We start from the raw sequence: 72,089 nt of genomic DNA on the forward strand, positions 1-72,089 counted from the left end.
GTTAAGGACAGCATGTGGCCTTCTGAACACATCCTCCCATATAAACAATTAACACAATATTTGTACTTTCAAATTAATTTTTACTATCACCTGGGTTGAGAGGATCCCCTGGAGAAGGAAATGGCAAACCACTCCAGTATTCTTGCCTAGAAAATCCCATGGATGGAGAAGCCTGGCAGGCTATAGTCCATGGTGTTGCAAAGAGTCAGACATGACTGAGCAGCTTTAAAAAAATCGTGTATAAACTGATTTTTTAAAAGAGGGCCTTGGTTTTCTTACAAACATGATAGAATATGATCTGTGACACAGAGAAATACACAAAACACACTGTGGAAAATCGTCAAACACTTTGACTTCTCAACTCAGTATGAATAAAAAGATGGTAACATAATATTTTTGCTGATACTGACTAGTAGCAGGTCTATTTTATTATATTATGCAGAGTTCTGAGATGGATAATGAAATTCTCATCCTAAGAAATGCCCTAGTCTGAGGCAGGACATTAAAAGCTATGTCAACCAGGGTAAATATAGATAGAGATCTGCTCAGATTAATTCAGAAAACATTTGTTGAACATATATCAACTATACACACACGAGGAATTGTACCAGTGGGACAAAATGTCAAAGTGGAACAAGTCAAATTCCCACATCCCCCAGAGCTCACAGTCAGGCAAAGGAAATGAAGTGGCAGGCATCTAATTCAAGTTGCCCATTTTCTCAAATCTCTGAAATCAGGTTGCATCTTACAATTGACAACATGTAATTTGGAGAAGGAAATGGCAGCCCACTCCAGTACTATTGCCTGGAAAATCCCATGGACGGAGGAGCCTGGTAGGCTACAGTCCATGGGGTCGCAAAGAGTCGGACACGACTGAGCGACTCCACTCCACTCCACAATGTAATTGGCAATGCTTTTTCATTCTTAATGGCACATAAAATAAGGAAATAACTCACTATCCGTTATAATGAAGTTAAGATTTGATGAAATGTGGTCATTACTGTATAAATCAGAACATAATGCTAAAATAAAGAGGTCTAAAATTCCTTTTCAAATGTAAATATACCACCCTTCCCTGCTGCTGCTAAGTCACTTCAGTCATGTCCGACTCAGTGCGACCCCATAGACAGCAGCCCACCAGGTTCCCCTGTCCCTGGTATTCTCCAGGCAACAACACTGGAGTGGGTTGCCATTTCCTTCTCCAATGCATGAAAGTGAAAAGTGAAGTCTCCCAGTTGTGTCCAACCCTATGGTGACCCCATGGACTGCAGCCTTCCAGGCTCCTCCATCCAGAAGAGTATTTATAGTTGAGGAATTTAAGTCCTAATGGGTACATAAAAATAAGTAAGGTAGGAATAATTACACAAAAGCACTTGTAAATCATTTTTGTTCATAATAATAAAGCAATGAAAATTCACTATTTACTAATTAATAATAATGTATATACACAATTCATTTCCATTTACTTTATCTCCCTGACATTTTTCAGGATCCCCTCTTTTGGTCTCAATAAGATGGTTGTAAATTGCTTTACACACCTGTAGATAATATTCACACTAAGAACAGTTTTATTTTCCAGAATTTGGTCTTCCATCCACATATTCAGTTTTGTCTTCAACTTTCAGCATTGTTTCCCAGAGATGAAGTGCAATGTAGGTGCTTATGATAAAAAATGAACAACAAATAAAACTTTTCTGGGGAGGACATGTTTTCAGTATTCTCAGCTGAGTATATCTGATACGTATATCTCAATCAACAAACCTTCCAATTGGTAATTTCCTCTCCCTCATGCCCTGCATACACCCAGGGCTTCAGCCACAGCAGGTTATTGCAAATCCCCAGATGTGCCTTGCTCTGTTTGTGCCTTCTTGTCTTTGCTCCTGCTTTTTCCTTTTGCCTGCAATACACTCTCCCTGTCTCTCTACTTGGAAAACTCATGCTCGACTTTCAAAACCCAGGTCTAACAGTGCTTAGCCTGGACTTCTCCAGGAAAAAAAGACATGAGACCAGAACTTGAAGAGGGTAATTTAACCGAGCGCCAAAGGTTATAAATGAAGACTGGAAAGAGTTTAATGATGAAGAAGTCAAAGATAGTAGAAAAGTTTGTTATTGCTTTGATCCTTTCTGTGGGCAAGTTGGGCTCCATCCTGCAGGGATCATTTGAGAATCTGTACAGGATATACTTCAGAATTATTACTTGTGGGATGGAACAGAGGGGCATCAAATCCTGTTCCCCATCCTTATAGGATGTTAACATCCTTGCTTTCTCAGACTGTGCATGCATCAGAGAAGTCCTGGTACAGAAAATGAGATACTTAATAATCTGTAGTGCTATCAGATTATACCTGAATGATGCTCGTTACCTTGGCAACAGCTGGAGAAAAAGGTGGGCAAAGAGAATGAGGCCATGAAGAAGAGGTCTTGCTTTCCCAACATGTACAGAATTTGTCTTTCCCCATCAGACTTCCAGAGTACCAGGCACAGGCCTCTGTCTCGTGGCATTTGTTCTGTTATTTTCTAATGAACAGTTTCTATATTGGGTATGAACTTCTTATCAGTGCTGACAAGATGAATACAGACAGTAACCAGCATAAACCATATAGACTTAGCCCTCTGCCCCTGATTGAGTCAAAGCACACATGTTATTTTGTTTTACTTAAATTTTTTTCTCTTGGGTATTTTATCTTCTAGTTTTATTGAGATATAATTGACATACAACACTGTTAAAGATGTATAACTTCATGATTTGACTCGTATACGTAGTCGCTGTCTTGTCTCTCTTTGCATCCCTATAGACTGTAGCTAGCCAGGCTCCTCTGTCCATGTGATCTTTCAGGCAAGAATATTGGACAAGGTTGTCATTTCCTACTCAAGATTTGACTCACATACATCATAAAATTACCAGAGTAAGTTTAGAGAACAACCATCATCTCATATAGATACAAAATTAGAAAAAGACATGAAAAATGTTTCCTTGTGATGAGAACTCACAGGATTTACTCTCTTAACTTTTATATATTGACAGAACATTAACACAGGAGTGTTGCTTATACGTGTCATGTTGTCCATTACATCCCTAGTACTATTCATCTTATAACTGAAAGTTTATACCTCTTCACTATCTTTATTCAAATCCCCCACTCCCTCACCACCTCCCTGCCTCTGGTAACCATGAATCTGATCTCTTCTATGAGTTTAAAGCACACATTTTCTTTTATTTTTTAATTAGTTAACTTATTTTAATTGGAGGATAATTACTTTACAATATTGTGGTGGTGTTTGCCGTACATCAACATGAATCGGCCACAGGTATACATGTGTCCCCCCCCATCCTGAACCCCCGTCCCGCCTCTCTCCCCATCCCATTCCTCTGGGTTGTCCCAGAGCACCAGCTCTGGGTGTCCTGCTTCATGCATCGAACTTCCGTTGTTCATCTATTTCACACATGATAATGTACATGTTTCAATGCTATTCTTTTAAATCATCCCACCCTTACCTTCTCCCACTGAGTCCGAAAGTCTGTTCTTTACGTCTATGTCTCCTTTGCTGCCTTGCATGTAGGATCATCAGTGCCATCTTTCTAAATTCCATATATATGCGTTAATATACAGTATTTGTCTTTCTCTTTCTGACTTCCTTCACTCTGTATAATAAATAAGCTTCAGTTTCATCCACCTCATCAGAACTGACCCACATGCATTCCTTTTTATAGGTGAGTAATAGTCCATTATGTATATGTACTGCAGCTTCCTTATCCATTCTTCTGCCAGTGAACATTTAGGTTGCTTCCATGACCTAGCTATTGCAAACAGTGCTGCAATGAAATTTGGGATATATGCGTCTCTTTCAGTTCTGGTCTCCTCAGGGAACATGCCCAGCAATGGCATTGCTGGGTTGTATGGCAATTCTATTCCCAGCTTTTAAAGGAATCTCCACACTGTTCTCCATAGTGCCTGTACCAATTTGCATTCCCTTTTCTCCACACCCTCTCCAGCATTTATTGTTTGCAGACTTTTTATGATGGCCATTCTGACCAGTGTGAGATGATAGCTCATTGTGGTTTTGATTTGCATTTCTCCAATAACGAGTGATGTAAAACACACATTTGAAATTAATGGGAAATGTTATGGTGGTTGGTCTCTCAAGCAGTTGACATGACTGCTCAGAAAAGACGTTATAATGTAGTGGGAAAAAAGTCAGGTGGACTGAAAACAAAGTCAGCAGAGGCAAAACTGATGACACATGATCCTGGGAAAAGGAATCATTTTGACAGAAGTATCCGTTACATTTCATGGGATTTTTTTTTTTCTGAAGAAATATGACATGTGTCATATGATTCTTAAGAAACAAAATGCATTTTCAACCACTCAATAAATAATCTTTAATAAATTTCTGTGAATTCATCCTGCTGAAATCTAGCTTTAATCTCATTAGCTCGCTGCCATGACTCCCAGATTCACTAAGCATAAGAACTAATGTTCTTATAATGACACCTAAAACTCTACAAAAGGTGGTCGTATTTCTAGTTTGGCTTCTCCAAATACGCTTCCGTTTGCTCAGTTTCCTGCATGCTGGCCTCTACGAGGCACACTCCCACCTGGAGTCTTTGCACTGGTTGGTTCTTTCACCTGAAGCCTTTCTCCTGACATCAAGGGGGCACCTCCCTCAGCTTTGCAAGACTCTGCTCAAACGCCACCTTTCTAATAAAGCCTACCCACAGCCCCCTCTAATCCTGCCGTACTCTGCCACTCCGAACTTTTGAGCCTCTTATCCTGCTCTCCATTTTTCCTTTTTTCATAGCATTCAATTACGTCTAACAAATATACAATTAATTGTTTATTGTTTATTTCCTTTCCCTCTCTGCTAGGATGTGAGTTCCCCCAAGATAGGGAACTTTGTCTTTGTTACTCATTGTCATATGCCAAGCAGTCTGAACAGTGCCAGACGTATAATAGGTGCTCAATAAACACTTTATTGGCTTGAACTGAATATCTTGAAGTTCTGGAGATAATATGCTTCCTCATGCAGAAAAAGTCTTGATGAAATTCTCCAAACTTTGACTGTACACTCACTAAGTGCTAGGCGTGGATAACCTAGACATGATCCCTATCCTAAAAAAGGTCCCAGGCTACTGTGGACACAGGTACAGTCACAGACAATCCCAGGCCAGAGAGATGGCACCCTGACACAAGTATGCACATTGGCTGTACGGTTGCAGAGAAGGGGATGTTTGTATATGAGTGGTCAGGAAGATGTTAAGTGAGGAGACAACACTAAAGCTGACTTTTCACATAGAAATGGAGCTACCATGATGATTAAGGGAAGGACATTGGACTGGACTTTGTGCACAGGAATTCTACCACACATGAGTTATAGAAATGACAGTCAGTGTGGATGTTGATCTTCAACAGTCCTTTAGGATCAACGCAGGGTAAACTATTTTCCTCAGTTTATCTTCTGCCTCCCCTCATTTCCCCCTAAAAGCATAGACTATAAATAAATAGTCAGACTGTAGAACTTCATGTATCTCTCCCTCAGTAATGAAAAGGGACTTTGGGAATCTGTTTAGGCTTATAATTTTCCCCTTCTCGATTGGGTTTTGTACTTTTGGTCAGGATCATAATTCAATTACTATATGTATTTCTCATTTAAAATATCCATTGATTATGTGTTTACAAAGTTTTTTGTTTCCAATTAAAACAAAACTCTGCCCTTATTCTTTCCACTTAATTCACCCAGCCATTCAACAATTTTTAAGTGCTTGCTATGTACAGGCATTGTGCTAGATGTCAGGGAGAAGAAGACCAGAAGCATTTTCCCTTCCCTTAAGAAGATTTTAATAGCAGGACCAGCAAATGTGAAGAAAAGAGAAAGAACACTGAAGCCTCATAATGTTATGTGAGAGAAGGATTTAGGGCAATGATCACAGACTGCAGGTCAGATGTAGCCCACCCAAGTGTTTGTTTGGTTCAACAGTGTTGGGTTTTTTTCTTTCTTTGAAAAACAAAACAAAACCAAACCTGAATTGCTTTTCACAAATTAATCTTGATTTCTGGCCGGTCTTAAAAGAAAAATCAGATCTGACAATTCCAAGCCAGAGCTTCAAAAGGGCAACAGAAGGCCAGAGTTCAGGCAGGGCCAGCCCCTTCAGAGGGAGTGGTGAAGCAAGGGAAGGAAGGAGAGAAGCAGAGTGCCCCTGAGAATGTGGATGGGCTGGGATTGGGGGAAGAGATGCTGATTTTAAAAAATGGAGGTCATGTTTTGTCAGTGGTCCAGTGAACTATGTATAAACCTATATGAACTCTAACACTGCCCATGACAATGTTTAATAAATGTCTGTGAGATGAGTAAGAACATGATCAAAGAATTTTATCCTATAAGAGATGATTTCATAGGTCATTTTACAAATGAAGAAGCAGGAGTCTGGAGAGGCTGAATCATTTGCCTGCAGTGGTTCCCAGATTGTATCAAAGGCTGGAGGAAACAGAGGGGAAGTGCAGCATGGAACGGACAGAGGGCATCTGCTGTTTTACCTACCCAGCATCCACTTCTCCTCTCTCTGGATATGGGACCCTTATTTTGGTTGGGGAGCCACCATTTCTCCTATTCCATGTGAGGCTGGTGAAACTGAGTCTATCTGGCTTCTGGAATGGCATGTGACCCAAGCCTGGCCAGCCACACTGGAGTTGCTGAGAAAAAGGCATAGTTTTTCCACAGGGGACTGTTGAGAAGAAAAGATGCAGTTCTGAATAATGCTATTAGTACCGAACCTGAGATAGCTTCCTTGGTGGCCCAGACGATAAAGAATCGGCCTGCAATGCAGGAGACCTGTGTTCGATCCCTGGGTCAGAAAGATCCCCTGGAGGAGGAAAAGGCCACCCACTCCAGTATCCTTGCTCAGGAAATCCCTTGGACAGAGGAGCCTGATGGGCTTCAGTCCATGGGGTCGCAAAGAGTTTGTCACGACTCAGCAACTAACATTTTGAGATAGCATGATACAATGAAAAGATGATAAGCTATATTTCCTGGATAAATTGCTTCATTATTTTAAACCTTAGTTACCACATCTGTAAATGGAAATAACCATTTCCTTACCTCAAAGGGCTGTGAAGAAAGAATGCATGTAAAATGCCTGGCACACAGTAGGAGCTCATTAGTGCTGGCATCTTTTCTTTTCCTTCCGAATAATGTCAGATGGATGTAACACTGCTGTAATTAAAGTGTAAGAAGTGCATTGGCAGACTTTCCTTACAACATATTGGGAACAGCTTTTTCAGTAGCTACCTTATGTGATTGCAGGGAATTGGGGAGGGGAAATAAAATAAAATGCAGCCTGCTTTCCTGGAATAATTCAAGCCATATCTAATGCTTGCCAAGTGTAGCCTATAATTCTATGTCTGCATTCATCTATTATCTCACCTCTATTTAGATAAAGTGGTTTTCCTCCCCACTAACTGCCCATTTTATTTTTAAAATGAGAGCTCTTTTGAATCCATGGCAATCATTTAGCTGACAGTTTGGATCATAATGTAATAATAACATTAGTGAACAGTTGTATGACACTTCCCGCTTTTAAAGCACTTTACAAATCTGAGCTAATTAGCATGGATATTAACATGCCCGCTTTTTTTGTGGATTAATATTGCCATTATACTCTGCTGTTTCAATAAAAAGTGCAGTGATCTTTTTTCACCAGGAATGAGGGAAAAGGAAATGAATAAGCTGCCTCTCCAATGGACTCAAACACAATGTAGCAGAGATATGAGACAGACACTTCATTAACTGAATGTTCAGGAGGATTTACAGGTATGGTACCTTCTGTAATTCTGTTTTAGGATCAACAAAGGGAATAGAGTGTATTAATGGCGGACAGAAAATTTGTAAACCCAAGACAGGTTTCCAGCCTTGAGAATACACTTTCTACTTATTTCTAGGCCAAAACACCTAAAAGAAGAACCTGATTGTGATTTATTCTTAAACCAAATGAGCAAAGTATCAATTCACATAATATTACAAAATACCCTATTCTTTCTGTTGCAAATGGGAATGTAACAAAGTAAGTGTAGAGTGAGAAAGACTTGGCTTGGAATCCCAGCTCTGGTACTCAGCTATGTAACTGTATCTGAATCTTGGTTTCCTCACCTCTAAAGTGAAAGTGATCATACTTATTTTGCTGGATTCCTATGAGGTCTAAAAATGATCTTGCCTTACACACTCTTAGGGGTTTAATAGGTTGTCATGTTAGCTTTGCTTCACTCTCTGTCTGCAGCTCATCTTCCTCCCTTTCCCCATCTAAAATTACTTTGACATTCATTCAGTTTATAGGAAAGCAGAGAGTCGTGATAAATTAAAATGTTCTTTCCTATATTCATTTAACATATTTTTAAACAAATAATTAAATTTTAAAGGGACCAGGAATAAGTATGAGTTCATTTTAATGGGAAAAACTAAACATGATTACTTGAAAGCTTGTCTTTTACATACTATGAAAATGTAGAGATATCTCAGTTATATTTGATCATTTCATCCCGTGCTGTTTTCTCCCTCTTTGTCTCTCTCTCTTTTTTTTGGGGGGGGGGCATGCTATGAGGCCTCTAGGACATTAATTCCCTGACCAAGGATCAAACCTAGACCCTCTGCAGTGAAAGAGCAGAGTCCTAACCACTGGGCCACCAGGGTATTCCCCCAGAGTGTGTTCTTTGTATGAAATTAGTAAAAAGTGATGCAAAGAGGTGTGACAGTAGGAAGGTTGCTTGGGACAGTTTTACCTGTCAAGGCTTCCTTGGGCCAACTTCAATGTCTGACTTATCTTCTCAATGTGCAGAGTGGTCAGACCTGAGAAGCTGACTCACACTACTAGGAAGGCTTGCAAGATTGATGTGGCCACCAGTCTGGGTTATTGTTCCTTCCATTGAGCAATTTATAGACTGCTGCACGTCTATAAATCTCACATCAGCATAATCAATCCAATCTCTTGTTTCTATGCGAAGATCATTCACAAAATCTGGAGGTTGCTATCTGAGAGGAGAGTTAACTATGTTTTCAATGTAATGGTTCTGTACTATTAGTCATGGCCTTGTGTGACCATTTACTCAACAGAAAACAAATGCCTGTACACCTTTGCCTTTTATTGCTTAAAAAAATGATACAAATAACAAATAAATTCTCATTGTTAAGGTTCAAACTTTGTTTTGTTATTGTAGTGATTATTTTAGGGTTTATGCTATACAACCTTAATATGTAACAATGATGAAATATTCAAGTGATATTATATCACTTTATATAATAACTTCACAAAAATATACAGACAGACCTCATTCTATTGTACTTCGCAGGCACTGTGTTTTTTACAAATTGAGGGTTTGGGTCAAGGCTGTGTCAAGCAAATCTATCTGTACCATTTTTCCAATAACATTTGCTCACTTCATTTCTCTCTGTCACATTTTGATAATTCTCACAATATTTCAAACTTTCAAGTACTATATATTTATTATAGTGATCTGTGATCAGTGATTTTTGATGTTACTATTGTAATAGGGGTTTTTTTGGTATTTTTAAAATTATGTATTTTTAGACATAAAGCTATTGCACACTTAATAGGCTACCATATGGTATAAACATAACTTTTGTACACTGGAAAACCAAAACATTTTTGTACTTGCTTCATGTAATATTCTCTTTATTGTGGTGGTCTGGTACAGAACATGCAGTATCTTTGAGGTATGCCTGCACTTGTATCCCTCCCTTTCGAGACTTTATATTATTGTTCTCATATATTTCACTCATATATATGCTGTTAATCTCACATTACATTGTAATTACTTTTGTTTAAACAGTCAATTCTCATTTAAAGAGATTTAAATACTGATAGGAACAGATTGAAGGGACAAAAGAGACAATTAAATAGTTAATCCCACTAGGGGATTATAACTAGAAAAATACAGGAGATCCCTGTAAGTTAATAATTACTCAAGAAAGCAGATTTGCTTAACCACAAAAGCAAGCAAGCTTGCGTAGCAACAAAACCTTGCAACAGAAGCACAGGACATGCCCCCAAACAATAAAACAATGGATGCATGAGACCCCCATCCTGTCCAGTGAGGTCAGTACATTAATGATTTCTAGAACATGCTCTCCACACACCTAAAAAACAGTAATTTTTGAACCTAGCTTAGTTTGACCACAAAGGGACAAGAAAACTCCCTTTTTCAACCTGGAAGAGGAGCTGATGATGAAAACATTCAGTTCAGTTCAGTCGCTCAGTCGTGTCCAACTCTTTGCGACCCCATGGACTGCAGCATGCCAGGCCTCCCTGTCCATCACCAACTCCTGAAGTTTACTCAAACTCATGTCCATTGAGTTGGTGATGTCATCCAACCATCTCATCCTCTGTTGTCCCCTTCTCCTCCCACCTTCAATCTTTCCTGCATCAGGATCTTTTCAAATGAGTCAGTTCTTTGCATCAGGTGGCCAAAGTGTTGGAGTTTCAGCCTCAACATCAGTCCTTCCAATGAATATTCTGGGTTGATATCCTTTAGCATGGACTGGTTGAATCTCCTTGCAGTCCAAGGGACTCTCAAGAGTCTTCTCTGATACCACAGTTCAAAAGCATCAATTCGACGCTCAACTTTCTTTATAGTCCAGCTCTCACCTCCATACATGACCATTGGAAAAACCATAGCCTTGACTAGATGGACCTTTGTTGGCAAAGTAATGTCTCTGCTTTTTAATATGCTGTCTAAGTTGGTCATAACTTTTCTTCCAAGGGGTAAGCGTCTTTTAATTTCATGGCTACAGTCACCATCTGCAATGATTTTGGAGCCCCCAAGGAAGATAAAAAAGTAAAGAAAGACAAAGAAGGTCCTCTGCCTATTTTTACTTTTTCTTTGATTGTAAAACTGTTGCCCAGTAAGTTCTCAGGGTGTGGCATTTCTAGCCACCCATGTGTAAGCCTCACTTTTTATCTACCACTTTGCTCTCACTGAATTCTTCTCTGTGCTGAGATATAAAGACTATAGTATCAGAGTTCTTCAGAAACCCCTGAAATGACACTTAATGGTTTCAATACTAAGAAAACAAATCTTATACATTTACCATGTCATTACCATCCCTGTACTCTGCCTTTTACAGGGATTCAGATTTCCATCTATCATTTCTTTCTGCCATATCATTTCATTTCTTTCTATAATTTCTTTCTTTAACATTTTTTGTAGTAGATAGGTTGGTGATGTGTTCTTTCAGATTTTGTATCTCGAAAAGGCTTAACATTGCCTTCATTTTTGAAAGATATTTATACTAGATATACAGTTCTCTAAGCTGCCTTTTTCCTTTCAGTAATTTTAAAATGTTGGCTTACTGTCTTCCTGCTTCCATTGTTTCTGACAAAAAATTTATTGTCATTCTTATGTTTTTTCCTTTGTAGGGAATGTGCCTATATTGTCTAAAAAGCTTGCTTTTCTATCACTGGTTTTGAGAAATTTGATTACAATGGGCCTTAGTATAGTTTCTTTATGTTTTCTAACGCCTAGAATTCTTTGATTTTCTTGGATATGTGAGTTTATAGTTTTCCTGAAATTTGGAAAAATTTTCCTTTTTTCCTTGAAATACTTTTCCTGATCCCTACCATCCATTTTTCAGAGCCCCCAACTGAGCATGACGTTATCTACAGCTCACTGAATTTTCTGCTTATTTAAAAGTGTTTTCATTTCTCTGTATGTTTCATTTTGGATAGTTCTTTGATTATATGCTCAAGTTCACTAATCTTTTATTTTGTAATGTTTAATTGTTACCTGTTTGATATCTAGTAGACTGAAGTTGAAGAAAGTGGAGAAAACAACTAGACCATTCAGGTATGACCTAAATCAAATCCCTTATGACTATACAGTGGAAGTGAGAAATAGATTTAAGGTACTAGATCTGATAGACAGAGTGCCTGATGAACTACGGATAGAGGTTCGTGACATTGTACAGGAGACAGGAATCAAGACCATCCCCAAGAAAAAGAAATGCAAAAAAGCAAAGTGGCTGTTTGAGGAGGCCTTACAAATAGCTGTGGAAAGAAGAGAAGCGAAAAGCAAAGGAGAAAAGGAAAGATATAAGCATCTGAATGCAGAGTTCCAAAGAATAGCAAGGAGAGATAATGCAAAGAAATCAGCAATCAATGCAAAGAAATAGAGGAAAATAACAGAATGGGAAAGACTAGAGATCTCTTCAAGAAAATTAGAGATACCAAGAGAACATTTCATGCAAAGATGGGCTCAATAAAGGACAGAAATGGTATGGACCTAACAGAATAACAGAAGCAGAAGATATTAAGAAGAGGTGGCAAGAATACACAGAAGAACTGTACAAAAAATTTCTTCACGACCCAGATAATCATGGCGGTGTGATCACTCACCTAGAGCCAGGCATCCTGGAATGTGAAGTCAAGTGGGCCTTAGGAAGCATCACTATGAACAAAGCTAGTGGAGGTGATAGAATACCAGTTGAGCTATTTCAAATCTTGAAAGATGACACTGTGAAAGTGTTGCACTCACTATGCCAGCAAATTTGAAAAACTCAGCAGTGGCCAGAAGACTGGAAAAGGTCAGTTTCATTCCAATCCCAAAGAAAGGCAATGTCAAAGAATACACAAACTACGGCACAATTGCACTCATCTCACACGCTAGTAAAGTAACGCTCAAAATTCTCCAAGCCAGGCTTCAGCAATACATGAACTATGAAATTCCAGATGTTCAAGCTGGTTTGAGAAAAGGCAGAGGAACCAGAGATCAAATTGCCAACATCTGCTGGATCATCGAAAAAGCAAGAGAGTTCCAGAAAAATATCTCTTTCTGCTTTATTGACTATGCCAAAGCCTTTGACTGTGTGGATCACAATCAACTGTGGGAAGTTCTGAAAAAGATGGGAATACCAGACCACCTGGCCTGCCTCTTCAGAAACCTATATGCAGGTCAGGAAGCAACAGTTAGAACTGGACATGGAACAACAGACTGGTTTCAAATAGGAAAAGGAGTACGTCAAGTGGACACAGTGTCAGACTTTATTTTTCTGGGCTCCAAAATCACTGCAGATGGTGATTGCAGCCATGAAATTAAAAGACGCTTACTCCTTGGAAGAAAAGTTATGACCAACCTAGATAGCATATTAAAAAGCAGAGACATTACTTTGCCAACAAAGGTCCATCTAGCCAAGGCTATGGTTTTTTCAATGGTCATGTATGGAGGTCAGAGTTGGACTATAAAGAAAGCTGAGCGTCGAATTGATGCGTTTGAACTGTGGTGTTGGAGAAGACTCTTGAGAGTCCCTTGGACTGCAAGGAGATTCAACCAGTCCGTGCTAAAGGATATCAACCCAGAATATTCATTGGAAGGACTGATGTTGAAGCTGAAACTCCAACACTTTGGCCACCTGATGCAAAGAACTGACTCGTTTGAAAAGACCCTGATGCTGGGAGAGATTGAGGGCAGGAGGAGAAGGGGACAACAGAGGATAAGATGGTTGGATGGCATCACCGACTTGATGGACACGGGTTTGGGTGAACTCTGGGAGTTGGTGATGGACAGCGAGGACTGGCGTGCTGCGATTCATGGGGTCACAAAGAGTCGGACACGACTGAGTGACTGAACTGAACTAAACCGACTGTGTGTATGCCAACCTCCTAATTTATCCCTCCCCCACCATTCTGATTGGTAACCATAGTTTGTTTTCTGTGTGTGTCTTTTTCTATTTTTTAAATAGGTTCATTTATATCTTTTTTTAAATTCCACGTATAAGCGATATCATATGATATTTGTCTTTGTCTGTCTTACTTATTTTTGTATTCTTATAAGTACTCTTGAGCTTTTTTGTCAGGGGGAAGGAAGGTATAGTTAAATTTACGAGAAACAGTTTCATCCTTTCAGATCCTATCTTTATGCTCTGTGTGAATATCAATTTCTTCTAATTTTTCCCATTGTTTTTTTCTCCATATTAGCACAGGGCCTTCTATTTTGTAGTCCCTAGAATCTAGACCACTACTTTCAAATTTTAACTAATCAATATCTTCAAAAATGTGGTATAAGAGAGTATTTATTCTGGGATAAGTGCCTCCCCCTGTGATCCTAGAAGGATGGGGAATGTATTAATAGAACTCATTATATCATCTTGAAATTGCATGTTTGATAGATTTTATGAGAGCAATGAATGAGTCCATCTTGTTCAATGCCATTTCTCTGAGTACAGTAGGAATATAAGTATTTATGAATTCTGAATTTTTTATTCTAGTTTCAAATGAGTCTTTAAACAAATTGCAGAGTTGTTTTTTTTTTTTTTTTTTTTTTTCAGAACTCTAGAACAAAGAATTTTAAATAATACACTGGGCCTCAGGAATCCACTCAGGTTATATATGGGGTTATAGCTGTATCTCTGTAGGTGCATGCATGGGTGCTAAGTTGCTTTAGTTGTGTCTGACTTTTTGTGACCCTATGGATTGTAGCCCACCAGGCTCCTCTTTCAGTGGGATTCTCCAGGCAAGAATACTGGAGTGGGTTGCCATGCCCTTCTCCAGGGGATCTTCTGGACACATGGACCAAACTCGTGTCTCCTGCAGCTCCTGAATTGCAGGTGGATTCTTTGGGGTTGGGCTAAAGCTTCACAGAGCCTGTTTCACATAAGTCAGCAAAGCAGGAGCATAGTGTGGGTTATGTGTGGGGAGGCTTCAGGCTAGTCCCCCTATTTAAGAGGCCTTTACATCTAGAGGCCTTGGGGGCATACTTGAGTTCTGTGCAGGACTTCCTTTCCTTCTTTCCACATATATTTTAATGCCTACTGATGGTGGCACTGGGCCGGAAAGCCTTCAGTTCCTTGGTGCAAGAGATGCTGTTCTCATGGTGTTCTCTGTCATGGTCTAGTGTCATTTGATATCACGGGTGTCCAAGGTTCCCATCTGGCCTGCTATGTAAAGGTCAATAAAAGGCATCTATATTCTTTTGATTATCTGGGTATGCCCATCTTTCTATCTTACTGTAAATCACATCCAACAAATACCTCAGAATGCCTACTCTGTTACAAGCAAGCCAGCTACCACTAGAACTGGTCATTGGATAAGTCCTTTGGCAACAGGTAAAGCATCCTCACATGCACGTGACACCACCCTTATGGCAGAAAGCAAAGAGGAACTAAAGAACCTCCTGATGAAGATGAAAGAGGAGAGTGGAAAAAGCTGGCCTAAAACTCAACATTCAAAAAACGATGATCATGGCATCTGGTTCCATCACTTCATAGCAAATAGATGGGGAAATAATGGAAACAGTGAGAGAGTTTATTTTCTTGGGCTCCAAAGTCACTGCAGATGGTGACAGCAGCCATGAAATTAAAAGACGCTTGCTCTTTGGAAGAAAAGCCATGACAAATCTAGACAGCATATTAAAAAGCAGAGACATTATTTTGCTGACAAAGGTCCATCTAGTCAAAGCTGTGGTTTTTCCAGTAGTCATGTATGGATGTGAAAGTTGAACACAGAAGGCTGAGCGCTGAAAAATTGATGCTTTAGAACTGTGGTATTGGAGAAGACTCTTGAGAGTCCCTTGGACTGCAAGGAGATCAATCCAGTCAATCCTAAAGGAAATCAACCCTGAATATTCGTAGGAAGGACTGATGCTGAAGCTGAAGCTCCAATACTTTGGCCACCTGAAGTGAAGAGTCAACTCACTAGAAAAGACCCTGATGATGGGAAAGATTGAAAGCAGGAGGAGAAGGGGACAACAGAGGACAAGATGGTTGGATGGCATCACTAACTCAATGGACATGAGTTCACGCAAGCTCCAGGATATGGTGAAGGACAGGGAAGCCTGGCATGCAAAATTCCATGAGGTCACAAAGAGTTGGACATGTCTGAGCGACTGAACAACAACAACAACAACAACAACAAAGCATCTGCAGGTTGACCTAAGGATGGGGCACTATACAGTTTCTGAGCACTGGACACCGGATCTTCCTCTGTGATAAACTTTCCCTCCATCTTCTGCCATCACATTCATAATACAGCTCATCTATGGCTTGAGCATAAACAAAAATGAGATGGAAAAAACTCACAACAGTGTCGGAAGAGGACTCATTCCATGAATTGATTGACTCATTCATCAGTATAATATTTACCAAGCACCTACTGTGTGTCAGACACTTTGCTGCATGATGATAGTATAAGGACTAGTGAAAAGACTAGCAGATACAGTGCTTGTTCTTAGTGAATTCATCAACCAACAGTGGAGGCAGACAAGTGAATGAACAGCTACAATAACGGAAGTGATCCAAGGGAGAATAATCCATAAGGCCAACATCTAATTTCTTGAGAAACCATAAATTATTTGGGAGAAATGGCATTTGTCTTTCACAGTTCCCAACTACATGATGTGTAGAGGGTAAGCACTCAGTAAAGAGTCAAAAGGCCTAGATTCTGGCCCCAGCTGTCTTTGACCAGCTATCTTTCCTTTCCATTAGTTATTTCAGTTTTCAGAGCCTCAGTTTCCTCATCTGTAGAACTGTGACTGATAATATCAGTCCGGATTAATTCACTGTGCAATTGTGAAAATTAGTGGTCATGAGAATGATACTTTAATTAATTGTAAAGATCTCTACAAAATAAAACATGTAATCATAAGTTATACCCTTAATTTTTTTGATAAAACAGATGTTCAGCACTTCAATAAGTACTGAATAATTCCTTAAAAAATAAAAAAAGGAAAGGAAAGAAAACCAGCAGGTAAGGATCACTGTTGCCACCTTCACAGTTCAAAGTAGGTCTAATCTGATATTTTCAGCACTCTAGATAAAAATTTTAGCTCTTCCCTGGTGGCTCAGACGGTAAAGATCCCCTGGAGGAGGACAGGGCAACCCACTCCAGTATTCTTGTCTGGAGAATTCTCATGGACTGTAGCCCACCAGGCTGTGTCCATGGGGTCGCAAAGAGTGGGACATAACTGAGGGACTAAGCAGCAGCAGATTATTATTATTATCCCCATTTTACAAATCAGAGAAGTGAGGCGCCAAAGAATTTATGCAAGAGCACAGTCTCTTCAAAACCCAAGCCTGCGCTGCTTGCCAAGGCTTTTGTTGAAGCTTAGTCTTTAAGTTGCGTCTATTTCGGGATTTCTCAGCAAGAATACGGAAGTGGGTTGCCATTTCCTACTCCAGAGGATCCAATGTGGGGATCGAACTGGCCTATCGCAACCGGATTCTTTAGCACCGAGCTGCTCAACAAAACCCCAGAACCCCAGAACTCCTTAGTGCCTTTTCTCTGAAACACCGCTTCCCCAGCCTGGAAAGAACTGGCCGAGCCGTCGACTCCGCCCCATGACGTACATGGCCCCGCCCTCAGGCCCTCCACTTCTCGCGGGATCTCTCGGGAGGACGGCTGGGGTCGGGTCCCATCATGGCGGCTGAAGAGGCAGATGTGGATATCGAAGGGGACCTAGTGCCAGCGGCGGCACAGTCTGGGTGAGCAGTTGAGACTGGGCTTGCAGAGACGAGGAGGGGCACGGCCGTGAGGAGGTACCCTCTAAAGGCCGCGGTTCCGGCAAGGGCCGGGGGAGTGGAAAACCATCCCCTGGGCCAGGGTCTCCTGCTGGCCTGAGAGGGGCGCCTCGTCCATCCCGTCTGTTGGCTCCTCCTGAGCCCAGAGGGCGGGTACCGTAGACTAGCGTGGGACAGCCCATTTACCGGGATCCTGTGAGGGCGCTGACCGCGCCTAGCACATTGCATACTCTTAAGCAATTAGATTGCTTCTTCCCTTACTGCCACTCCAGAACCCGCCTCCTTGCCACCGCCCCAAAAATAATTAGAACAGGGGCAGTCCCTGGACAGAACCCAAGTTAGGAATTCTTGTTCCCTCGCTTGCAGGCCGTGTGACCTTGGGCGTGTCGTTTTATCCCTACTAGCCTCTGGTTTCCTCTTCCACGTAGGGGTAGTTATGAAAAACTTCCCGACATGCAGCGTGATCTAAAAGAAAGGGGTGGGACTTCAGAGTTTGACAGCTGTGTTTTGACCCAGCTGGATGGCACCCCACTCCAGTACTCTTGCCTGGAAAATCCCATGGACGGAGGAGCCTGGTAGGCTGCAGTCCATGGGGTCGCGAAGAGTCGGACACGACTGAGCGACTTCCCTTTCACTTTTCACGTTCATACATTGGAGAAGGAAATGGCAACCCACTCCAGTGTTCTTGCCTGGAGAATCCCAGGGACGGGGGAGCCTGGTGGACTGCCGTCTGTGGGGTCACACAGAGTCGGACACGACTGAAGTGACTTAGCAGCAGCAGCAGTTACTAGCAGTGTGACTTTGGGCCTCAGACAACTCATGTGTAAGCTGACTGTCATGTCATGTACTTCATACGGTTGTTGTGAAGATCAAATGAAATGATTTGGGGATGTGCTCTAGTATAAGAGAGGTGCTCTGTAAGTGTTGTGTTCTTTACCTTCCCACCACGGATAGTATTTTGAGGACCCAGTGAGAGGTCACCATTTAGTACCAGTTCCTGCAGAGCAGGCCAGTGTGACTTTTAAAAAGCAGCCTCCAGCTTGAGATATCTAGCTGTTTGACTCCTTGCTTGCAGAGAAAGAAATTGATACATGCGGTTTTAAAGATGTGCTTTCAGAATTCTCTTTTAGTAATAGAAGAGGCTTAGACTGGTCAGGGTCAGAAGACCTCAGTTCTCAACTCAGCCAGCTGTGTTGCTTATAACTATGAACAAGTTCATTAGAAGTCTCTACATTGAGCCAGGTAAAATTGTGAGGCTTAGACCATTTTTGACCTATAAAATAGCAATTTCACATGATCCAGCCTAATAATGGCAACTTTGTAAATTGTGAAGAAGAGTACCAACCCTGTCCATGAGGGACTGAAACAGAGCCGTTTAAAGTTTTCCTGAACTTAAAACACTATAAAAATGAGAAGTAACTAAGTCTCCTTCAACTGTTTAGACAAAACAGTACAAGTCTATACAAATGAACAGAAGGCCTTTGATAACAGTCTTTCACATTTGTGTAGATCAAGTTAATCTTGACCGAGTGCTTTTGCATGCATGGTTTGATTTACTTTCCACAATAAGTGTATGAAATAGGTGTGAGGGATTCTTATCTGAAGTTCAAGGGAGATGAGCTGCCCTTGGAAACACTAAAGATTATCTGAGAGCACTGACTCTTCCCCTTTCTCCATGGGTTTTTCTTTATTTTTATGATCGTGTTTTATTTCTCTTTTTCTTTTTTCTTTCCTTTTCTTGTTGTTCTGTTTGAGCCCAAAGTCTGCTGATGGCACTTACAGTCACATTAGTCTCATGAAACCAGTAACTGGTTGTTGGTTCCTGATGGTCATCGTCATTGTCTCACACAATTCTATAGAGCGTCATGAACATTACAGTCTAGTGACAGTTGTTCCCTAGTGTTGGTACTCTAATCATGTGGAATTTGGTGTGAGTAAACACTTAGATGCCCCTCTGAATTGTTCAGTTATAGCTGATCATGACATCTTGAGGGTTAATTGAAAACACACTTTTAAGTCCTTGCTAAGTGCTGGTTACCAAGGTTAGAAGATGCATTGAGGTGTTTTGTTTCCCTTCTACCATTCTTTCTTATCCTCTGTTTCTTCTGCTTGTTCTTTAAATAATAGTATTTCCAAGGAATTTTTGTCATAAGACTTCTTAACTAACCATACAGTCCATCTCTCAAGGCTTAAATTTCTGTTGAGTTGGACCATATGAAATTTTCCCAATGTTCCACCAATTTTGACCTACACAGATGACATTTAATCTTAAATTCCATCTAATAACAGGCTGATATTGCCCAAATCTGTCACCAACTCAAATCTTTCTCATGATCTTCAGATCCATTTATCCATTTTCCTGAATCTATTTGCCCTTGGGTGAGCCACAAGCTCCTCAATCTCACTTTATAGAAGCTTTCCTTACCCAACCTGCTTCCTCAAGTTCCCTAGTTCAATAAATGGCACCATCCACCCACTCATGCAGGGAAGAGACCTAGATTTTAACCTTTTTCCTTACCTCTCTCCTATTAGAGAGTCTGTAGATTCTGAGTATCCTCTCAGATGTGTTCACTTCTTCCTGTTCGCATTGCTTGTGCTTTAGGTCTAAGTTACTGTCACTTCTCTCTAGTATCTATGTAATCACTCCCTCTTAACTGCTTCTTGTCTCTTTGACCTTCTTCTAGTCTTTTCTGAAGTTAGAGTAGTCTTTTCTTACATCCAGATCTGATGATGGTACTCCCAACTCCCTAGAGACCTGTGTGATCCATACCCCACCTACCTGTTCATTCAGTCATTCAACAAATATTGATTAGCATTTATATGCCTATCTCTGGGTTTATAGCACTCACCCAAACTAAGTCCTTGCTTTTATGGAACTCACATTCTTATTGGATGAGACAGACAATAAACTTCATATTATAGCAGTTTCTAAGAGGTATAGCAGTTTCTAAGTATAGACTGGGAAAAGTCACTAACTAGGAAACTTTTATAACTTCAAAACATATAGAAGCAAATTTTAAATTTAATTATATCACAGATTGGGCCTCCTCAAACTTAACTATTCATATGAAGTGAACAATGTGACTTTCAGTTCAGTTCAGTCGCTCAGTCGAGTCTGACTCTTTGTGACCCCATGGACTGTAGCAGGCCAGGATTCCCTGTCACCAACTCCCAGAGCTTACTCAAACTCATGTCCATCGAGTCAGTGATGCCATCCAACCGTCTCATCCTCTGTCATCCCCTTCTCCCGCCTTCAATCTTTCCCAGCATCAGGGTCTTTTCCAATGAGTCAGCTCTTCTCATCAGGTGGCCAAAGTATTGGAGCTTCAGCTTCAGCATCCGTCCTTCCAATGAATATTCAGGACTGATTTCTTTAGGATGGACTGGTTGGATCTCCTTGCAGTCCAAGGGACTCTGAAGAATTTTTTCCAGTACTGCAGTTCAAAAGCATCAATTCTTCGGCGCTCTGCTTTCTTCATAGTCCAATCTCATATCCATACATGACTACTGGAAAAACGATAGCTTTGACTAGACAGACCTTTGTTGGCAAAGTAATGTCTCTGCTTTTTAATATGCTGTCTAGGTTGGTCATAGCTTTTCTTCCAAGGAGCAAGATCTTTTAATTTCATGGCTGCAGTCACAATCTGCAGTGATTTTGGAGCCCCCCGAAATTAAGTCTCTAACTGTTTCCATTGTTTCCCCATCTAAATGGTGGAAGTAACTATGACTCTCCTAAGTGTGACTTTAGAGAGTTCTAATTAGTTAAAAGGCTGAGAATTAACAAAGTTGAATCCCTCATGGACATAGAAAAGCCCCCAGATGACTCAAGTTAATTTTTGTTATGTGAGTTAAAACAACAGGTTTCTTAGGTCTCTTCACTGTACTGTCCTCCTTCAAGTATTTTCTTTTGTTTCTTCTATTTCGTCTTGCTTTTTCTTCCATTTTGAGAGTGGTGCTGTTAATGGGTGGCTTTTATGCTTTAGATATAACCAGGAGAGTCATAAAGTTGAATTCCTGTATAGATGTGCATATTCATCAAAAGAAATCTGAAATGTTGGTTCATAGCCACAGAATATGTTGTGTGTGGTTGCTGTTTGGAGGTAGTTTTTTCCTCATGGAGTTGTTTATTCTTGGGAAACAGAGAAGTGAACAAACTTGATATTTGGCAGTTGAAATAGGATGGAGAAAGGAACTAAATATTTGTTTAACGTACGAAACCTGTCAGTCACTGTGCTGTGTAAATTATATTCATTAACTGGTATAATTTCACCTTCATACCTATTTTCTCAATTATTACAGAAGTGATGAAAATACAGCGTCAGTTTTACAAGATCATTATCTTGATTCATCATGGAGAACTGAGAATGGTCTTATTGTAAGTATTTTGTGGAAATATCAGGTATATTAAGCTATTACTCAGTGCGCAGAGTATCTCTCTCTCTTTTTTTTTAACTTGGTGCTAGTTCTCAGTGGTCACAGAGGTAAGATAGTGAAACCTTTTTCTTAAATTAAAAATAGAAGGAATTTATTCTTTTTTCTTTTGACTGAAAAAATGGCCTTCTGGGAAACAACTTTGGAGCCAGCTAGATTTAGGCACAAATTGGTGCTCTACCACTTATCAGATTTATGAACCGCAGTTTCTTCATCTAAACTATGGGGATTGTTGCATGGTTCATTTTTTCATTTAACAGTTATTTATCGAGTCCTTGGGCTTCCCTGGTGACTCAGTAAAGAACCCCCTGCCATTGTGGGAGATGCAGGTTCGATCCCTGGGCAGGAAGATCCCCTGGAGGAGGAAATGGTGACCCACTCCAGTATTCTTGCTTGGGGAAGCCCATGGACAGAGGAGCCTGGCAGGCTACAGTCCATGGGTTCACAAAAGAGTCACACACAACTTAGCAACTGAGCAACAACTATTGAATACTTAGTACGTGCCAGACACCAGGCCAGGTTTTGGGGAATACAACCGTAATCAAGACGGACATGGTGAGGGAAACTGAGAAGGTGACATTTAAGTTGAAAGTAGAAGTAGGAATGTGAAGAGTAGAGGAAAGCTACTATATGCAGAAAGAACAGCAGCACGAAGGCTGTTGTTGAAATCCAGTATCTAGAATATAGTAGGAAAGGGGGAGAGGTGACAGGTTGGGGAGGCAAATGATGGCCCTGTCACACTAGCAGGAGGCAGGAAGAAAATGAAAAAGACTAGTTAGGAAACATTTCTAGGGACCTAAGCAAGATTTGGTGATGGCTTGGCCTCAGGTTGTGGCAGAAGTTGACAGATTTGAATTATGTTTGGGTGGTAGAAATGCTTGTTATATTGGGTTTGGGGATTGAAGGAAAAGGAAAGAATCCAGGATGATTCCTGGGTTTCAGGCTGGAATAGCTTGGTGACTAGTAATGCTGCTTACAAAATTGGGAAGGCAGGAGAGAAGCTGGTGAAGGTTATGCTTTGGTAAATTTTGTTTTGAACGTGTGAAGTTTTAAGAAGCCTGTTAGGTACCCAAGTGGAAATTTTGAGTGGGTAGTTAGTTATAACCGTCTAAATAGAGTTTGGAAAAGAGACTTGGCTGAAAATGTTTACATTTTGAGAGTTAAAAAGAAGTATGGAGAGATTGTGGCTTAAGGGGAGAAAAGGAATTGTGAGTTTTGGAAATATTAATAGGTGAGGTATCTAGCAAAATCTTAGTAGTATCTTAATTGTTCCTCATGCAGGATAACCATTATTACTTTATCATGAGTAGGAGCCAGAGCCTAGGAATTAAGGCTCAAGTCTCTTCTTTCCCACTTAAAACGTTAGTTACTGCTTCTATGAATGCATCTGTGAAGTAGTGATGCCTGTCTCAGCATTATCATAGGAGTCCAAAGATATGTCTGTGTTCTCGGTAAATGGTAGCTTTATTATTTGTAATCATATTATTGTGTATTTTCATTTAACAAAATAGTAGTTGGTTTCAAAAAGCAGTAAATAAAAAAAATTATTCTTCCTTCTTTTTAATAGCCTTGGACTCTGGATAGCACCATCAGTGAAGAGAACAGAGCTGTCATTGAGAAAATGTTGTTGGAAGAAGAGTATCCTTTATTGACTATGAGGAAAGTAAAGATTTCAGGGTTAAAAATCCATTAATGCAAAACTTACAAAAGAGACCACTGTTAGTTGCTAGATATAATGCTAGGGAATAATGTTACCTACCTATTCTGTGTTACCACTAAGTCTGAGATCTAACCCAATACTTTTGAGTTTCTGTTGTCAGCCAACTCTTTCAGTTACCTTAATATTGAACAGAAATTATAGAAATTTTTTGGTGGTTGTTGTTTTGTTTTTATTTTTTATCTTTTTGCCATGCCACATGGCATGTGGGACCTTAGTTCCCAGACCAGGGATTGAACCCATTCCCTCTTTAGGGAAAGTGTGAAGTCCTAACCATGGACCAGCAGGGAGTTCCCTATAGAGTGTTTTAAATCAGCTAGAATCCTTAGTTTAAGTCCAAATTTTCTAGTCCAGACCTCCCATTTTCAGTTGTATGAGATATTAATTCGTCCAAAGACACAGAATTACAATATGTAAAAGTTCTCACTTCTTATTCTTACCAATTTATAGGTGTTACTGGGAGCAATCTAAGTAAAAAACACAAAACTATAGAATGAAGATTTTTTTTCTCCCAGAAGTTGTAGGTCCTTATTCACAGTTCAGCCACTGGCTTCTTGCCCTGTTTCTTTCATCTGTTTGTGATATTTGCAACTTAAATTTTGGGGAACTCATATATTTTTTTACATGTAAAATAAAAGGATTGAATAAAAAGTTTTCTGATTTTCTGATTTATAAAGATTGTTAATATAACTCTAATTAAAGTAGTGAGTGGTTTGTTTTCAACTCTTCTGTGTTTCATGGATTTTTATCTCCTTTTTAAGCCAGAATTTCTGTTCCTTTTACTCCCAGTTATTGCTATGTTGTTTTCAGGGTGTCTGTGTACCTTTAATTCTCATAGGTAAACCCCTTTTAGGCTTTCTTACTCTCCAGCTCTCCCCAAACATTACAGCTATAGCCTGGATCATTGCTTTTCAGTAGAAAAATAGTGCAAGTCACATATGTCCTTTACAGTTTTCTAGTAGCCATGTTTAAAACAGGGGAAATCGATTATAATAACATTTTATTTGACCCAGTATATTTAAAATATATTTCAACATTTAATATGTAAACATTGAGATGTTTTACATTCTTTGTTTTATACTCTTTGAAACCCAGTACATCTGGGTTTAACAGTACATCTCAGTTTGTGCTAACCACATTTCAGGTATTCAGTAGCTACACATGTGGCTATTAGCCAATGTGTTGAACAGTGTCATTCTAGATTAATGAATATTTAGGTAGTCAGTGGTTCACTTCCAGACTTGGGAACAAAATAATGATAATAAAAGCTATGCGAGCTGTTGGATGAACAAGGATAATGCTTTCTTCTGTCCTTGTCTTCAGCACCTGATATCTGCCATGATGCCTCGTGCACATGACACATGGTCAGTATTTGCTAAGTGAAGAATCTAAAAATATAACAGTATAGGCTAGGTTTAATCAATCTGAGAGGTAGATTTGACCCAAGCGTTCATTATATTTGTTAGGGTAGAGAACAACCCTAAACTCTTCTCTGTTACCTTCAGAAATGTGAAAGCAGATACTCCTGAATTATCCTGGACGACCAGTCAGCATCTGTTAATTCTCCATATGTGTTAGGAAAAAAGATTTAAATAAAACATTGAGGATATCTCTTTTCTTAGCCACTTCTAATAGGGAAGAAAGAGAAACTAGCATTTAGGTAGTACACATTTTGTGCAGATACTGTGTATGTATGACTTCACATGTAATATTTAATCCAGATAAAAACCCTATAAGATATAAACATTTTTGTTATAATTATTACACACCTGGAAAATTTTTTGAGAAGAATTGGTTTCACTTGAATTTAAGTGTGATTTTCAGGGTATGTGAGTGCCTGCTTTATACAAATTGCATAATTTATAGGACTTTATTATTGTTTTAAAAGTTTCTTTAATAATTACACAGGTATTACTTATCCAATAAGTCACTTCCAGGAAAATTCTGGCTTGATCAAAAGGAAGATGATAAAAAATACTTGAAGAGGTAAAATCAATTTATAATGCTTTTAAAAGTCTGAATTGTATTTTTAAAAACTTCACAGGCTTCCTTATTTTCTTTTTTCATGTGGTGCAGTCTGCAGAAAACAGCAAAAATCATGTATGTACTTACATTTTATACTTTAAAATCTTTCTGATTAGTTAAAAATTAGGGGAAAATTAAACAAGTTATAGTTGGCCTGTGGAGAAATCCTCTTGACCTTGGGTTTACACAATTATAACGTCAAAAATTTCTTGTACAAATGTTGGAATGTTACAAGATAATTTTATTGTATTATTTATTTGTCAGAACCTTTATGGCCCTACATAGGCAATTTTATTAAACTATGGGAAAGGTGGTTTTCTAGGGATTTGTGGGGAAATTTTTTTAAGCTGCCCTCTAGGATATTATGAATTGACTTGATTTCTGGTGCCCTGTCAGTTAATTTTCATTTGTTTCAAATAAAACTTTTATTTGAAGTTGTAGTTTTTAAAAATTATCTAGAGAAGTTAATAACTGTTTTATAAACATCCTTTCCCTATAATTGAAGAAGGTTTGATATTATTCAGTGTTTCTAAGCTTGCATGTTGATAACTTAGAGGGTAGACTTGTAATTACCAAGAGTTTGAGCGCTGAACAGACTTCGGCTTTTGCATTTTGCTGACCAGCAACAACAACTAAAAAATGAAGTTAAAAGATTAATGGTTCACGTCAATTAAATTAGTTGGCTTCATCTCAATTTTATTTTTAATTTCTTAATGTCTTGCATTTCAAAAGCAATAATTATAGTGTCATAGTACTTTCACCTCTTTTCCGGCTTGATATTTACGTAGATTTACATAGAAGAATCAGATGGTATTTCTGGAGCCCGTTTTATCTCCTACAAGCCTCTCAGGTTTTGGAGATATATTAACATTTGCTGCTTTGTGTCCAGTCTAAGGAAGCCTATTTGTTATTTCCTTTGATGTCTTTTAGTGTTATCTTCACTCAGACCCGAGGATTATGTCTTTGGGGGCTCCTGTCCTGAGCTAGAGAAATATATAAGACAGGGTAAATCTGGTCCCCCAGGTAGAGGCTGCAGCCTGCTTTTTCTTCTCTTCTTTTTAATTCTTAGACTCAAAAAGTATTAAGTTTAGTCCATGGCTATCTATAACCTTTAGCTGCATAAATATGGAATGTTCCATTTCAGAAATTTTTTTGCAATTCCTCTTTTTCCCCTCAGGGTACACTCTCCTACAAAACCAGCCAGTTACTCAGTAAAGTGGACGATAGAAGAAAAAGAGCTGTTTGAACAAGGGCTGGTAAATAAAGCAATTTTTAATTTATAGTGAAATAATTCTAGAAGCAAATATTGATAGAATTATAAGGTTAATTTATAGAGACTGAAAATTTCATTTTAATTACAGTAATCACATTTATAGTTTTTCTGTAGTTAAATGATGTAGTTAGAATGATTATGTTTGTAGTGTAGTAGGAGAGAATTCCTTTTAACTCATACTTAAGTTACTAAAATATTAAAATATTGATAGATTTGACTCAATATTTTAGGTAGTTTTTCACCCCTTTTTTGGTACTAATAAAACCCAAGAAATTGTACTATATACGTTTTACCAACCACCTGTACTGAAAGGCAAACTTATTTATAATTACCTGATCTTTTCTCTTGGGGAAAAACTTGTATTTGGAACAGTCTGGGTGATCAGCTCAGTTTTTTTCAATTCCGATTTTGGCATTTGTGCACACAATCTAAATATTTTAATGGATATAGTTAAAGACCAGAAACATTCCTTTTGCATCAATGTTTCACTGAGATCTATTTAAATATTCACAGTTGCATAATGGAAAAAAAAATGTACACAAGTTTCTAATTATGAGAAAGTGCCTTAATATAATGAAACTTAACAAAATATGCAGGAATTTTTTTAACTGTCTATAGTAGATCATATTTTTTTCTTTAAGGTACATATTAATTAATTTTGAAATTATATATATTTATATATGTAGAATATGTAATATTATGTAGGATTCATGAATGCGAATTGAAACATAGTTAACATAACTACAGAAACTATTTTGAGGGTTATATCTCCTCCTGAGATTTTTCTCCTATACTTTTGGTGCTTTTTATACTGATATTTTAGTCTGTCGTGTGATTGTCATTTATATAATCTAATTAACCAGTCGTATATTTAAGATTGCTGACAACTTTAGTGTTTTGTCCATTACCAAAGATCAGAATATACACACAAATGGATTGTGAATTTTGGGGTTGTTCTTGTTGACATTGGTGGTAGTTATAGAGGCTTAGCTCCATGGTTCAGAACTCAAATGGCACCTTAAGTTGTGGAGTGTTAAGTCTCCTTCTGACTTCTGTCTCAACCTTTAGTTTTCTTTGCCTGTCACCTGTTCTTGTGAGTCCTTCCAGAGATAATTTGTCCCTATAAAAGCAAGTGTCTTTATTTAGGTACATATGTAGATATCTATATCTATCTGTGTATATAAAAAGAGATATTTTAAACCTAAAATATTTTCCCACAAAAATACATGGAACCATTGGTTGTATTCTCAGCCTGTGTAACTCATTAGTATCGTTTGCTTATAATCTGAATTCTCTCAGGCTTGAGAGTAGGAAATTATGTGGTACTGAATGATGAAAAAAGGTTTTTTCCTTCTTGTCCCTTTGCTCTATTTTTAAATTGGTGAATGTTTTCTTTGCTTCTCTTGCTAGTGTCCCCTCTCCAATTTTCACAGTGCCCAAGCCCCTAGAATCCTAACTAGTGACACTTCATCCAGATCTTTCCTATTTCCAAAAGAGTGCTCTATGCTACCAAATTACATATTTGCCTTCATTACACAATGTGTGTCCTCAGTCACTCGGCTGTGTCTGACTCTTTGCGACCCTATGGACTATAGCCAGCCAGGCTTCTCTGTCCATGGGATTTTTCAGGCAACAGTACAGAAGCAGGTTGCCATTTCCTCCTCCAGGAGATCTTCCTGACCCAGGGATCAAATCCGCTTCTCTTGTACCTCCTGCATTGGCAAGCAGATTGTTTACCACTGTACCACCTTGGGAAGCCCTTAGCACATACTACAGATAATTAAATCTTCAGAAAGTTGATCTCAGGTATTAGTTAAGAACTATCATAAGTTATTAATTTATACTTACTGATTTTCTCAGAAGTACTTTCAGTTTTAAGAAATTGTCCATATGTCAGATTTTCTATTGAATACCAGAAATAAGTATATAAGTTAAGATTTATCATTTAGGTCAGGATAATTTATTGCCATTAGTCATGACTCTCTGGCATGTAAATCTGGCCCTGAGATCAGCTTCTCTGAGTTGTATTTTTTTTTTCCTTTAAATAGTTTTAGGAAATCTACAATAGGATTGTTGAGCTTCTTTGGGAAATGGAGAGTATCTTGTGTTAGAGATAATGTAAAGGAGATTTATGTATCAAATGATAGACTTGATAATTAAAAATACTGTCTAGCTTTAAAATTATACTGCATTCATGTCTGTACTTGAAAACACACCAGAGCTCCCTCAAGTTCTCAGTTTTTCCCTTCACAGCCTCGATGTTAGTAGGTACACAGCCTTTGACAATGAAGGGATGTAGGGAGGCGTTGGTTGGAGGTCACTTTATTTGTGATTCAATCTTTTAATTCAGTTTACTGTGATATCTGAACAGTGTAAAAGTTTTTGTAATGTATGTTTTAATATGGAATCTGACTAAGAAAATTTTTTTGAAATTAGTGTTGGAACATAGTCAATTGATTCTATAATTGGAAAATAGAACATACAACCCACCTCCCTTTCAATGCACTTTTTTGTTGAGTTATCCTTAAATTTTGGAACATTATAATGTATAATACTAATACATGCTGTAGGAGTACATAGAAGTGATGATCTTCATTTAGGTAGCTATAGAAAGAAATTTCTAAATCATCTTGGTCTGCTTTCAGAAGTCAGGATTCAAAGAGGAGATTGTGGGCTTTGATTTTAAGAGTCTTAACTATATATGAGACTTGTGTGTTTTAGAAAACAAAAATAGATCATTTTACTTTTTTTTAATTTGGCAGTAATTTGGAATGTTAAGCTAATCAAAAACAATTTCTTTTGCATTTTGATAACATAGGCTAAATTTGGCCGAAGGTGGACCAAAATTGCAAAGCTAATTGAAAGTCGCACTGTTTTACAAGTGAAGAGTTATGCGAGACAGTACTTTAAAAATAAGGTAAGCAGGATATAAATATCCTAGTGATCATATTTAAAATAAATAAAATTAATAAGCGTAAATAGTTCTTTAATTCAGGCATGCTTGCATACATGCTAAGTCGCTTCAGTCATGTCTAACTCTTTGTAACCCTATAAACTGTAGTCTGCCAGGCTCCTCTGTCTGTGGGGATTCTCCAGGCAAGAATACTGGAGTGGGTTCCTCCAGAAGATCTTCCCAACCGAGGGGTTGAACCCATGTCTCTTACATCTCCTGCATTGGCAGGCGAGTTCTTTTCCACTGGTGCCACCTGGCATTAAAGTCTTAATGTTCAGAGTGTTTATAGTGAAAATATTTTATACCCATAAAGTACCCTATAAATGTTTGTCTTCAAAAATCTCAAAGCGTATCTTCAATGTATTGAGTATTGCTGTTAAATTAGTATTATTATGTTACTCCACTTAATTTCATGCAGTTAAATAGGGCAAATTATTAGTTGCTCAAAAACATCCTGTAAAGCAAGTAGTATTCCAAAGAGAAAACCTTAGAGGTCATTGCTTCCTGGAAAATCTTTTTCCTTTTTAAATATTTGCATTAAACTTTTAAGAATTATTAGAGCTTAGGGGCCAAAAATGCTAACACGATTCTAAAATCTTTTTAATAGCAATGAAACTTGTACAATTATTATAAAGAACTGTCTGAAAACTCTAATAAATTGCAATGTTCAAAAATGTACAGTTACGGTCTAGTTCCTTAGTCTCGAAAGTAATTTGTGCTGTATTCAACCATGTAGTTCTGATATTTAGAATTTTTCTAATATGTTCTGCTTGAGTACTAGAAGCATAATTATATAGAATTTGAAAGTGTCTTAAATGAAATTTTGTGCTTTCTTTTCATGTAAATTGGGTTGACCCTTGAACAAAACAGGCTGAAGTGAGCTGATCAACTTATATGTGGATTTTTTTTCAATAGTCAGTAATACAGCACTGCACCATCCCCTGAGGTGGAACTGCAGGTGTGGAACTGCAGATGCTAAGGGGCCGCATAAAGGGGAGGCCAACTTTAAGTTATATACAGATTTTCATCTGTATGGTGCTCCTGACCCGCTGTTGTTCAAGGGTCAGCTGTATTGGGTTTTACCCCGTATACAAGACTTACCTAATTTAGTGTCATTTGGTCATAGGAGGTCGGTAATGGAATGAATTCATTGTAAATCAGTCAGTCTGCTCCCTCTTAATCAGCAAAAGCATTTTCCAGACAGCCTGCTAAGGTCAAGGTATTGGGAGCCAGAATAAGCCTAATTTAGTTGTTCTTAGCCATGCTTCTCTGGCTGGTATGTGCGGGACTTCTTGCAGTGTCAGTTTTACTCAGAGGCTTGAGATGAAAGGGTACATTTTAATATTTAAAAAATTAATATATAATTAATACAATGCAAAATTTTGTCAGCAATTTTAAGCTAAAAATGAGAAACTTCAAATAAATAGGTTGTTAAAGGCTATTTCAGGCTAAATGTCCAAATTTCATTTTCCCTCCCGCTAGCCTTTCCTTTTCCTTTACATAGTAAGCCAGTTAACTACAATACAGTATCCTCGGAGTCTGTTGTGATAAAGGATCTATACATAATGTCTTTTTAGGAGCTGTTATGTCTTGGGTATGTTAGTTATTTGCAAGATTTTTCAAAATTATATGTAACAAAGATTTTATTTCAAAGCACATATACTCGTTAGCATTCATTTTCTTTTTCTTATTGCATTACAACATATTTATGTTTATAAAAGCAGGTATGATAGTTTCATGTCTTAAATTATAAGCTCTATAATATTAGAGCTACATTAAGTGAACTTGCATAAGCCAGTTTGTTTCTATTGTCTTTGTATTTAAATGAAAGATGATTTTAATTTACTCAGTAAATATATGTGAGATAGACTCCTTTAACTAAAAGGAGTGTTTAGCATTATAAAAATGATCTGCTGAGGTATCAGATACTCTGAGAAATAAGCCTTCGCAATATCTTAAAAATACCTTGTATGATGGTTTTTGGTTAATTTTCTGTGGTTGATCTGAGCCAGATTCCCATTTTAAGCTTCATACTGAAAACTAAGTATTAATAGTAGGTCATAATTATTTGATTAATAAAAGTCACCATTTGACCATGAATGAGTCAAATATATTTATGGAAATTTGAAGTGATGATCTTTTACACTTAAAATGTAGTTGTAACCCCTTCAGAAAAAGCACAGTAAAGATACACCTTTGACATGTACTCAGTTTAATAACTTTGTATCTTATTTTTTGTGTGTGCCAGTGATTACATTTTAAACATGTTAATATTATGGATATTTTATCTTGATTTTTAATAAGGTAAAATTAGATGGTCCAGAAAAGGAAACACCAAATCAGAAGAATAGCAGTGGCTTCCAGATGAGAAATGAAGATGAAGCGACAAAGGCATGGACAGCATCAGGTTTAAGGGGACGTGCTGATCCCAACTTGAACGCTGTAAAAATTGAAAAGTTATCCGATGATGAAGAAGTAAACATCACAGATGAAACTGATGAGTTGACTTCTCCAGTTCCCCAAAAGGATCTTAGCAGTGTTCTCTTGTTAGACATGTCTAATAATGAAAGACCTGAAACCAGTAAAGCACTGGTTTCTGAAAGCCAAGAAAATCCCATTTCCAAATCTTCCAAGGAATACCTTCTGACTATAAAGCAAGGTGAGATGGAAACACTTTCAAGCTCAGGAATTAGACTTTGGACTGAAAATTACAACACCAGTGACCAAAAATTAGTTGAATTAAATGATCAGAAATGTGATAAGCTGATGAAGAACTGTGATAAACATGATGGGAATGGAATAACAGATGATGCCAGACAGTTGCCTTCTCCAGAGCCTTGTGAAGCTCAGAAAGACTTGAGTGATAATGAATTGCTTTTTCATTCCTCCTGCCAAATGGAGGAGGAGAGCCAAGAGGAAGAAGAGCTTAAGCCACCAGAACAAGAAATAGAAGTTGATAGAAATATCATTCAAGAAGAAGAAAAACAAGCAATTCCTGAGTTTTTTGAGGGGCGCCAAGCTAAAACACCAGAACGCTATTTGAGAATTAGGAATTATATTTTGGATCAGTGGTAAGGAAAAATTGTATTTTAGATGCTATTTTAAAGCTTATGAAACTCTAAAGTATGTACATGTGCCTGTGCAGAGTTTAGTATTTTACAGTCCTAGTGTTCCAGAGAGCTTTAACATATTAATACATTTCAGTAGGCAAGACTTGGTTTCTCATAGTGAAACTGTTTGAAAGTTTTGGGAAATGTTGTCATCTGTAGCTGTCTTAACCCATCTGTCTGTTATTTTATTAGAGTCTGTGGTCCTAAAAGAAAAGGGATAAATTATTACCGTAAAAAGCAGTTTCGTAGGACAATGTTAGGAAGATATAGAAAACACTACTGAACTGGAAGAGGGGAAGAATGTCTATCTTAGTTTATGGTGTACTTTGAAGTACAAAGAGAAAACTTTTGTGACAAGGATAGTATCATTTAATGTGGCTTGATTTCAGAAACTATTCTAAAAGTCTGCCTTAAGTGCTTTTGACTTTGAACTTGTGACATAATGTGTCAATAATTCCTTTATCAGAATATAAGAATTTTTTTTATATATTCAGTTTACCCTCTAAATTGTCAGTACCTTTTATTTGAATTACTTAGTGAGGGATGGGGAACAAGCCAAAAAACTTCCCACTTTATTAGCTTAAATGCTGTGAAAGTGATTTGCATTTTTCATAATAGTTTAATTAAGACATCATCAAACATTCATGATTGTTACTGCTTCAAGAGCTATAAAATTGTGTAGAGCCGTCTTTACAGAGGGCTTCTGTTCTGACCTAGGAAGATTACCAAAGGAAAAAACCAGGCTTGTTAAATCAGTAACTTTCATTTTACTCACAGAATATTAATCATTTTGACATCTAAAGAAAGCCCTATTCTAAAAGAAAAAAAAATTTTTTTTTCTCGCTCTTAACTCTTGGTTATTTTGCAAATGATTGAGGTTGGGAAAATGCTAAGTGAGAGTGGTATCAAAGTAAAAGAATACCTATAAGGAACCACTCCTGATATTTACATAGGGTTTTATAGTTTACAGAGAGCTTTTCTCTATCTGATTGTTCAGAACAATCCTGTAAACTAGGCAGGTGGTGTGTTCTCTCTTTGAAAGAATGAGCTTGAGGTCAGGAGGGGCTTAGGGAGCTGCCTTGGATTATACAGACCGGTTGTTGACAGAAGAAGGACTTCAACGCAAGTCTCGACTCTGTAAATCACTCTTTCCATTATTCTACATTGCCTAGTTCACACTTAAAACAGAAAAATTAAATCTCCCTTGGTATCTAATTTTGTGTTTGGAAATAAGAGCATGAATGGCCAAAATTGAAGTACTTCAAAATAATGACTAAATCAAAAGTGTTTATATAAATTATCAAAGACAATTTAATGTTACTTTAATCAAATTTCATTTGTTACTTTGAATTTTGGATTTACAGGCAGAGTAATTTATATGGGTAGCATGAATTAATATGGCAATAGTTTCCTAATGTCATTGCCTTAGTTCATGAAACCAGTTAAATATTGCTGTTTCAGTATGATGATTTAGCCGAACAGTATGAAAGCAAAAATAAATGTTTTGAACAGGAACTCAAACCTATTCTCTTCAGAAATAGAACAGAGTATTTAGAGACTGGAGGCGGTGTTAAAAAGAAAATGAAGAATCAAGTTTTAAGATAAAGTCCTGCTAGATTTGTTTGTAGCTAGAAGATCTTTTCCATAAAAGCACATGCAGTTGACTCCCTGTTTTGGGGGCTCTTTTATGAAAACAGTAACCAGTAATCATTGAATACTTACAAATGCCCAACATCGTATTTATCTCTAGTCCTCTTTGACAGCCTTGTCCTCATTTTACAGATGAGAGAAATGAGGTTGAGAGAGGGAACAGCTTGTTCCAGGTCACATTAGGTGGAGGTGATTCCAGAGAATGCAGTCTTGACCCATTATTTTCACACTTACCACTCTGGGCCTTGACTGACTTTTCACACTGCCTCGAATGCTTTTCCCCACTGGATTTTGGTGAATCTCACTTCTTCTTCTCTTTCAGTTCTGCTCAGGGGAGATTAGATGCCTTCTTTCTCTACCCTGTGTCAACAATAGCTCACATATCTCCTCCCTCTCATTCTCTTACCCTGTATTGTATATATCTTATAGAACTTCTTACCACTGAAAATACTATATTTTTATTTGTGTTTTGTCTCCCCCCTCTCCACCCCAATGATAAATATAGGCTCCATGTTCATTGTTAATTGTTTTGTCCCTCCTGCTTAGAACAATGCTTGGAATACAGAGACAGATTGAAAGAATGAATCATTATATCATAAACAGATGTTTCTAGAGGCCTTACCATTTGTTCAGTGCTGTACTAATACTGAGCTCTTTGTTTAAAGCTTTTTGATTTGTGTAATCTTTAATTAGACCAATACAGTTTATAGTTGCCTGGTTTTTGGTAGCTGGGTATACCCTGCCAATTCCAGCTGTCCTGCCTTCATTTGTGTAGAGTGTGTACTTTTCACCCAAGACACACTGAAATCCCACCTTTTTGATGGAACTTCTGATATCGTCCCACATCCCATATTATCAATACTTTTTACCCTCACTGACCTTCAGAATTTATGATTTTAAATTTGGTTTCTGCTTAGGTCTTCCCTGAACACCCTATCTAAAATAGTCTATACCTCTCTGCCCTGCTGTATACCCTTATCCTTATTCTGTCTTCCTAGCGCTATTGCTACCTGACAATATAGTATTTATTCATTCATTTATTGACTTACTAGAATGTAAGGTCTGAAAGTTCAGGAACTTCAGATTCATCTCTGTATCTGTGCCTAGAACAGTGCCTGATATGTAGGACACAAAATATATATTTGTAATATAAAGATTGATTAAGGAATTCCTATGTTATGTAATATATCTGAACACTCAGTTCATAAAGTCTGTGTTTGAATCCTGTCACTTCCTTAACAAAGTGCTTTAATTTCTCTTACCTTCTTGTTGCTTTATCTCAAAAATAAGAATAATAAAATCTACTTTGTAGAGTTGTATATAACCCGTAGTATGGCATCTGTTCTAAGTACTCAGTAACTGTTTGCTACTCTTACTAAGTTCCATTACTAAGACTTCATGTTATACCATCTAGCATGGTATATTAAGTATATTTAGTTGTTGTTCAGTCATTCAGTCATGTCTAACTCTTTGCAACCCCATGGACTGCAGCATGCCAGGCTTCCCTGTCCTTCACCATCTCCCAGAGCTTGCTCAAACTCATGTCCATTGAGTTGGTCATGCCATCCAACCATCTCATCCTTTGTCCCCTTCTCCTGCCTTCCATCTTTCCCAGCATCAGTGAGAAAAGTGAAAGTGCAAATCACTCAGTTGAATCCAACTCTTTGTGACCCCATGGACTGTATACTGTATACAGGCCAGGATACTGGAGTGGGTAACCTTTCTCTTCTCCAGGGCATCTTCCCAACCCAGGGATCGAACCCAGGTCTCCTGCATTGCAGGCAGATTCTTTACCAGCTGAGCCGCAAGGGAAGCCCAAGAATACTGGAGTGGGTAGCCTATCCCTTCTGCAGCGGATCTTCCCAACCCAGGAATCGAACCAGGGTCTCATGCATTGCGGGCGGATTCTTTACCAACTGAGCTATCAAGGAAGCCCTCCCAGCATCAGGGTCTTTTCTAAGAAGTCACCTCTTCAGGTTGACTATCTTAGTTTAGTGACCAAAGTATTTAGTAATTGTTTTATTTTGTAAACCTCTTCTTTAGTGACCAAAGTATTTAGTAATTGTTTTATTTTGTAAACCTCTTCTTTCTTTCAGTCTTTGGGTGTTTCTTGATTCTTTAGCATGGAATATAGTATCTGTTTTCCACTGAGAGCACTTAATGTTCCTGGCATAAAGATTAAAAGTAATATATAACTTTTAAGCATTTATAAGGTAGCTTGTAATTAAAAGATGCTGTCCAGCAAAGTTAAAGTAGATGAACCTAAGCAATGTATTAAAAATTGGAATGTCTAATACTAAGCATTTTCAACATATTATGAATATGCCCTTTTTATTCAAAGATTGAGGCTTGCATTTGGGTCTGTAGATAAATATGCTTCTAACTTCAAAGTCCTGGGATCTATGGAGTTTAATGTTTGGGAAGAAATGATACTTGTAAAAGTCACACTGTACTTGTTAATGAGTGTATCATTGAAAAATATTTCATTTCAGAAAAAAGTACACTTGGGTATTATGTATTAGCATTGTATTTACTACACATTTACATATTGAGAAGGGGGTACATTTTAAAAATATTTCAAGTATTAAAAGTTTCCCCCAGAAGTCTTCTTTTATGTTTTTATTTATCCAAAATAATTGTACTTCCATCTCTTAGGGAGATATGCAAACCGAAATACTTAAATAAGACCTCAGTACGTCCTGGCCTGAAGAACTGTGGGGATGTTAATTGTATTGGACGGATTCATACATACCTCGAGTTGATAGGAGCAATCAATTTTGGATGTGGTAAAAATAAAAACCCAACAACATCTTTTACTCAACGTTTTTTATCCTTACAGCACCCATTAATTTCTTTGATGGTCAGAATTCAAGTAGATTTAGTGTTGATAGAGAATACAGAAAGGTGCTCTAATGTTATAGAATAAATGTATTGAGATTTTGTTTTAAAACAGATTTCTGTTGATAAACTGTATTTCCTTTTAACCTGCAGTCAAAATTGATGCTTTTAAAGGAAAAATATTAAGTAGTAGAAATGATTTAAGGATGCAGTTCTTTGTCAAGTAAAAGTAAATTTTATGAAAAGTCCAGTCAAAGCCCATTTAATTTGGAAATACTGTATTAATGCTAAACATATTGTCTAGCAGTATTTAAATAAAATAATTTATGAGCCTTTATACTTAAATGTAATAAAAGTGCCAAAATATTTTTTGTGGTAGAAAGTTTTTCTCAAATGTAAAGTCATGCATATTTTTAATGTATTCTGCCCTTTTATTGAATTGCTGCTGCTGCTGTACATGAATGTTTTCATGTACAAGTTGCTGGAGTTGGTGCTAATCATACATAATTTTGAAGAAAGATAATAGTTATAATAGTTGGAAAGTGATAAGTTAATTAGAGTGTTGTAACCCATGGTTCCAGTGGAGTATATTCTGTGTTCTTTGTCTATGAAAAGACAACCAGAAAACTTCCTACCAGAGATTATTTCATTTCATGTAGAGATAGATAGAATTTACAGTCTTCCGTGGGCTCTATCCTTCATTTTAGTGTCTTTTCTTGCCCAAAGCAAGGTACCAGGGATGGCTTTATAGGAAAGCTAAGATGCCATAGCTTCCCTAGCCATGCAAAAAAAAGTGAAATCATGTTTACTGTATTAGAATACCAAAATTAGCAAAGTAGGCTTAGCACTCATTTAATCAAAAATTAAATAAATGACCCATTTCCTAAATGTTTCATTTTATTGAGATTTCCTTATGAAAACAGCATTACTTTCATGTGAGAACTACCAGGTAGCACATCAGATGTAATATTGTGGAATAAGATAGAAACACAGATGCTTAAAAAAAACTTAGAAATTGGGTTATAATTGTAGATGTGTCTTCCTATTGGACAAATAATTCTACAAAATAATAGACTGTTTTCTTTTTTTCTGGATTCCAATAGAACAGGCTGTATATAACAGGCCACAACCAGTTGACAAAGTACGAATCAGAGACAGAAAAGACACGGTAGAAGCATACCAGCTTGCCCAGCGCCTGCAGTCTATGGTGAGCAGCCCCGCGGCTCACTGAATGATGGGGTGTTCTTTGCTCTGTTGAATAGGCTGTGCCTGCTTCTCTTCACCTGTTTGACAAATGACCATCTAGTAGAAGAAGGTGTTTTCTTTCACCCAAGCTGTTCACTTTTCTGTTTCCATTCAATTTAATGTTAATTTATAGGCAAAAAACAAACCCCCCAAATCTAAAAATCATTCACAGACTTTACACAGAAGCATGGTGTTTTGCTTAAAGTGGTCTTAAACTGCTTCATTTTGATATCCATATCTAACATATCTTTTAAAAACCATACATTTAAGCTCTTTTTTTGTTTCCATTTTCTTTTCGTTTGCTTAAAATTCTTGCCATAAGATTTAGCTTTTCGGAAGAGCTGTTCGAAATATTTTAGTCTTTTTTAATTCTTGAGGTTAATGAGTTTTACAGGCTTCCATGGTCTTACATGGCTCAGTGGTAAAGAATTCACCTGCCATTGCAGGAGCCGTGGATTCAATCCCTGGGTCAGGAAGATCTCCTGGAGAAGCAAATGGCAGCCCACTCCAGCATTCTTGCCTGGGAAATCCCACGGACAGAGAAGCCTGGCGGGCTGTCTGTGAGGTCGCAGAAAAGTCAGACATGACTGAGCAACTAAACAGCAACGAGTTTTACAGTGTCTTACAATGCATGCATCTTATTTTAAAAATAGGTGATCCAGCAAGTCTCCCAAAAGGCAGAGTCATGCTGTGGTCTTGTTGGCTTTTACTAATTGTTGCTGTTGTTTAGTTGGTAAGTCGTGTCTGACTCTTCTGTGACCCCATGGACTCTAACCCACCAGGCTAGAGATTTCCCAGGGAGGAATACTGGAGTGGGTTGCCATTTCCTTCTCCAGGGCTTTACTAATAAATAGGTGAAATTGGTTAAAGGGTAAGGTAAATAGAGGAGAAGGCAATGGCACCCCACTCCAGTTCTCTTGCCTGGAAAATCCCATGGAGAGAGGAGCCTGGTAGGCTGCAGTCCATGGGGTCGCTAAGGGTTGGACATGACTGAGCGACTTCACTTTCACTTTTCACTTTCATGCATTGGAGAAGGACATGGCAACCCACTCCGGTGTTCTTGCCTGGAGAATCCCAGGGATGGGGGAGCCTGGTGGGCTGCCGTCTATGGGGTCGCACAGAGTCAGATACGACTGAAGTGACGTAGCAGCAGCAAGGTAAATAGAAAAGAATAGAAGATGAAAGAGCAGGTTTTTTTCCTCAGAGTATTTAGGCTATAAAACATGTCTACCCTAGTTTTTTTGTTTTTGTTTTTGTTTTTGTTTTTGTTTTAAAGAAAGAATTTTCATGTACAGTTGCTGGAGTTGGTGCTAGTCGTACATATTCGTAAGTCTGAGATACAATTATTTTGCTTCTAGTTTTCATTATTATACCTCTGGCTGTGTATTGTTTCTAGTTTTCTACCATGAAGTTATTTTTGTGGTGGTTCTTCTTGGCGCTAAAAAATATTATTTTCCTACAGTTGTAACTCCCATATGATGAAAGGAAATGAAAATTAAAGGAGAAATCAGAATAAAATTTCAAAAATCATTACTTACTTATTTTTGAGCCAAATGCTAACTGTTGAACATAAATTAATAAAAAATAGTCAGGCATTGCTGATCAGGGATTACAGTAATTTAATGGAGAAATTGATGTTTAGGAAGTTATCATTTTGGTTTTATATGTTAATGTGCTATGATTTCTCCAAGCTAATCTTGTTACCTTTTGCTTTATTTTTAATTTCCTAACAGCGCACAAGGAGACGCAGAGTCCGAGACCCTTGGGGAAATTGGTGTGATGCAAAAGATTTGGAAGGGCAGACATTTGAGGTAACTTTGATCCCTTCAGATGACTCAGAAGTAAAAATTATTTTGTCAGTATACATTTGTGTATCTTTAATGTCACATATATTATACTTGTTTTATATGTCTAGATGTATAGGTCTCTTTCCCATGTTAATTTATTTGTCTAAAAGTCACCAATAAACAACAAAGAAAAAGGTACTGAGGATGCAGTTAACTAGAAGTGTGACTGGTTTTCAGAACCGTTATGGTCTGTCCCAATATTCTGGTCTTTAGCTCCAGAATATCTGTCAGCGTGCCAGGGAGGTGTGCCCTGTTCATTTCAGTAAACAGTTCCTGAATGATGTTCTGATATACCAATTAAAATGTTGTTCTGAGCATTAGACATAAATTGAATTACAAATATTGAAGTATTATTTCTACTAACAAAATTATGGTTCTATAAAGAAACATAGGCAGTGAATTATGTATGTACATGCGTGCACACACACACACCTTCTATGACTATATAATCTGTTTGTGAACAACCAGTGCAGTTAAATGGGAAGAATGTATGAATGTATACTACTGGCTTTGTTACACTGGGTAACTATCGAATCTCAGGGTTTTATTTATAATCCCCTCAAAGGTTGAATAAAATGTATGAAGGTCCTAATACTCGGTACTCAGTAAGTCTTGCATATACCAGGTGTTCAAGAAGCGTTCGTTCTCTTTCTCTCTTCCCCATTCCCTGCCCCCAGCCTCACACATGAGTATTATTCTAGGCACAGCAATTAGTGACACATGGTCCCTGCCTTGAAGGAATTTACATTTCTAGTAGGAAAGATAAAACCTTTGGTGAGTTCCATCAAATTGGTTCCAAGAAATAAAAGATTGACTTAACAGGTATGATCAGGGTAGGTTTCAAAGAAGATGTGATGTTTCATCTGTGACTTAAAGGATGAGCAAGAGAATCTCACAATGTGCAAATGTAGATGAGGGACTCTCGGCTGAAAGAGACATATAAGTAAAGGTACAGACATGTTCTAGACATGGGAAAATACCAGGTATAGTCTGGAAAAGGTATGTAGTTCATATGGGCTGGAGTATAAGACTGATACGTGAGTGTGTGCACTTTAGTCACTTCAGTCGTGTCTGACTTTGTGACCCCATGGACTGTAGCCTACCAGGCTCTGTCCATGGGTTGCCATGACCTGCTCCAGGGGATCTTCCCAACCCAGGGATCAAACCAATGACTCTCGTCTCCTGCATTGGCGGGCGGGTTCTGTACCATTAGTGCGACCTGGGAAACCCAATAAGACTGGTAGTAGATAAGAAATGAGAGTTATTTTATTTTATATTTATGTAGGATTTACTATGTTAGACACTACTGTCAGTATTTCACAAACATTAATTCATTTAGTCTTCACAGTAACATCATAAAGTTGTTATTATTAGCATTCCCATTTTAAAGATGAGGAAAACAAACACAGAAAGCTTCAGTAACTTGGCCAGAGTCACCCAGTTAGTGTGAGGCAGAGCCAGGCATTGTCTCTGCAGAATCTGTGCACGTTAGCTTTATGCTGTGATGTCGCTTTATTAATTCTCCCTTCAGTGGTTGATGGATGCTTTGATCAAATGGTGGGTTTTTTTTTTTAGCATCTCTCTGCTGAGGAATTGGCAAGAAGAAGAGAAGAGGAAAAATGCAAACTTGGTAAACCTTCAAAAGTACCAAGACCAACAAAAAGGTATAATTTGACATTATGCAAGTGTGATTTTGTTAATAATCATAAATGATTAGAAAATGTATGGAAGGAATATCTGATGTTGCAGCATTATATTGTTCGCTTATGAAGCTTAAAAATACTGCTGAAAGTTAAAATTTTTTTATTTCACAGATTGTTAATTTGGGAGACCATAGCAAAAGTTTTAATTTGTTCTTGTTCAATAAATATAGGATCCAACATATGTTGTGAGGCCTTGTTTATGACAGGTGGTTATTTAACTCCTTAGACATTATAAACCAGTAACCTCATGAAATGACTAATTCCCTCTTTTGGTTGGTGCTGAATGTGAGTGAGGCTCTTTTTTTTTTAATAATATAAAATATGTAGCTTGTAACATTAAGGGGTCACTGTATAAATTAAATGTCTTGATTTTCTCACTTTGATTACCTCACTTCCTGCAGATGACCCATGAAATAGACTGTAGTTTTGTCAAGTGTCCCTTTTAAAACAAGATATCCAGGAACACCTCTTGGTTATTTTCAGTGGAAAGAGCCCTAATACTCAGCAGTTAGATGTTCCTGGGTAGGTTACATAATGCCTTTATAAGCCTTAGGTCCTCATTTATAAAATAATAACTTTAACAGCACTATTAGCTATGTTTTAAGCATATCACATATATTAACTCATTTAATCCTCATAACAACCCTATGAAGTAGTTAATATAATCATTCCCATTTTATAAATGAGGAGACTGAGAGGCACAAAGAGGTTATATAACTTGCCCATGCTTGTTAATGGTGGTGGTGTCGTTTAACCCAGGCATTAAAGCTTAAGAATCCATGCTCCTAACCATTACATTATGTATCACCTCTCTAAAAATTAAAATCAAACTTTAGAATTGTTGTGAGAATAAATTAAATAGATAAGCTACAGTCATCCATAAACTAGGACTCCTCATCTCATATCCAGACATTTGATTTCCTGAATCTAAATGTGAAACATACTGTAATTTTCAAGTCATTCTTCCAAGTAGGATCTTTTTGAATCCGGATTCACTTTTTTCATATTAGTCTTCATAGCTTTGAATCATCAACATTTCAATAAGCTTGCCTTTTCCACCATTGATCACTGATTAAAATGTTAAACTGAAATAATGTGAACCTCAGACATCATTGTTGAATCAGCTGTATATTACCACAGTTAACCCAGTTAACCCATTCTTCATCTTATGCAGAAGAATAATCATAGCAGATATCTTGCTTACATTTAATAACTATATTTGAGTCTTTATGAGTCTGCTAGTTTCTAGCATATCATTGTTATCAAAAGTGAAATTTAGGTGTATCTATCATGACTTATAGTTTCATGAGCCCATTATTCTTAGTCACCTCTTCACTTGCTAAAGGCTTGCAAAGCAGTTGTTAAATAACCTCTTCTAGAATTTTCCTCTGCTGCTTTTTTGGTGAAAACAGGCCTGAAAACAGGACTATTCCTAGTCCTCCCGTCATTTTCCATTCTCTACAGTGCCGCAAAAAGTGTTGATGGTGGTTTCGATGATGGTTCTTCAGAGTGCTCTGGGATGTAAATGCTTTGTTTCTATTTTCTTAACTCTCTTGACTTTTTCTTTTTTTTTCATTTTATTTGCGTTGATTAAGCACTTTCTAATTTGAACATCTTCCTCATTCAGCAAACGCTTTTTAAATGCCTACTGTTCTCAGTATTTGGAATACAGTATTCAGCAAAACAAAGTGTCTCATCTCCTAGCACTAAGTCTCTGGTAGAATAGGAACTAAATAGTTCTGCTCTTTCCCAGTTGTTAACATGAACATATTCCTTGTTTATTTGCTTTCTCTGGATGTAGCCTAACAGTTTTTATTTTTCTGAAACCTCAATTCTTTATTGGTCAAAGCCTTTCTGATATTTCTCTCATATTTATACATGTTTTTGTATCTAGCTTTGGTTAGGTGGCCGTCTTTCCATCTTTTATAATTCATTTTAAAAGATGAGTTTACCATAGAACTTTGTATATACATTAATTTCTTTAACAGAATTATTTGTCATTTATTTATTCAGCAAAGACTTAATGAGTGCTTCCTTTATCCTAAACACATTGTACTGACAAAAATGTTTCTGAGAAACGTCTGTCTTTCTTGAACTTCCTTTCCTATCTTATGTCAGAGTTAGGTTTCCATTGAAACCTGCTTTCAGTGTAGGACATGTCTGGCCATTTATAATGTTCTCTTTAGGTGTTAAAAGAAATTAAGACAAAATTACTTTCTCAAAGGTCCTGTTGTTTCTCAAATTTTTAGTCAAGTCCAAAAGAACCATGCTTCTTTCCAAAGGTTTATATCATAAATTCTCCTAGTTTATTATTTTTACACTTGGAAAGAATTTAGGTTTAGATTATTGGTATACATTTTCAAATTTGTGAATAAATTATGTTATTGAAATTATATTAGGAATGATTTTCTTTTCTTTTTCCTTTTCCAGCTCATTTGATCCCTTCCAGCTGATACCTTGTAATTTTTTCAGTGAAGAAAAGCAGGTACTATTCATTCATCACAGAATGACCATAAATAATGCCCTCCTCTCTGACATGAAATATTCTTTTTCTATGTGTACAAGGCATGTGTATATGAAAGGTTGGGTAAGGCAGGGTACACTGTAAGGGTCAGATGAGTGATACAGATGGAAAATGAGAAAGAATTTCTCCATGCTAGGGCTTTGAATTACACAAATATTTCTTTAAAAGTCTGATTTGTGCTGAGCCTTGGTTGGTAGTGAGAACTTGGTGTGATAGATAAAGGAGAAAAGGGTGGACATTCCAGTTAGAAAGAATAAAATCTCTATTTTTATGCTCCCCCCCTTTTTTTTTTATATTTCAGGAGCCATTTCAGGTGAAAGTAGCTTCAGAAGCACTTTTAATAATGGATTTGGTAAGGATATTATATTGTGTTTACTTAGTTATTCTGATTTCCGTTCTTGTGTATTTTTATTGCAGGCATAAGAGAGAGTATGGAAGACGTGTATTTTGGATCTTAACTATCCTCTTTTACAAGGAATCTAAAAATAAGTCTTTTCTTTTGGAGAAAAGCCAAACAATTGCATGTTTCCATATTTTAGAGAAAATAAATTAATGTGAGTTTTTGCAGACTGTTTCTCATCATTAACCCTATTTTAATTTCCTAGTATCCTTGTCTGCTGCCTTCTAGATAACTGCAACAAAGCACAACTCTTATAATTTGGAGGCTCCTTGTTTTGCACTAAACTACTGAGATCTCCAATAGTTGTGTGTGTGTTCATGGTATTTTTCTAAAGGAGGACCCAGAGTAGTTTTACTTTGTATCCTTATGATACCTTTCCTGTGTCGGGAGAGCAAAACAGTATCTTCATTTTGTAAATGTAAAAAATGGCATCTTGGAGTGTTTAAATGTTTGGTTCAGTTTCTCAGCCAGCAGTAAAGATAGGTCTTAAATCCTAAGTCTGTGTATGCTGAGCCTAGCATCTGGTTCCTCTACTGTGTTAATTCATTTTAGAAAAGTATAATTATCATACTTGTAAATGACTCTCCTATGATAAGTGAGATTTGTTCTGGTATTTTGTCTGATGGATTTGGTTTGTATGTTTGGACTAAGTCTATCTTGTATTTCTTTTAGCATGCTCATGTTTCTATGGCAGAAGTGATTGGTCTGTTAGGAGGAAGATATTCAGAAGCTGATAAAATAGTTGAGGTAAGTTTTCTCTAAAAATCTTAAAAATTATTTAGTCTTGCTGCTATACCAAGTGTTTTTATAGATTTCAGTGCATATAATTAACATATAAACTTTATGATATAAATGAGAATATGCGAATGTAGAAAGTTATTTGTTCCCTGGGACTTCCCTGGTGACCCAGTGGTTAAGAATCTGCCTTGCAATGCAGGGGATGCAGGTTTGATCCCTGGCCTGGAAATTGAGATCCTGCATGGCGCGGGGCAACTAAGCCTATGCGCTGTGCCACGCACAGCCACGAAAGAGCCTGCATGCCACAGCTAAGACCCGATGCAGCCAAATAAGTAAATATTTTTTTTAAAGGAGGAAGAAAGTTTTGTGTTCCTGGAGGTTACTGAACATTCCGTGTATTGAGCACCTGTTTCCCTTTTCCACCGAGAAGGAGGGAACATTGCCAGGCCTTGGTTGCATATTGCCTTCACCAGTAAAAGCTTCAACTCCTAAGAGGTCACCTTATAATAGAAACTTGGTATACATTATTTGCTAGAAATTTACCATAAATAATAGGGGTCATTGAATGACTTTTTACAAACATTAATATGGGCTGACCAACACTTCACTTGTCTGAGCAGAAAAACGGATTTTGAGTTCGTAGCATACAGTCACACTTTTGGAGAGTACTTCATTTGCAAGTTAAAGGCTGCCTGTGATAGAGACAAATAAAAGATTTGGCTTTAAAAAGTTTCTGTTCCTGTGTATGAATTCTGTATAGAATTATCAGGATTTCAGTATAATCATTTAAGGATTAATCCTTTATAGGTCTGTGCAGCAGAACCATGTAACAGTCTGAGTACAGGACTACAGTGTGAGATGGATCCTGTCTCACAAACACAAGCCTCGGAAACCTTGGCTGTCAGGGGCTATAGTGTTATTGGATGGTATCATTCTCACCCTGCCTTTGACCCTAATCCTTCCTTACGAGATATTGACACTCAAGCCAAATACCAGGTGTGTTTATAGGTCTTTGTGTATATAGTCTGAAAATAATTGCACATTCTCTCCCCTCTCATTGTTTTCTATTAATTAAATATGCTTAGAAATAACATTTCTAGCAAAGTAATTACAAGAGTAATCTATGTATTTTGTTTAATACAGACAAGCCATTACAGTACGGTGATAATTCTTCCCAGAGCCTTTAAAAATGATGGGCTGACTAGGACAGAGACTAGGTACAACTGAAAAAATTGGAAATATCATGTATTTTGCATCTCTGGAAAAAAGTTTTGTTTTATTCTTCAGTTTTATGTTTGATATCTGGATGTTTTCACTGTTGGCAACTGATTGTAACTTATTACCATATTGGTAAAGATTACAGCTGAAGGGTAGTGAATAAAATTTATATATGTATTCATGGAAAATGTAGATTATATAGGCCAGGTGATCTTTTCAGGTTGGGTTGGATGTCTCTTAGCCTGAAAATTTTAGGGTATGGAATAAATTTAATCTAGTTGCTGTTTGGAAGTGAAGTTTCTAACACACCTTTGCATTCCCTTGTCCTCTCTTAGGTGTATAAGATGTTGGTATGGATAAATACTGACTTTTAAGTTTATGTAGTTGAACTAATTATACTTTTTTTTTTTAATTATAGAGTTACTTCTCCAGAGGCGGTGCAAAGTTCATTGGGATGATTGTTAGTCCTTATAATCGAAATAATCCTTTACCTTATTCTCAGATTACCTGCCTGGTTATAAGTGATGAAATTAGCCCAGATGGCTCTTATCGTAAGTTTTCAACAAAAACAGTTCTACTTGTACTTTCATTTTTTTGAATCTTAAAAATCACAGAATTTATACCTAGGCAGAGCAATTTGATGGAAAAGTCTGTGTCCTCAACTAGGGAATCACTGTTCACATACCATGTAGTACAGCCACCCTCTTTCCTTTTATGATTTCCTCCTACAGTAAAGCCCCCCTGGTTACCACGGCCACTGGGCAAAAACATTACAATGCAGTGATAACTTATAGCTAGCTAGTGTGTATATGAGGTCCTGGAGACACTGCAGGAAGCAGAACAGACAAAACCTCTTCTGTTTTCTTGAACATTTTTTGATAAATACAGTTTTTCTCTGCAATGGCATCAAATAAATAAAAAGATAAAAGGAACAGTGACCACCCTACCACACACTCTCCATGACTTCCCAGTTTAGGCACAACAGTGCTTATTTTCATATCTATCTCAAGAAAGAATTTGGGTTGGTTTAGCCCATCATGATTCAGTTCCTTTGGGACTTATGTCCACTGCTGTTCCAGTCAGCTCTGGCTGGATAGGGAATTAGACTAAGAAAAGTAGGGATGTTTAAGGTGGGAATGCAGATAGAAGTGAAAGGTCGGAGGAGACAGTTAGCGTCTCTAGGACGCTTTCTTTTCGTCCTGATGCCACTGCTCTCGTTGACTGCACTCTCTGGCTGCTGTCACTCTACGTTATATTCTTTCCCTTTCGCTCGTGAGCCCCTTGAATGTAGATACTATGTTGTACTCATTTTTCCACTCTCAGTTTCTAGCCCAGCGCATGGTGTAATGTAGATTTAACAAATCAATTTCTTCATTCTTAGTGATGTCACTCAGATGCCCTGCCTCTGGTAAAGACCCCAGTACCACTACCCTCCATCTCATTTGTCATTAGTTTCTGTTCTTTGTGCACCTGCAGCACTTGTTTCCTGCCTTCATGGTTATTTTCATCTTTTAGTATAATTTATTTAGCTTGTCTCACTAAACTGTGAGCCCCGAAGAGCGGGAACTACATCTTTGTATCTCCTGTAGCACCTAATCACTTGCCTTACATGTAGTTTTATTGAATGAGTAATAGTGACGTTAACTTTTTCCAAAATGCCCATTTTGAACATAGCACACACACACACATATATATATATGTGTGTATATCATTCTTTACCCCAGTATAATTTTACAAGAAGTTACAAAAGGAAGAATCACAGTAAAATTGTTCTCAGTTTGTTTACTTATTTATTTTTGTTCTCAGTTTAAATCATGTCTTAATATCACATACTGCTAGATTTGGGGAGTGAACCTCTACTGTGCTGTCTATACATTCACCTGTGGCTACATACGATGGCTTACATTAATTAGAATTAAATGAAATTTAAAATTTAGTTCCTAGAATCCTACTTCAGGTCAAAATGAAGTAACAAGGACCTGTCTGATACAACCAAAAAACTGGACAAAAGATAGAAAACAATGGTATTTATAATATCAAGCAGTGAAGGATATGTTTGCTGAGAGATTGGAAACATAAAGCGAGCCCAAGTTACCCTGGCTTATTAACTTAAAAAAACTTCCAGGTATGGCACAAGGAGGAAAAACCCACCCAGAATCTAGCTGATTCTGAGTTGACATGGTGGAGATAAGACCAAGGAGACCAGGGCAACTAAATTTGCAGGACAGAGTACCAGAGAGCAGAATGCTACCTGGAGAAACTCCAGAGATGTATAGAAGGTTCAGATTTAGTATTTAGCAAGATACAGACCAATGCCTGTGTGTGAAGAAACTACCCCAGATGAGAAGGAATCCCCCCAAAGATGAGCAGGCCCAGTGCTGGAGGCTCATGTAAGTTACTGTCAGACAGCACCCAAGTGTCCATGTGAACATGAGTACAGAAAGTTCTCTGGAGTAGAGCTGCCTCTTCCATTGTTAACACTGCTTATTAGGTCTTAATCCTTGGTCCTTTGCTCCTCTTGGAAACCTTCTGGTTCAAGAATTGATTAAAATTTCTCACAAGCCATGTGATACCTTGTATTACAGTACTTTGAACTGGGTGCTTGACATATTGATTTGTTTGTTCATTAATTTATGTCTAATGGCTAATCATTTCTCTACTTGTAATAGGCAGCAAATATACTTAGTGATTACTTTTATTCTGACACTTGTGGATAAAAATAATCAGTGCATATGTGTGTAATTGAATTATTTCGCTGTATACTTGAAAATAGCATATTATAAATTAATTATACCTCAATTTAAAAAATAATAAGCCTATCAAAAGTAATCAGTACAAAAGGAAATTTTTACTGGTTTAGTACCTTTTTTTAACTTATAAAATACTCATTACCAAATAGAGATGTATAATGTGTGTGTGTGTGTATTTTCTTTTTTATGAGCACAGACTGAAAATGCATTCATTTGTTTACCTCTATTTTGGTCTCATTTTTTACTTCCATTAAGAATGGAGTTGCTTACCTGGATTCAGAGCCCAGCTCTGACATGCTTTTGTTAATTTACCTAGGGCAGGTTACTTAATATCACTCATTCTTTGCCACTTCTGTAAAATGAGAAAAAATTATTACCTTGCTTACGGGGCATTGTAGACTGTCAGTAATGCATGTAAGTGCTTAGTAAATAATAGGTCTAAACTAGGTAGTTACAATTACAGTTATAGCCTGTGCTTACTTGGTAATCAAAACATATCAAGTAAATGATTGTTATCACAAAAGGAGTTTGTGTGGTAGCTTATGTACTGTAATGTGTCACTCTTCTTAAGTTCTTGGAGGGGGAAAACAAAATGGAAGGGAATTGAGAAATGAGAAAAATCAGCTATCATCATGCTATTTGTTCCCTTCTCTCCTTCCATACACCTGAAAAAAAAATGGGGAGGAAAAGCCTTTTTAGAACATATTGACAAATTATGTTTGCATTGTATGGAAGTATAGTTATGATTCTTTTTTTTTTCCCTAGTATCTTCTGATTTGCTGGCATTTTATTTACTTGAGAAGCTTTATGATGGCAAAAATGCAAGTTGAGAGGCAGTATGATGTAAAGGTTAAGAACATAAGCTTGAGCCAAACTGCCTGACTTCAAATCCTGGCTCTATCTCTTGCTAGTTATGTATTAATAAGTCCAAGAACAGATTATTTAATATAGGCTTTCTGTGGCTCAATGTCATCAAAAAAAAAGAAAGGGAATAATACTGGTTGCTAGTTCATGTGGTGTCGGTGTTAGTTGCTCAATCATGTCTGACTCTTCGCAGTCCTATTGACTGTAGCTCCTCTGTCCATGGATTCTCCAGACAAGAATACTGGAGTGGGTTGCCATTCCCTTCTCCAAGCTAGTTCATGTCAGTGGCCTTTATTGTTGTTATTCAGTCGCTGAGTCAAGTCTGGCTCTTTGGGACCCTGTGGACTGTAGTACACTAGGCTCCTCTGTCCTCCATTGTCTCTCAGAGTTTGCTCAAATTCCCATCCATTGAGTCAGTAATGCTATCTAACCTTCTCATACTCTGCCACCCCCTTCTCCTATTGTCTTCCGTCCTTCCCAGCATCAGAGTCTTTTCCAATGAGTCAGTTCTTCACATCAGGTGGCCAAAGTATTGGAGCTTCAACTTCAGCTCAGTCCTTCCAATGAATATTCAGGACTTATTTCCTTTACGATTGACTGGTTGGATCTCCTTGCAGTCCAAGAGACTCTCAAGAGTCTGCTCTTGAGACTCCTCCGCCAGCACCACAATTCGAAAGCATCAGTTCTGTGGTGCTCAACCTTCTTTATGGTCCAGCTCTCATTTTCATACATGACTACTGGAAAAACCATAGCTTTGACTAGACGGACCTTTGTTGGCAAAGTGATGTCTCTGTTTTTAAATATGCTGTCTAGGTTTGTCATAGCTTTCTTTCCAAGGAGCAGGCATCTTCTGATTTCATGGCTGCAGTCACCATCTGCAGTGATTTGGGAGCCCAAGAAAAGGAAATCTGTTACTGCTTTCACTCCTATTTGCCATGAAGTAATGGGACCAGATGCCATGATTTTTGTTTGAATGTCAAGTTTAAAGCCAGCTTTTTCACTCTCCTCTTTCACCTTCAAGAGGCTCTTTAGTTCCTCTTCACTTTCTGCCATTAGTAATGGTACCATCTGCATATCTGAGGTTGTTGAAATTTCTCCCGGCAGTCTTGATTCCAGCTTGTGATTTCGCATGATATACTCTGCATATAAGTAAAATAAGCAGGGTGACAGTATTCAGCTTTGTCATACTCCTTTTCCAGTTTGGAACCAGTCCATTGTTCCATGTCCAGTTCTAACTGTTCCTTCTTGACCCACAGAAAAGTTTCTCTGGAGGCAGGTAGGGTGGTCTGGTACTTCCATCTCTTTAGAATTTTCCACAATTTGTTGTGATCCACACAGTCAAAGACTTTAGTGTAGTCATTGAAGCAGATGTTTTACTGGAACTCCTTTGCTTTCTCCATGATCCAGTGCATGTTGGCAATTTGATCTCTCGTTCTCTGCCTCTTTGAAACCCGTTTATATATCTGGAAATTCTCGGCTTGTGTACTGCTAAAGTCTAGCTTGAAGGATTTTGAGCATAACCTTGCTAGCATGTGAAATGGGCACAATTGTGCAGTTGTTTAAACATTCTTTGGCATTGCCTTTCTTTGGGATTGGAATGAAAACTGACCTTTTCTAGTCCTGTAGCCACTGCTGTGTAAGTGGCCTTACATCCATACAAAATCCATACGAAAGTCCCCTCTAGGGACTTTTCTGGTGGTCCAGTGGCTAGGACTCCATGCTCCCAGTGCAGGGGGCTCAGTTCCAATCCCTTGTCAGGGAACTGTATCCTGGATGCCATAGCTAAGACCCAGTACAGCCAAATTAATTAAAGAAAAATACCTTTATATAAAGCCTGGCACATAGTAAGCATTATACTAGTGTTACTATTATTATTATTGTATTGGCCTTTGGTAATGAATCACCTGAGCTTTTAAAATATACCACAAACATAACTACATGGGGATTTTGAAGAATCTATGAGAAATTTCTAAGTAGGCTCGTCTCTTGGTATTTTTGCCTTTCTAACTTATGTAAGGGATATCTACCCTTTGTACTTGTTTCCTCCAGAGTGACTCAAATGTAGTTACTGCCTCTCCAGAATTAAATCCAGTTCCTCCCTGCCTAGTCTTAGGTCAGCACACAGAGGGAGGTGGAATGAATGTAGGCTCAGAAGTCAGACAAGACTGCTGGAGTGTGAAATCCAAGCTCTTTGCTTTACTAGCGGAAACAGCTTGTTCAACACGTCTCAGCTTCAGTTTTATGTGTTAAGTAGGAATAATGCTACCTGTCTTATAGCACTGTGTTGATAACCTGTGTTTTAAGAAAAGTCATTGGGATGGAACATAGCTTGGTTTGCCTAAGTCAATCCCTGTTTAAGCATATGGTTCTGGCAAGTATATCTAAGTGCCTGCTTTCACTCCAGAAGCCTCTTGGTTTGGACGATGATTTATACGATCATCTTACCTGTCACAGTTCTTTGCATAAAATTGTCATGCAAATGGCACTGTTACTTTTCTTTATTCATTGCTTGGCATTAATAGGCTTGATGGAGCAAGTTCATCCAGGCAATGCATAATTAATGAATGCCTCCTATGTTTAAAGTGCTGCTTAGCTGGTCTGCCAAGTTGCAATTGTGAAAACATTGATGGGAATTGTAAGTAATTAAAAGGAGATTGGAGATTCAAGAAATAGTTGGTAAAAATGTGCTTCTTTGTGCTTTTCTAGGTTTACCTTATAAATTTGAAGTACAACAGATGTTAGAAGAACCTCGGTGGGAGTTAGTGTTTGAAAAGACAAGATGGATAATAGAAAAATACAGGCTATCCCAGAGGTATGTGCTGTGGTTTGAGAGGGTTGCACATCTGCAGTGTTCTCATTAAACTGTTTTAGGGAAAACCCAGGTAAATATAAAATTGTGATGTATGGCATCAGTGATAGTTTATTACAAAACTAATGCGTTTATAGTATTTGTTTCATTGGTTTGTTTTCGTATTTCTTCCAACAGTAGTGTCCCCATGGATAAAATCTTTCGCCGAGATTCTGACCTGACTTGTTTGCAGAAAGTAAGCTTCCTTCAGTTTAATTGGCTTCATTGTTCATAGATTCTAAAGCTATTCATCTTGATGTGTTTTCCCATGATGCCTGATGCTTTGTGGATACATTTTCTGTGTGTTTCTTTTATTGCTTTTTCCTTTCTAAAATTAATTTCTAGGAGATAATTAGTAATGTGTTTTGTTGCCCACGCTTGCATATAGAAATGATATTGTTTTAGAACAAAATTTGCCAGTGTTGGCTGACTATTATTGTACACAATGGAGAGCATTTTTCTTATTTTATTAAATTCAAAAGCACCATGTTTCCATTTAGCTTTAACAAGTGATCATTTTTAAAAATGGTAGTATAAATCTAACAAATTTAAATGGTCATTTCACTTCTGATAGAAAATAAGAGTCTTGAATCATTTCTAGTTTTGTTTCTAGGAGTGTATTGAGAGATTGGCAAGATTTGTCTTTCTTTTTTTCTTTTGGTAGCAATTTGGAAATAGAAAATTTTAACTTATTAAGTTTCTTCTTTAATATTTCTTACCCTCTCCTATTGTAGTCACTTTCTCTTTGTTCTATTGGAAGATTAAGATACACATTTCCCGGGAACTAGACTCTAGCATCCTATATTTGAAATGGTACAGTCTTGTATTTTAATGTACATAGATTTTTATCCCATAGGATTCTTTGCTTTGTAAATAAAACTACTTAAATCAAATCCACAAGTTCATAGAAAGCGTGATACATACAGTCTCAAGTTTATCTCCTTATGTAAAATCAGAAGGAACTAAGGCATTCCTCAACAGTGGCTTCCTACACTTCAGCTGTGCGATTATTAAACACAAATTCATCTTCAACCTTCTTTAAGGAGAGTGTTTCTAATTTAAGCACTAGAATTTTTCTAAGTTATGCACTATAAAATAGATTTGGAAAGGGATAAAATGATAGTAATGCAAACCCTCTTTTTATACTTTTATGTATTTAACTATAGAAGTTTTCTTTTCAACTAGCTTTTGGAGTGTCTGAGGAAAACTCTGAGCAAAGTGACCAATTGCTTCATTGCTGAAGAATTCTTGACTCAAGTGGAAAATTTATTCCTTTCCAGTTACCAAAGCAAGCCAGAGAATGGAGTGGCTGAAGAGAACTGTACTGTGGGGCAAAAGGAATTGTTAATGTAATTATCTTAAAGTAAGGTATTTAATCTTGACACAGTAGATCCTACTTTGAGAGTTATAACCTTGAAATTATTGTTTAACTGTGGTACGGCTTTGATTTTTTGTTGCTAGTTCCTGAAATCCAAACTTCGCCATATACACCATCTGGCAGGAAAGAGAGCTGGACTTGTTTTCGCATGTGGTACTCAGTGTTGTGCGCAGTGGGGTCGGCCTGCAAGCTCAGTCCTCTATGGCCAAGCGGCATGGGCTGGAGGGCGGCCTCCCTGCTGTCTCAGGCTGACGGATGGGTTGCGTCTCGAATTTGTACTTCCCCTGAACTAGTCGTTCCAGTTTTGCTGTCTCGTGTCTCATTAGGAGCAGCTCTGTTCTCTTCATGTGGTTTTTTGAGGCTTGTTTATGGTTGCAGATGAGATACGGACGGGTGGTCACTGAAGTAATGAACATGGTTGAGAACTGCTGGTTTAATGAATCTAACAACATGCTATGTGAGGCCAGGGGAGGCCTAGAGAAGAGACCTAAAGGAGAAAATCAAATTACCAGCTTTTTAATTACAGATATTTGCTTCCATTTTACTTTATAACCACACTGCTATAGGATATGCCATTTTATCAGCTGTAACATTTTGTGAGGCTTTCAGATACATAATATAAGTAGCTTCAACTATAGGTGCCACTTAGATTAGTGTTTGTGATAAAACTCAGTTAACTAGGACACAGGTAATCATAACCCTTAAAGTAGATTTTTGATTTTTCCTCCTACTCCCTGCTATGAGGAGAAAGAGGCAAATTACAATAAAGCTTAAATAAATCAGATTTGATTTTAAAAACAAAATATCCTTCCAGGACATATTATGTATTCAGCCCAGTTTTGTATACTTGCTGAATCCAGAACAAGGGTCAGTGGACCTTTTATGGAAAGGGGCAGTTAATAACTTACGCTTGGCAGACTACATACCATCTCTGTCGGTCATTCTTTATATTTTTAACAACTCCTTCAAAATGTAAAACCCTTTTTAATTCATGAGCCTCACAAAAGACAGGTTGCTGGCTGTTGTCTTCCAAACCCTGCTCCAGAGGATTGCAGATATTTAGACTTTATTTTCAAGTGCATGAGCCTGAGCCACGGAAAGGCCTTGCATCATCTTCATCAGTGTTATTGCATCTAATCTGGGTATGATTCTGTAGTTTTACCTGTTTCTTGGTCTAGTGAATATCCAAGGGAAATAAGTCCGTGTTGGAAGGAGCAGTGAGCCAGTTTTAGATGCTCTAGGTCTTGACTCAGTGCTGTGGATTGGGGAAACGCAGTCTGCCTTCTCTGGGCCTAAATTCATGGGCAACTGAGGTCTGAATCATCTTCCCTCTGTCCTACGAGTTCTAGAATCTTGTGATTCATTCTAATCATTGGACCTATTCGCCTGGAGCTTACACTTCGAGATGGTACAGTTCCAAAGTTAATTTTAAATGTTTTTTAAGGAAAGTGGTAGTATTTTCCATTTTTCTATATGTATTTAGGATAAACAGTGAAACATAACTTACAAAGCAGTTACTTTGGGGACCAGGGATATTAGAACTGTAGACCAACAATAGGAAACCTGAGTTCTTACCTGAATTCTCTTAGCAGCTTTGTTGTGTGACAGTCACATAACCTTCTGTACTGCAGGCTCTTCACCTGTAATTCAAGCGCAGAAAGTGTGCTTCTGTAAAAGGAAGTGGCTCATTCCTTTGTGCTCTTCCTTCTGACGTGTTTTCTTCATTATACCTCAGGAACAGACCCTAGAAAGTGGTATTAACTAGCTTTCTTAATTGACATTTCCCTGTTATATTGATGAATTGGGGTTGGAAAATAGTGAAAATTAAGAATTCTGTTCTAAGTCTGGGTCCTCTGCATGCTTGTGGGTTACTGCATTTAGTAACCTAAGCCATACTATGAGGAACTCAAACATGGTACTGTTCAGAGTTTAGTGCTTTGGGAGCACAGTTTTTTTAAGTAATACTTCCTGACTTTTTTTCTGATGATAGAGCACATTTATCTTTTTAGAAGATAATTTTTAAAAAAACAGAAACCATAGTTAACATTGTAGTATAAACCTTTCATTTTTTTTAACATCATGTAATTTTGATTACAGTCTGTGATATTTTCCTCCCCTCCTCCCTCATTCATTCCTATATATTTTTATGATAGTCTTAAACCATTTTTGCAGCTCTCGGTGCCCACATTCCTATCGCTGCCAACCTTGGCCTGCCGAGGGCAGTAGGAGCCTTGAGAAGCACAGGAAGTCTTGAAATGAGTGGCAGTGTGGAAGTTTGAGAGGCAGGGTCTTAGAGGGAAACCTACCTTTAGCAATGCTTACAGAGTGGAGATAGGACTTGAAAACATCAGAGTCTCTTCATCCTGATTTGGTCCTTACTTTTGTGCGGTGACAATAAAATAATGAGCTTAGTTTTGTTTTATTTTTTTTTTTTTTCCAGCTTGCCTACTGGAAATTGACATTACAGTTACTTCACTAGTATTAGCTCTCTTTTACAGTCTCATCCCAAAGTAATATTCAAAAAAAGAAAAATCAGTGGAATAAGATCCTCAAGACCAGAGGCTGCCCCTGGGTAATTTCAGCCTTGGCCCATCGGCCCTCAGTGCTGCACTGTAACTTCCGTGGGCCTTAGACACTTTAACCTCTTTGACCCTCTTCTTCCACAAAAAAACTACTAAAAATTAATGTTACAACTGCATTAGTATAAAATGAATGTAATATTATATATGCATACATCCTTCCATCTGAAAGTGTTTCTTGTGTTATAAATTTAAAAGAAAACATTTGGGAGGGCCTCTAAATGTATTATAAACATGAGACCTGGTGTCTAATAGCTCAGTGGGCCCTGCCTATATTCTGTTACCCCTCCCCTATAAACCGACCTCACAAACCCTAGCGGAGCTTTGCCACACAACCACAAACACTGCAGTTCCTGTGGCTTTAAATCCATAGACACGAACTTTGATCTTTACTGACTCCACCAACACTCAGGACTTAGTTGGAACCATTCATCCCCCAAAGAAAGATGGGCTGCAGTGGCTAATTTTAGTTTTCAGGTGGATATTTTGTTCTGATTCTTAATACAAGTCACAGCTCCTGCCACCTTTTCTTCCTGCATTTCCCTCAAGCTCTTTTGTTTTCATCCCCACTCCCTCACTCGGCACCTGTTGGTGTGTAGGTATGAGATCCCTCATTGTCATGTGTTGAAAGCAAGGCGTGAAGAATAGAGTTGAACAGAAGCATTCTTGTTACCCAGAAGCTGACTAATGCTGCCCCAGCCTTCTCTCCGTAACTTTCCTCCCCCACAGGAGTGGGGCAAGGGCTGTGACGTGCAGATTCTTTGGGCAGCGAGGAGACGGTGGCCTCGGCATGCCACCCTGAGTGGGCCTCCTGTTTACCTCCAGTTTACCTTCTTCCTGTTTATCTTACCGGGTCCTCATGAGCTGAGCGGGGAGGACCTGGAGAAGCGGGTACAGGCAGGAGGCCCTAGGACTGGTGCTCTGACCCGTCCCTGCACCACCTGGAAGGTAGCTACCATCTCAGGGGACATCCAGCTGGTGTTAGCTATACTCTTCTCTACCCAGAGCTAGAGGCTCAGTCTAGTCACACATTATGACATTTAGGAAGACTGACTTCACACAAGCACAGAGATAAAAAGACATACATTTGTGTCATCATCTGTTCCATCAGAGTTACTATAGCATTTAACAAAGAAATGTGATCATTTCCAGTTTACAGTAGTTTAATAGCTTTCTTACAAATTAATATCATATTTTGCAATATTTCCAGAAAACCACTGTGGAGAATAATGTAATATGCTTTAGCATAATTCCTTACCTTTTCTTAAATGGCTTTAAGCATGCTGTTCCCTCAAACTCTGTTTTTTCATTTAACCTATAATTTGGGCTTTCTGGTATTTTCTAAATCTTTTCTTTTAAGCTTCGTTAAATCCTTTCTAGAGCAAGGCAAAGAGTATGTTATCCCAGCTAAGTCAAGAGAAAGTCAAATATCCCAGAGAAGCTGTGATTATGCCAGGGGCTCTATACCAAACTAAATTTGAGAAGGTAAAATTAATTCATGATATGTGGGTTGTTTTATTCCTTTGACTATATTTATGAATATATTCATAAGAACTCTTAATTTCTGCCAAAAAAAAAAAAATGCATGATCTGCCATCTTTGAGGTTTCCTGAAGTACTCTCTTAGGAATTAAGAAATATGTTAACTGTGATCTTATAGTTTGTATTCCTGTTTCATAGGTTACCACAGAACATTTGTTTCATATGAATTATAAAATAATATTTAGATTCTAGCATGATTTATATAGATGAGTCATATATATCTTTAAATTTGTGGATCTGATGTGTAAATTGTGTACTATGTACAAGTTTGCCATGATTATTAATAAGCCTGTTGCTGTTTTCCCCAAATGTTATTAATATCAGTGTTTATGGAATTTCTTTTATTAGTTTGAATCTTGGAATGTTCTGTACTAAAATATAATTTAAACCATTTTGTACAATTAAATATGATGCCATGTTGTGTATATCTGTATTAAAGAATATTGTAAATATTAATGTTTATACAATTATGAAAAGCTTTTCCTCAAAATAAGTGAATTCTCCTTGTACTTAAATTGTGACATAAAATAACTGGTTTTAAACTTTGGGGTTTTATCTTATAAAAACTTAAGGGAAACATTCTAAAGATTGTATATAAATAAAATTTTGAAAATAAAGTGGTGAATCATTTGGTCTCTGTCTAAATTATTAGCAGTATACACGCTGATTACAAACAATGCCCCCATTAATTCAGCAAGTATTTGTTGAGCATTTTAGGGACACAAAGGTGAATAAGGTCTTGGTTCCTTTCCACAAGAATCCTACTACCTAATCTTACCACCTGATAAATGAGAAGCATATAGAACCTGACATAGGTAGGTAAGACACTAAGATAAAAACTGGAACTGATTATAAATGCCTGTAAGACTTCAAGGGTAAGAGGTGTGTAGATAAATGAGAATTCTTTAGAATGTAAGCAGTGAGTTGATTGCCTGGAAGAGATCACCTTTAAACCTTAATGATATTTGGGGAAGATGTTCCAGGTAGAAGGTGTTTCAGAGATAAGTGACCTTGGAGCATAGACATGGAGGTAAAGAAGGAGAGTTAGAGAACGATGAGTCTTGGCTTTAAGAGAAAAGTCTCACTGCGAAATTAACTCATTAACTAGTCCTTAACTTCCCAGTTCTTACTTTCTGCAAAACCTATCAATTTGAAAAACCGAACAAGGTCAGACTTGTGTATATTCAGTACATACATATCTTCAATGTCTGTCCTTTTATTGAGGACTTCTTTCCATTCAGCACATAAACATCTACTTATTCTTTGCAAACAGTGAATAGCACTCTATAGTACAAGTTTGCCATTATCAGCTTTGAACTGATGAACTTCAGATTTCATATGTTCCCATTTTTCTGTGAAAAGTTATTTTTGTTTGCACACTTCTAAAACTGAATAGATTCCTAGATACTTCACTGCTAGATGAAGATCTGGGTATAAATATAAATAGATTTATATTTTGTTAGTAATAGAAAAATTTCCATTTCTACAAGTGAATTCTCTTAGTAGTACAGTTCATTATCTTGTTTACAGAACCAATTTGAATTCAGGCTCCTAAATGAAAATAATTTAGGTGGCAAAGTATAATCTTAGGAGTTCTAATTCCATGAGGCATTTATTTCATAGGACGTTCATTCCTGTGTATAGCTGTTAATGGATTCCTGCTAATCAAGCATTTGCTATAATTTTGATTGGCCAGCATCATACTCAGTCTGTGTATGGCTCCAGACCAGGATTGTCCACAGACCTATTTGTACTGTAATAATGGTTTTTCTCACTGTGGCTGATGTGTTTCTACATCACTGATTCCCAATTATCTTCCCATAGAATGCTAGCTTAAAAGAAAATAGTATTTGCCACAGCTGCTGCTGCTAAGTTGCTTCAGTCGTGTCTGACTATGCAGTCCCATAGATGGCAGCCCACCAGGCTCTCATGTCTCTGGGATTCTCCAGGCAAGAACACTGGAGTGGGTTGCCATTTCCTTCTCCAATGCATGAAAGCAAAAAGTGAAAGTAAGTCACTCAGTCGTGTCCAGCTCCTAGTGACCCCATGGACTGCAGCCTACCAGGCTCCTCCATCCATGGAATTTTCCAGGCAAGAGTAACTGGGAGTGGGTTGCCATTGCCTTCTAGTATTTGCAGAGTTAAAGCTAAATTAAAAAACCTGCTTTTGTCTTCTGTATTTTTTCTGCTATCAAAAACAAGCTTTATCAGTTAATAATTCTGATAACTTGTTACCAGGTATAATCAAGGATTCCTTGCCCACCTCCTCCATTAACAAGTTAACCTCAAAATGTGGAATTGGATAGTTCTGAAAGCAAGTTAACTGCTTAGATTATTTTACCCAGATTAGTGATTACTGAACTTTCTTGTGTTCCAAAACATCTGTTAGAACTCAACAGTAATTATGGTATCTAACTATCAATAGGCTTCCCTGGTGGCTCAGATGGTAAAGAATCTGCCTGCAGTGTGGGAGACGGGTTCAATCCCTGGGTTGAGAAGATCCCCTGGAGAAGGAAGTGGCAGCCCACTCTAGTCCTCTTGCCTGGAGACTTCTATGGACGGAGGCTACAGTCCATGGGGTCACAAAGACTGAGCTTGGAACCATCAATAACTAGGAGATTGTCCACACCAGGCTCCCTTTGTGTAACAAAATAGTTTAAAGGAAATCTTGATAAGATGGTTTTCAGAGCAGAATTATCTTCCTAATCACAAAAAATGAGTGGACTAATCTTCCCTGCCTCTCCTCAAACACACACCCTCCCCGAGAGAGAGTTTCCTTTTGTGCAAAATCGAATTCGATTCTAACACCACAGAATTGGAGGGTATGTTAGGAAAATTAAAACTAGCTGTTGTCAGCACCCTCCCGCCTAATTTTCAATGTCTTAACACAGTAGGTTTATTTTTCACACTGCAGGGTCGCTGCCTGGCTCCCCTGGGCAGCTCCCCTCCCGTGGGTAATTCAGGTAACCAGGTTCTTTCACATGTGGCTCTGTCCTGTGACTGTAAGTAGCCCAGGTGTCTTCCACTTGGGGACAAGTGGATAAGAAAGAGAATCACACATGATAATTTACCTTGGCTTGGAGTATCCACATCATTTTTGCTTCCTGTTTTTTGATAAAAACTAGTCATATGGTCCCACCCTGACACTAGGGCTGCTCAGTAGAGTCCTGACTGTGCAGCTGCTTCCCAAAATTCTACACTGTGGAAGGAGAACATGAAATCTCATTAGTGACTAGCCATTTCTGTTACACGTGGCTAGGGTTGGTTTTTTAAAACATTATGAATCCATCTTCAAATGGGCCCTAAATTACCATGCCAGAGCCCTAATATTAAAGTAGAGGGCATTACCTGGTGGTCCAATGGTTAGGGTTTTGGGCTTCCACTGCAGGGACCGCGGGTTTGATCCCTAGTCAGGCAACTATGATCCCACAAACTGTGTGACATGGCCCAAAAATAGGGAAGGAGGAAGGAAGAAAAGAAATGGATGACTTACTCCCCTCAAATCAAAGAGTCTTAAAAGTTAGAAAGGACCTTGGAAATGTTTGGGCTTAGATTTCTATCTTCTAATATGAATAAACCAAAGTTCACAGAAATGAAGCAACCTGTCTAGTCACATAGGTCAAGTTCGTAGCAAGGTTATTTCTAGAAAAACTCCAGTTTTGCTATTGCACTATCCTTTTGAGTGATTCCAAATTATTTTTAACTTCACAGCAAAAAGTACTATTCTGAATATTTTACGTGCAATTCAAATTTTAAATATAATTTGTTTTAATTTAAAATATAATTTTGTCTTTTAGAACTGCAAGGTCTAATAAATGCCCAGAATGTAAATTTTATGGAAAAGTTGACTAAAGAATTACTATTAGAAGTGATATAATTAATGGCACTTTATTGGCTTTATGTAAGATTAGATTTATTAACTTTAAGATTCAGTTCAGTTCAGTTCAGTTCAGTTGCTCAGTCGTGTCTGACTCTTTGCGACCCCATGAATCGCAGCACACCAGGCCTCCCTGTCCATCACAATCTCCCAGAGTTCACTCAGACTCACGTCCATCGAGTCTGTGATGCCATCCAGCCATCTCATCCTTGGTCGTCCCCTTCTCCTCCTGCCCTCAATCCCCCCCAGCATCAGAGTCTTTTCCAGTGAGTCAACTCTTCACATGAGGTGGCCAAAGTACTGGAGCTTCAGCTTCAGCATCATTCCTTCCAAAGAAATCCCGGGGTTGATCTCCTTCAGAATGGACTGGTTGGATCTCCTTGCAGTCCAAGAGACTCTCAAGAGTCTTCTCCAACACACACCACAGTTCAAAAGCATCAATTCTTCGGAGCTCAGCCTTCTTCACAGTCCAACTCTCACATCCATACAAGACCACAGGGAAAATCCATAGCCTTGACTAGATGGATCTTAGTCGGCAAAGTAATCTCTGCTTTTCAATATACTATCTAGGTTGGTCATAATTTTTCTTCCAAGGAGTAAGCGTCTTTTAATTTCATGGCTGCAGTCACCATCTGCAGTGATTTTGGAGCCCCCAAAAATAAAGTCTGACACTGTTTCTACCGTTTCCCCATCTATTTCCCATGAAGTGATGGGACCAGATGCCATGATCTTCGTTTTCTGAATGTTGAGCTTTAAGCCAACTTTTTCACTCTCCTCTTTCACTGTCATTAAAGAACACCAAATCTTTGCTGTTTGCTTATAATCCACAAAGCTACATTTGTTCCATCATTTTAATGAAAAATTTAATATCTAATGCCACTAGAGGGCGCTCCATCACAGTCTATGAACTCGACGATCTCCGTCCTGTAGTGTTGATTAGCTTTGCAACGTCAGGGAAAGTTGCTCATCTGGCTAAATTTTATGAACACTGTAAAACATTCACTTGGCTAGTACCTTGAGCTTGTGTGATTTTGGGTTGAGTGTCCTTGTTTCATGGTATCTCCAAGTAGCCATTTTCATTTTTGAAGTTTTCATTTTGAAGGTATTACAGTAATAGCATGCATCCTTCTAAATGCTGTACATACGATATCACATTTATTCCCCACAACATCCCTGCAAGATGTTTTATTATTCCCATTTTAAACTTAACTTTAGGAAATTCTCTGGCGGTCCAGTGGTTAGATGGAGAAGGAAATGGTGACCCACTCCAGTATTCTTGCCTGAAAAATCCCATAGACAGAGGAGCCTGGTGGGCTACTACAGTCTATGCGCTCACAAAGAGTCAGACATGACTGAGCACACACCCATGCCAGTGGTTACGACTTGGCGCTTTCACGGTCAAAGGCCTGGGTTCAATCCCTGGGCCGGGAACTAAAATCCCACAAGCTACATAGCACAGCCAAAAATAAATAAGTAACAAACTTAGCTTTAGAATGTTTAAGTAACTTACGCAAGGTCCTGCAGTAAGAAGTAGCAAAAACAGAATTCAAACTGTTCAAAATCAGCTCACCAAACTATCATGTTACTGGTTTCAGAGCTGCAAGAAACCTAAGAAACAATTTAGTTCTTAATGAAAAACTGAATTTAGTTCTTTAGTTTTAGATGAGAGAAATAATACCCGAAGACGAGGAGTGACTTGTTCAAGTCACAGATTCAGTGAAGGCCAGATTGAGAAATCAAGGTCTTCCCATTGTCAGGGTTCCTGGATCACATTGCAAGGGAATCCCCGCCCTCTCTAGGGCAGTCAAAGAAATCCTGTGCTCACAGACGCTGCACCATGCTGCACCCTAATATGGCAGATGAAGTCATTGGATTATACATACAACTGTCTGTTGCCTAGACAATAGGGCTTCCCAGGTGGCTAAAGAATCCGCCTGCAATGCAGGAGACTGAGTTTGATCCCTGGGTTGAGAAGCTCCCCTGGAGAAGGAAAAAGCAACCCCCTCCAATATTCTTGCCTAGAGAATCCTGTGGACAGAGGAGCCTGGCACGCTATAGTCCATGGGGTTGCAAAAGAGTCAGACATAACTTAGTAACTAAAAACAACCTAGACAAAAGAAATGGACCTCATAGACAGAAATTTGCTCTAGCGTGGTTCCCTGTCTTTCCTATTACAGCCAAATCTGAAAGAAGCAAATTCATAAAAACACCTTGCATTTTCAAAAGTAATTAATCTCTCTGCCTTCAATAGGTCCCCCTACCTCCTCCGCACTCCAGAAGGATTTTCTTTTTTATGAAGCATGGATCTGAAGCATGTCCTTTCTCTGCTGAAAATTCCCCAATAGCTTACCAAGCTTTCTGCACCAAGTCCAGCTCAGAAGACCCTTATCCATCTCACCTCTTACCGGTCTTCCTGCCCTTCCAGTCCAACACACAGACATAGACACAAACACAGACACACACACACACACACACACACACACACACACACACACTTGCACCCTCTGCTCTCGTCACACTGAACTATTGGATAAATCCGTGCATGGGCCAGCTTCCCCTCCTGCCTGCCCATGCTGCTCCCCTGCATGGGACACCTGCCCCTGGTCCCCCTGTTGTCTTACTTCTGTGAAAACTTCAAACTCAGACACCACTCCTGCCTAGACTCCTGTTCTTCACTCTTCTACTCTTCCCTCCAGACTGGGCTGACCCCATTCACTGAGCCCCTCTGACATCCTGTTCTTACCCAGGCACTTGGATCTCACTTGTCACTATACTTTTCTGCCACCTTCGCTGGCCTGTGAGCCTCTGAATAGCATGGACCTTAACTTTTAAAACATTTTATCCCCAGTGTCTATTATGATGCCTAACACGGATTAACAAGGCACTGAGAGGCAGTCTGATGAATGAATAAAATGATGAATGAATGAATGAAAGAAAGCAGAAAGCAAAAAAGGAAGGCAGATCTCTTGGTCGGAGGTGGAGGGGAATCAGTTCTTTTGCACTCAGATACCAGGTGTTTTTGTTTCCCACTATAAGGAGGGGGAAAGAACAGGCAGGACTGTTTGTTCTGACAAATGAGCCCCAGAATGGAGTTGGGGTGGGGGTGAGGGGAGGAGCTGAGGGACCGGGAGAAGCAGCATGTCTTCATTAGCCTAAGTGGTGTTGAGAGCTTCTGGAGACAAGAATCAACTGATTAGCGAGGGCCGCTTGCTCCAGAAGATGTATCCTTCTGCAATTTCCTCAGAAACACAAAGACAGGTGAGATTATAATGCTATAAACATAATTGCATTTTCTAATCAAAAGTGCAACAGAACTCGGGTAATTATGAGCCTTCAGTAACTTAACCATTTTACATTCCAGGTATTTTCATCGCTGAGAGCTGCTGGAGTGGGGAGGGGGAGGTGGGATGGTGCTCAAGCATTTGGAGCCGTTGCTTTGTGCTCTTTTCTGCAGCATCTCCACGGAGGAAACAACTCGTAGTGGAGGAGCAAGCGATGAGGTGGCAGCCACCTCAAGGTAACAAAAGCGCCTGAGTAACTTGAGGCCAGGCAGTGAAGTGGGCTCCATGTTCTGGGGGCAACTGGTGTTTCTCTGTTGGGCAAATGGGGACCATAAGGACGTCATCTCAGGCCGTCTGAGTGGAGCAGGAGGGGCAGTGCCAGCTGACATCCACGGCCTTTCTCCGCCCTGACACAAGCCCTTGAACTGCACCATCTTCTCATCCAGGGATTCAGCACAGCCCTGGCAACAAATGGAGGGTGGAGTGTGCTCTGGGCAGACCCAGAGCGGACTGATCTCTCTGCTGGAGAGAGAAGAGTGACAACAAAACCCAGAAAAACAAAAACACAAACCAGGTCTTTGTGGAACTGGAGGGCTTTTTATGGCTGTAGACGGAAAAGAAAAGCATCCTGCTGAACTTTGCTGGTGGTCCAGTGGTTAAGACTCCTTACTGCCGCTGCAGGGGGCATCGGTTCAATCCCTGGTCAGGCAACTAACAGTCCATGTGCTGTGTGGTGTGGCCCAAAGATTTTTTTAAAAGAAGAAGAAAAGGATCCTGCCAAGCCCAACTCCTCTCCCCAAGGTTTAGGTATGCAACAGCACTTCCTCCTGGCCCTCAGACACAGGACCCAGCTGTGAGTCTTGCAAGGCTCTGCATAGCAGGCATTTTTTTTGGTTTTGCAGATAGGCCACATGGAGGGAGCCCTGGAATTCCAATGAGATTTCTCTGTAAAGCGGAGCACAGTCAGAGAAAGCCATTCTGGGCAGAAGGTACTGGGGCAGCAGTGATGTGGTGATAAGAGAAGACAGTGCCACGTGGGGTGACGTGATGGTTCCACGTGGGGTGACGTGATGGTTCCACGCAGTTGCTACACACAGTGTGTAGGGCCATGACCTAAAATGCAGAAACGGGGTCATGCCTTCAGGTTGTCAGCTGCCATCGTAGAGAGAGGTGTATCTGTGAGCCCCGTGAGAAAAGATTCAGGCTGTCAATAGTCACCATCTTCAAATCCCAAAATGAAAGGATTCCGCTAAGTCAGTAGTGTGCAGGCTTTTTTATTTTTTTAGGTGGAGATCTTAAAATTTTAAGGCTTTTCAGGTGACTCAGTGGTAAAGAATCCACCTGGCAATGCAGGAGATGCAGGTTCGATCCCCAGGTCAGGAAGATCCTCTGGAGAAGGAAACAGCAACCCACTCCAGTATTCTTGCCTGGAGAATTCCATGGACAGAGGAGCCTGGCGGGCTACAGTCCGTGGGGCTGCAAAGTTGGACACGACTGAGGCAGTGAGCACACGCACATTTGAAAGCTTACGTAAAATCAAGCTCTTGTGACAGAAGGAAAAACAAGTATTATATGTAAAACAGACAACAGCTCAAAAGTAGAAATAATCAATTGGCCATCAACTGGTAAATGGATAAACAAAATGTGGTCAATCCATACAATGAAATGATATTCAGCCATCAAAAGGAGCAAGATACCAATAGACAGTACAACAGAGATAAGCCTTGAGAACATTGTGTTCAGTGGAAGAAGCCCGTCACATTCATGCGTATGAGATGTCCAGAAAAGGTCAATAACAGAAAGAGAAGGTAGACTGAAGGTTGCTAGGGGCTCCAAGGAGGAGGGAATGGGGAGGAGCTGTAATGGATACAGGGTTTCTTTCTGGAGTAATGAAAATGATCTGGAATTAGTGGTGGTGATGACGATGATGATGATGGTTGAACAACCTTGTGAATTCCTAAGAACCACTGAATGTGCTAAAACCGTTACTTTAGAATGGTGAATTGTATGGTATGTGGATTTTTGTCTCAAAACCAAAACAAACGAAAACCAGCTAAAGCAGGACTGATGTGGGAGAAGGAGGAGAGCCTGTAGCCTTCACAGCTGCTTTGACCATTTTGTGTCTCTGCCCATCTTCCATCCAGAGCTTTCTAGCCTGGCTTTCAGCGCCCTGGGGAGCAAAGTAAACTTTCACTTAATTTTCCTGTTTTCCCCCAATCCAAAAAAGTTCTGCTTTCCTAGTATGCTTTCTCCAGATGCCGCACAGGCGGTGACCTAGTAGGGTTGGGGAGGGTCAGGTGCTCACTGAGGTGGGAGCAGGAAAGCATCAAGGGGCAACTCATCTTAAATTGCTGGGTTTTGTTTTTGTTTTTTTTTTTAAAGCTGGAGTGGATTGCCGTTTCCTCCTCCAGGGGATCTTCCTGACCCAGGGAACGAATCCCCGTCTCCGGCATCTCCTGCATTGGCAGGCAGATTCTTTACCACTGAGCCAGCTGGGAAGCCCCCTTAAACTGCTTACTTCTCTGGTACTTCCTCCCTTCTCTTCTTACCAGCCCTCACCCTTTTAGCCCCAGCTCCATCCCCAATTCAAGCTGCGCTAGTGCTGTAGATGCCTGACTCTTGAGGGGTTAGAGAAGTTCTACAGGTAAATGGGTTACTTCTTGCCTTTCTCTGACTTTCCCTGGTCTGCTAAGTCAGGCCTCTCCTGTTTCTCTTCTACATCACAGCTGTCAGTACAAAGCAAACACCACCACTCTGCTGTGTTTTTCTGATGTTCCAGAAGAGATCAGAGGTTAACTGTCCACAGTCAATCTTTCATCTTTAACCCAGAGGTAAAGCCATGGCTTTCCATATTTCTTAAATTCCCTTCAATTAGCACACAATTTTATAGTTGAGAAAAAAGACAGAAGGAGAAAGGTGAACATTTTGGAGGTCAATTTGAAAGCACTAGGAAACTGCAAACAGATTTGAGAGTGAGGCAGGAGTCCAGAGAGACGGGAGGGCAGAGGTGCCATTGGCAGAGACGTGGAGTCAGACTCCAGAAGCAGGTTCGATGCGATGAGTCAGAGTTATGCTTCTCTGTTCTTCAGGGAGGGATCCAATTTTGAGCTATGATCACAGGACACCTGGGGAAAGACCGGCTTTCCAGAATGAGCACTTGGGTGTGCGGTGTCACCAGGATCTGACCCAATGCCCCAGCTGCCCCTGACCTTGGAAGCTGGAGTCATGTGACACCCCAGAACCCTGAACCCAGGCTTGAGCCTTCCCCATATTCTGGAACTAGTTCTAACTCTGGGGGGGGTGGGGGGGGGGTGGTGGATGAGATACAGGCCATCCTGGGCTCTGGAGTGTTTAGCATCTGGGAAGCCCAACCACAAATTCTCCTCCAACTCATACCTCAACTCTAATAACCATCCAGTGGAAAAGGCCCCAGCTTACAGCCCAGTTCTAGCACCAGCCTACCCAAACATATTTCCAAATCCATATGATCTGGGCCTGCTACCAAGGCCTAAAATCAAAGCCAGAACACACACCCTGTGGCTAGATCCTTGTTAACCTGTGCTCAATAGTCTTTGGCACGCCCTTTGATGATTCTCAAGACCTCCGACCCAGCTCCCATCCAGAACCAAATGCTGCTTCACCCAGGCACGTTCATGATCAGTAAGGCAGTTAACGCAGCCAACATCATCTTCATCCCTGGAGCCTTGAGGTCAAGACTCAGGAGTAAGAGAAAGAAGCAAGTCTCATTTCAGTTAGCTGCTCCAGGCTTACCCTCAAGTGGATCTCAACCCCTGGGCTAAGTCCAGACCTGGCCTGTCTTTCCAGAGCTTTCTGGAGCACTCAAAAGCTTCATGATGAAAAGAAGCTCATTATTAGAGAAACAAATCAAAACAACAAGGAAGTGTCACCTCACACCAGTCAGAACGGTCATCAGCAAAAAATCTACAAACAATAAATGCTAGAGAGGGTGTGGAGAAAAGGGAACCCTCCTACATTGCTGGTGAAAATGCAAATTGATTCAACTCTGGAGAACAGTGTGGAGGTTCCTTAAAACCTAAAAATAAAACTACCATAAGACACACCAATCCCACTGCTGGTCACATACCCTGAGAAAACCATCACTGAAGAAGACACATGTATCCCCAATGTTCATTGCAGCACTGTTGACAATAGCTAGGACATGGAAGCAACCTAGATGTCCACTGACAGATGAATGAATGAATGAAGAAGTTGTGATACATATATAGAATGGAATATTACTCCACCATAAGAAAGAATGAATTTGAATCAGTTCTAGTGAGGTAGATGAACCTAGAGCCTGTTATACAGATGAAGTGAGTCAGAAAGAGAAAAACAAGTATCATATATTAATGCATACATATGGGATCTAGAAAACTGGTATTGATGAACCTATTTGCAGGGCAGGAAGAGAGGTGCAGACGTAGAGAGAAGGGACTTAGGGACACAGAGAGGGAGTGAGAGGGTGGGATGAGTTGAGAGAGTGGCATTGACATATACATACCACCAAGTGTGAAGTAGATGCCTAGTGGGAAGCCGCTGCACAGCACGGGAAGCTCAGCTCAGTGCTCCGTGAAGGCCTAGAGGTGGGGCTGGGGCTGCATGAGGAAGGCTCAAGGTGGGGACTTGGGTACACACAGCTGATTCATGATGTAGTACAGCAGCAACTGACACAACAGAGTAAAGCAATTATATTCCAATTTAAAAAAAAACAGATTCAATAGATTACAAAAAAAAGCTTCATCATTTCTTCCCAATGACAATAGATACATTTTCCTGTTGCCCAGATTAGACCTGGGAAGGTCCCATCTAGAGCCTGCTCAGCCAGTTTTGCAACATAAATTCAGAGGAAAGACTACACAGGAATCATAATAATAAGATTGCATTTTCTATTGTAATCGGATCTTACTGGTCCTCCACTAGTAATTACAATAAGTGCTTTTTAAATGGTTAAAGCCAGTGAGGGGTCAGGGAGCCCTGGGATCAAGTGGAAGAAATAGACAAGATATCTAAGACATCTTCCTGGCTATTGGCATTTTTGCGGCAGTGCACAGGTTTAAATCCATGCCATCACTCACTATGTGTGTGACCTTGGGCAATAATTCTGCATCTCAGTCACCCATACTGCCTGACTCATTTGGTTGTTGCAAGGAAGAAATGAATTAATACATGCAAAACACTTAGAACAATTCCCAGGATGAGGCAGGTGCTCCATAAATATTAGTGATCACCATTATTGATTTTATCATTCATATTATGATTATAAATGATGTTGGTATTACTTAAATACAATTATTTCTTTATTGTGTGTGTTAAGTCACTTCAGTCATGTGTGTCTCTTTGCAACCCCATGGACTGTAGCCCACCTGGCCCTTCTGTCCATGGGATTCTCCAGGCAAGAATACTGGAGTGGGTTGCCATGCCCTTCTCCAGGGGATCTTCTTGATCCAGGGATCGAACTTGCCTCTTTTATGTCTCCTGCAGTGGCAGGTGGGTTCTTTACCACTAGCGCCACCATTGTGAAAGCGAAGTCGCTCAGTCGTGTCCAACTCTTTGTGACCCCCATGGACTGTAGCCTACCAGGCTCCTCAATCCATGGAATTCTCCAGGCAAGAGTACTGGAGTGGGTTGCCATTTCCTTCTCCAGGGGATCTTCCCAATCCAGGGATTGAACCTGGGTCTCCCGCATTGCAGGCAGATGCTTTACCATTTGAGCTACCAGGGAAGCCCACCATTACTATTATTTAAATCACTCAAGTTTCAGTGTGGAA

The 72,089-nt window shown here is 38.8% G+C and overlaps 1 protein-coding gene across 1 annotated transcript; it reads left to right on the plus strand.

Annotated features, from left to right (window-relative positions):
* The first annotated feature begins 17,408 nt into the window (after window positions 1–17,408).
* Window positions 17,409–54,998, plus strand: MYSM1 (Myb like, SWIRM and MPN domains 1). Its single transcript, XM_052637854.1, has 20 exons — window positions 17,409–17,475; window positions 21,811–21,886; window positions 23,510–23,580; window positions 25,568–25,645; window positions 25,736–25,759; window positions 26,862–26,940; window positions 29,776–29,874; window positions 32,215–32,981; window positions 37,326–37,456; window positions 38,612–38,715; window positions 40,487–40,564; window positions 42,176–42,264; window positions 44,734–44,788; window positions 45,129–45,179; window positions 45,900–45,974; window positions 46,773–46,961; window positions 47,602–47,734; window positions 53,504–53,609; window positions 53,784–53,841; window positions 54,831–54,998. The coding sequence occupies exons 1-20, from the start codon at window positions 17,411–17,413 to the stop codon at window positions 54,996–54,998; spliced, it is 2,496 nt and encodes an 831-aa protein (XP_052493814.1). The 5' UTR covers window positions 17,409–17,410.
* Window positions 54,999–72,089: the final 17,091 nt, after the last annotated feature.

Source organism: Budorcas taxicolor, chromosome 3 (assembly GCF_023091745.1).
Source record: "Budorcas taxicolor isolate Tak-1 chromosome 3, Takin1.1, whole genome shotgun sequence".
Lineage (NCBI taxonomy): Eukaryota > Metazoa > Chordata > Mammalia > Artiodactyla > Bovidae > Budorcas > Budorcas taxicolor.

Coding starts and splice junctions, on each gene's coding strand:
- MYSM1 (XM_052637854.1), top strand. CDS start 17,411: ATGGCGGCTGAAGAGGCAGATGTGGATATCGAAGGGGACCTAGTGCCA. Junction 25,760..26,861: donor CAGAAAACAGCAAAAATCAT/GTATGTACTTAC, acceptor TTTTCCCCTCAG/GGTACACTCTCCTACAAAAC. Junction 37,457..38,611: donor AGCAATCAATTTTGGATGTG/GTAAAAATAAAA, acceptor GGATTCCAATAG/AACAGGCTGTATATAACAGG.